The sequence below is a fragment of the Tenrec ecaudatus genome, chromosome 3 (genome assembly GCF_050624435.1).
Source record: "Tenrec ecaudatus isolate mTenEca1 chromosome 3, mTenEca1.hap1, whole genome shotgun sequence".
NCBI classification, from domain to species: Eukaryota; Metazoa; Chordata; class Mammalia; order Afrosoricida; family Tenrecidae; genus Tenrec; species Tenrec ecaudatus.
In genome coordinates, this window is record NC_134532.1 from 88,176,483 (window position 1) to 88,248,571 (window position 72,089).

A 72,089-nucleotide genomic window follows, 5' to 3' on the forward strand; every position below is an offset into this window, starting at 1 on the left:
GATGTCTTCCATTTATTTAGCTTATTGCTTTATGTGCTTTGAACATAAAGTTGCTTAACAGCCAGAGAAATTACATTTTTTTCATATTACACAATTAAAGCCATAAATAATGTTTGTATTTCTTTCTAGTCCACCTTCAAATTAATACTACAAAATATTTAGGCAATTCTACACTTACCATAACCTCTAACCACATATTAACTTTTTGGTTTGGGTTTTGCTTTTTAAAAAAATATATTTTTATTGGGGGCTCTCACATCTCTTATAAAAATCCATACATTCATCCAGTGTGTCAAACACATTTGTGCATATGCCACCATCATCATTGTCAAAGCATTCTTCTACTTGAGCCCCTGATATCAGCTGCCCATTTCTTTTCCCTCCATCCCAAGCCCACCCTCCCTTGTTCTTGCTGTTCAGTAATTGCATTTTCATTATAAAATGCCAAAGGCTGAAAGGAACATACTGACTTCTCTGAGTTCTACTCAAAACTACAAGGAAAAGTAAAAACTAAAATGCATATTTCCTCTTCTTTACAATTCCTTCTGAACATGCAAAATCCCAAGCGACAAGTATGTGAAAGGTCTCAAAAAGCAGTGCACGTCAAAGAGGCAAATGACAACTTCTTGTTTGCTTTTTCAGTTATGTCCAATTTCTTATATTGTCCTTTGAAATTATTACTCTCTGAGAACTGTAGAAATTTGTCCAATTTTCTTCTTGATTATTTGTAACTGTTTAACTGGTTTGGGTGAATTCTCTTTTTCTCCCCACCAGCATCTTGATCCACATGGGGACGACCTTACAGGTGGACTTTGAGCTTCCACTGTCGTCCACAGTTTCTGTAAACTGGGTGTTCAGAATTTAAGCTCTGGTATCATTCTCTCCTCTGAATTGTCTTCCATGTGGGCTTAGTTGGCTGCTTATTTTAAGACAAACCTTTAAGACTTCAGATGCTATTCTTTCTAAAAGTCAGGTTCATCTGATTTCTTCACGACACTTTATTATAGCAAAGTACTATAGCAAAGATATCTTCAATGATCTTTCCATAAGTCTGATTATCAAATGGAGCCCAGTCATAAGAACTAATTTAGACTAGAACTAGATTGAGTATAAGCCCAAAGTCCAGTCATATATTTATGGTTATATATGCCCTTGAGTCAATGTAAAGAGATCATTGTAATTTAATTGGAGAAAAGCTTTTAATCATTCCCATGGGGCATAACGTGATTCTATTGATTAGTTTAGCTGAGGGTATAGAATTTAAAACACTGTTGAGAAAAGGAAAGTATTAATATATATACCACAGTACATGAGTCGTTGACTTATATAGATTAAAAGCTGAAGTTACTGGACATTTATTTTAGGCCTGATTGACCAGAGAAACAAATACATGCATACAATCAAATATGTATAAGAGAGAGCTTTATATCAAAGAGTAATTATATATCAAGGAAACATCCCAGCTCAGGCCACATCAAGTCCATAAGTCTGAAATTAGCCCATAAATCCTACACTAGTCCATAAGTCTCTCTTCAGACTCACGTAATCACCTGAAATAATGCAAATTCAAGATCACAGGCTGGTGGGTGCAAAGTCTTGTGGATCCAATAGTGGTGGAAGCACCTCAACACTGGCATGGGTCTCCACATGGCTCCTTAGTTCTCCAAGTGTGGCTCTTCAACAGGAAGGCTAAGCAGAGAAAGAGAGGCTCTCACAGGTCGCTTGAAGTCTTTGCTTGACTTGTCAACAGGAACACAAAGGCAGAGAGAGAGGGGGTTTCCAGATTCCTCATGAGAAGACCAGGCCCACAAGGAGGCTGTGATCTGATTGACAGGCTATACTCCACCCCTCCACTTATTTATCAAGTTGACATAAAATTATGTAACTAGCAAAACATTATTACACACACAGAATGAGGGTTGAGAAAAGACAAAACTTTCAATAACACTTACTCACAAAGGAAAAGCCATGCCTGTTCTACTAACACGTCATAGAAAAGCAGAGGCAGCAAGAAAATAGCAAATCTATGGTAGCCCCAAGCTGCCATAAACTGCGCGCCCTCAAAGGATGGCATCCAAATCAAAAACTCTCCTTCAATGAACAGTGATCTCAAGATTATTTATTGACTATCTTATTACCTAGTGCTGCTATAACAGAAATACCACAAATGGATGACTTTAACAAATGCAAATATATTCTCTCACAATTTAAAGAGCTGGCAATTTAAATGGAGTGCCAAATCTAGGTAAGACTTTATTTCTGTGCCAACTCTATGGAAAGGTCTTTATCTTCTTTCAGTATAGAGTCCAGTATCCCTTGGCTATCTGCATATGTCTTGGCACAATCATCTCCTGGGTCTAAGAGTATCTCACCTTAGGGATCTCAGGTTGAAGGAAGGCCGCTTTCTTTCTCTCTGTTCCCTGATCTCTTTTATCGCTTGTAAGATAAAAGGTGTATCAGGCTACATCCCAAGGAAAGATTTTCTATATGACCCATGGCAATGATGACCATTAATGGTGTTGCAACTCACTTTTAATACAGCTATTGGTTCATTAAATGAGATCACAATATGGTGATTCATTGCAGAACTACATTACATCATTACATAACTACTAAACCACAGAGAATAATGTTGGGGCCAGGGTGGGTTGGGTTGTGAATTTATTCTATGACAGCTATCCTCATTATTTACAAAATATCCACAAATTTGGTGTGCTGTTTCTAGATTTAATATGAGTATATGGGTATTATTGCAAAAGCAGTATTCTTTTTTTAGCAATATTGAATACTAAAATGTAGAATTTTAATAGGGTAATATTCAAAAAAATACCCACCATACTCACCACCATTGAGTCAATTCTGACTCCTAATCACCACATAGGACACACTAGAATTCCCCATATGAGTTTCCTAGAGTGTAACATTTTTCAGGTGTTGAAATATTTTTCCCACGGAGTGGCTTCCAACTGTTGACCTTGTGATTCGCAGGCCAACTCACAAACCATTATGACACCAGGACTCCTCAGTGTCGCTGATGGTATAGTATTATTGACCTTGGAAAGACATTCGACTGTATGGATCATAACGAAGTATGGATAGCCTTGAGAAGAATGGAAATTCCAGAACACTTTATTGTGCAAATGTGGAATTTTTACATAGATCAAAAGGCAGTTGTCCACATAGAACAAGGGAATACTGTATGGCTTACTATCAGGAAAGGTGTGTGTCAAAGTCCTATCTTCTCCCCATACTTATTCAATCTGTATTCTGAGCATACAGACTCCATACTTATCTACTCTATATGCCGATCATAATTTAGACTAGATTATCCAAAGAAGAGGGTGGCATGAAGATTGGAGGAAAGCTTATTACCAACTTGCAATATGAGTATGACACAATCTTGCTTGCTGAAATTGAGGAGACCGCGAAGCACTTGCTGGTGAACTTTACGGATTGCAACCCTCAATATGGATGACAAGTGAATTTTTAAAAAGACCAAATCTTCACATCTATACTAATGGGTAATATGATAAAACCGAGCAAATATTGAAGTTGTCAAGGATTTCCTCTTGCTTGGATGTACAATCAATGCTCATGAGAGCAGCAGCCAAGAGGTCAAATGCAGCCTTGCATTGAGAAAACCCTCTGCTGGAAAAGACCTCTTTAAAGTGCTGCAAAGCAAGACATTGCTTTGAGGATGGAGGTATACATGGCCCAAGCCATGGTGTTTTCTTGCCTAAGGAAGACTGAAGAATAATCAATGAAATCAAATCCTGGATCTGATGAAGAATTTTAGAAATACCACGGACTGCCAAATGGCTATATATATGTATATATATATATATACTTCTTACCAGGAAGATATATATATCTTCCTGGTAAGAAGTACAGCCAGAATGCTCCTTAGAGGCAAGGGTGGTGAAACTTTGTCTCACATACCTTGGCATATTGTCAGAAGAGACCAGGGTTTAGAAAACACCGTCATGCTTGGTAAAGTAGAGGGTCAGCAAAAAAGGAGAAAGGCCTTTGATAAGATGGATTGACACAGTGGTTGCAACAATGGGTTCAAGCACTTAAACAATTGTGAGGATGGTGCCGGACCAGGATGTGTTTCATTGTGCGGTTCATAGGGTTGCCATGAGTCAGAACTGACTCAGCTGCACCTAACAACAACAATATTAATAATCATAAATAAATTTATTTCAAAAATTAGTTTGCCTATTGCTATATATTTATTGCTCATATAATTCAAAAAAACATTTTCAAGTCCTTGAGGAATCATCTTCTGGATATCCTTGGAGTTTAACTGACCTTAAAGATTAATGAGGAGTCTTTGAAACACAGCCTTCTGATGTGTAAGACTCTAAAATCACTTCACATTAAAGCCATTTTTAGCGAACACTAGGAATTCCTGGGGCACAAATGGATAAGCTCAGCCGATATTGGCAGTTTGAACCCCCACCACAAGAGACTCCATGAAAGACAGGCCTGAGGATATTCCGAAAAGTGACAACCTTAAAAATTCTATGGTACAGTTAGACTCTGCATACATGGAGTTTCCATGAGATGTTATCCACTGAACAGCAATATATGTAAAAGCACATTTGTATAATTGTTTCCATTACATTTTTGTTAGGTGTGCTACTAAACACTTTAGAATGCCCATTGTCCAGTCATTTAGTTGATTCTGACTTAGAGTGATCCTATAGGACAGAGTAGCCCTGGAGATTCCAGAGACTATAATTCTTTAAGGAAATACAAAGCCTCATCTTTCTCCAGAAGAAAGGCTGGTTGTTTTGAACTGCTGACTTTGTGGGTATCAATTCAACAGTAACCCACAACACCATCATCATCCTTGCTCTAGAGTATGTGCTCTTATGAAAAATGCAATACTTTCCCATTGAATTCCCTAGTTCATGGGTTCTCAATGACCCTATGGGGGGCAAATAACCTTTGGGGGTCAAATGACCCGTTCACTGGGGTCACCTAAGGCCATCGGAAAACACATATTTCCGATGGTCTTAGGAACTGAGACAGCCCTCCTCTTTTCTCTCCAGGCAGGTCTGCTCACATGCAGATACACCCACATCGAGCACTTGGTGTGAAGACTGTTACCCATGCTACACCATGCTTCCAGACAAAATTTCATTTACTTGTAATTAGAAATAAATAGTTCACAATATATAATTACATATTGTTTTGTGATTAAATCACTATGCTTGAATTATGTTTGATTTGTAACAATGGAAATACATCCTGCATATCAAATATTTATATTAGGGTCCATGACAGTAGCAAAATTACAGTTATGAAGTAGCAATGAAAATAATTTTATGGTTGGGTGTCACCCCAACACAAGGAACTGCATTAAAGGGTCACAGCATTAGAAGGTTGAGAACCACTGCTCAAATTTATCATTACTCTTCATGAAAACGTATGTGTGGTATCTGATTATATATTTTTCCATTGAACAAACGCTTTAGAATCTGTAGTGGTGATTGATTTATTTTGTTTTATTCCTATTTGACAATATTAACTTGTCCAAATAAGATTTGCTTGTTCCTTCTAAATATTTTTATACACAATTCTTTGTTATGTATTGCATTGGGCAGACTCTGCACTATACTAAATGTAGTGCCAATTTTATCAATACATCAAAAATTGTTTTCTACTGTAATTTAAATTCGCTTAATACTTAAATATTTATGTTGTGTGCATGAGCTGCTGGAATTTCTTCTTGTTCCAGGTAACAGGTGGTGAACAGACAAAGGAAGCCCTTGCTTTTCGAGCTCTCTTTGTGTGATAATTAAAGTTATGAATCAACTTGGCTGAGTCAGGATGCTCAGCGGTAAAATACTTAAGATCCCCCATAAGATATATAATATACTATAGCGGCCTTCAGGATGAGCTGTGTTATGAGGAGTCAATCAATTGAAAGGGAGTTTCCTTAAAGTGCTGGCCTCTTTCCAACATGTGTGTATGCTCTGCCAACACTTGCTTGCCTTTTGCTGAGTCTGGGTCTTGCATTTTGCTCATCACTTGACATCTGGTTCTTTGAACTTGAGCCAGAAGCTTATTGAATTGCCTGGAAACCTTGGGAGGAGCCTGCGATCTTCCGAGGCAGTCTGATTCATTTCCTTACAGCGATGTGAGTCGGGAGAAGCTTCCAGACGGGCATTTGGCCCCTGGACTAGGATCATACCAGCAGCTACCACTGTGTGAGCTATTTCTATCTATGTATAAATTTCACTGGTTTTACTCCTCTAGGGAACACAATTTAAGAAAATTAGTATGAAGACTATACAATATCCAAATAGAGAAGCAGAAATATTTTTAATTCATTAACTTATTATAAAATAAATATTTGGGATGAAAAGAAAGCATGAATCCAATAGAGATTTGAGGTCAGAGAGAGTATAACATTAGAAAATATAGTCAATTAGAAAAGATCTCTCAATTTAGTTATAATCGAGGTTCATTCTGAGCTGTGAGAAATTGTAAACATGTTATGGTCATTGGGAGAGATGGAGTATTTGGTAGAAAATATTGTTTGTGGTTATACAACATGACTGGTGTAACTGGTGTCATTGAATTGAATATGAAATATGTTGAAATGGCAAGTGGGACATAGTATATATTTTAAGTTATTTGAAAATGGGATCACGTCCTGTGGAAGAGAGTGCCAGGTATGGAGGATTAGGAGAAGATGCTGTGAGAAAAAGGGGCTGGCAATTTGATGGGGGAGATAAGGGTTATCAAATGGTGCAATAGCCTGTTTTAAAATATTTTGCTAGTTTTAAATCAACTTAGGTTCTTCAGTTTTGTTATTTTATACTTTTCTAGTAAAATTTCCTTGTTTCCTAAATTTTAGGTATATTGAAATGTTGATACATTATAAATTTTAACTTTTTTATATCTCTATATCCTCCCCTCCCCCCCTGAAACTGTCTTCTTTCTCTCATTTTATATGTCATTTTATGGGCCGAGTGTTTCATCTTATTTTATTAAGAAGAATGTTGCCTTCATACTTTTTAAAAATGATATTGAGAAATGTTTTAAATGCTATTTCCAGAATATTTATTTATTTTTATAGAAAGATGTTACACATTAGGGTTAGGGTTAGGGTTAGTGAAAAAAAAGAAAAGAAAAAAAATAATTTTAAAAAAAGAGAAAGCGGTGACACAATGGAATTACCTAATATGGCTCTTTTGGATATAAGCCCCAATTTGTAATATATTGTAGGTTCTATCTATATACATGTGTTTATGGCGCAATTTTTAACTGAGTTATTTGTTATTTAATAAGAAATAAAGCGGGTTGTTTCTTGAGCCCCCGTTCTAATGGAGGCTGTGACTGAAGTCCCCACCATCAGTTCCCTTATCGGTATTTGTCTACAAATTGGCCAACGTCTTTGATTTCTATGCCAACAGAAGAAGTAACTTCCTATTTTAACCTTATTAGGAAAGTCACACACACACACACACACACACACACACTATTTGGCTATCCCACCACTTGTCTGTCAGTTTGTCCTACTCTGGTGGTGTGTATGTGGCTGGGATGCTGGAAGCTGTGCCACTGGTATTTCAAATGCCAGCAGAGTCACTCAAAGTGAACAGATTTCAGCAGAGCTTCCAGACTCGGAACAGACAACTAAGGACTCAAGTTTCCACTTCAGAGGAAGAAACCATTGAAATCCTTACGTACAGAATTGAAACAGATCAAGTAAGTAAGAGCTACTGAATGGAAGCAGAACATTGTCAGAGAGACGGAGGAAAGGCTCCTTGGGTGGAAGGCACAGGGAATGTCTCTGAGGAGGAGCTGCTTTCACAAAGGAAAGTCAACCACGGTGACCTGACTGAAGGGAAGCCTGTGGGCATAGAACTTTGGGGAATCTTCACCCACTGGTGATACACAATGTAAAGTAAGAACAAATAGCTCCAAATAGCAATTAGTAATTAGAACTTGGCATGTACGAATTCTAAATCTAGGAAATTCAGGAGGTGCCAAAATGAAATGGAAAACATAAAGACATTTAGCCTAGGTATCAGTCAGCTCAAATGGACTAATGTTGGAAAATTTGAATTGGAAAATCAAAAAGAGAAGGACCCAATCCAGAGGAATAGGATTACATTCATCTTTCCAGAGGACATTGCAAGTTCTGTCTTAAAGTGCCATGTTGTCTGTGAAAGATTACATCTATCTGCATTCAAGTAAATGAAATAAATACTACTATTATTTAAAGTTATGCACCAACCACAAAAGCTAGTGACAAGGCAAGTGACTAGTTCTAACACCACAGTGTTTTCCTTCTGGAAGTGATCAATATGCAACCAAGATGAATTGATAATTATTGGCAATTGGAAGGCCAAAGTTGGAAACAGAAAGGAAGAAAGAGTAGTTGGAAAACATGGTCTTGGTGGTGGAAACAAAGCTGGAGACCACAGGATAGAATTGTGCCGTACCAAAGACCTGTTCATAAAAGAAATACTTCACGTCAACAATGCAAACAGATAATGTCCATCTGGAACACAAAGAAATCAAATTGACTACATCTGTGAGAAGGGATGATGTAGCAGCTCAATACCAACAGGTATGTGAACAGAACGGGAGGATACTGCATCATTTGGAATCAGGAAAAGGGTGCTGCAGGGTCGTAGCCCTTGGCCATGCATATTTCATCTGTACGCTGAGCAAATAATTAGAGAAGCCAGACTCAACATCTGGCTGTCAGTTTGTGTGGTGCTCTGATGCTAGAAGCTTTGCCCCCTGTATTTCCAATGCCAGCAGGGTCACTAAGACGAACAGATTGCAGGTGAGTGGCCCAGCTTAGAACAGACTAAAAAAATGAAACACGCTGTCCACTTTTGGGAGATTAACCTCTGAAAACCATATGAAGAAATATTGTCCTAGACTATGCTGGAACATGACAATTCAGGTTAAAACAAACTCCATGACTTGGGCATAATCATCATCCTCAAAGAGACATCCTTGCTTTCCAGTCCTCTAGAGGTCTTGTGCAGCAGATTTGCCCAATGCAACACATCCTTTGATTTCTTGACTGCTGTTTCCATGACCATTGATTACGGACCTATGAAGAGGAAATCCTTGACAACCTTAATCTTTCTTCATTGATCACGATATTACCTATTTGTCCGGCTGTGAGGATTTTTGTCTTCTTTACATTGAATTTTAATCCACACTGAAGGCTGCAATCCTTGATCTTCATCAGCAAGTGCCTCAAGCCCTCCTCCCTTGTAACAAGCAAGGATGTGTCATCGGCATGTTGCAGGTGGTTAACACGCCTTCCTACAGTCCTGATGCTGCATTAGTCCTCATAAAATCCAGCTTCCATGATTAATATGGAAATGTATTTAATTCTAAGTAATTTCAAGTGCCAAGTAACACCAAGATAGTAAAGCAGAGGTTTAAAAAAAGTAGAAAAAGCACAGTGATATTGGATTAGCACAGTAGCTGCAGCAATGGGATACTGTATTACAATGACTCTGAGGGTGGCAAAAACAGTGTTTCTGTAGGTTGTACTTACGGAGGTTCATTATGACACCTAACAACCGCATCAGCAAGGTGTTTGTTTACTCACTACCATCAAGTCCATTACAGCTCACAGCACCCGAGAAAACAGGGCAGAGCTGCACATTTGAGCCTCTGAGACCATAAATCTGTATAGAAGTAGAAAGCCTGGTCTTTTTCCCAAGGAGCAGCTGGTGGATTTGACAGCTGACTTTATTGTCTGAAGCACAATATATATGTCATTATGCTACAAAGGATCCTATAACAACAGCAAGCTGGGTTATTAAAGAATTCCAGACACTGGAAGAGTATCCAATGAGAAATTATTATGGAACATATAAAGTAAACATACACAGTGAAGAAACAATAAAATATTGAGTTACAAGTAAAAGTATAATACTAATAACGTTTTTAAAAATTATATTTGAAGTGTACTAATAGAGAAGGAAAAAGAAAAAGAAATGTGGGAAAGAAAGAAGAGAGAAGAGAGGGAAGGAGTCAGAAAGTGAGAGCTGGAGTGATGGAGAGAGAAATAAAGGAAGAGAAGAATCAAGTTTATTTACATGAGGAAGAAACACATAGCTGGCCTTTTAAATCTACTATAACTACCATATATGCATGAATTATAGGGTTGAAAAGTATTGTGTTAGGCTGGGTCCTCTACAGAAGCAAAAATAGTGATGCTTAATTATGTGTGTATGTATATATGTATGTGTATGTATATGCATGTCGATATTGATGTCGATGCCTATGTCTACATTTAAAGAATTTTGTATTCAAAAGGTGGCTGACTGTGGAAATGGCTAAGGCTGGTATGATTCAAGTTCATGGGTCAGATGTTAGGGTGGAGGTTTTCTGACACACACAGCTCCTGCAGACAATTAGCCAGGAAGCAGGAAGATAAACAAGGAATCAGAACGATCATGGGCCGGCACATGAATCCTGGTCATCAAGCTAGGCTCGTGGCTGCAGAGTTGAATAAGATTGGGAAGCAAATGGCAGACTTCTGACGGCTCCATGGGGTGGTGGGTTGACGAGCCAGATGCAGGCTGTGCACCAGCAAGAAGGAATGAGAAGCTTTCCCACCGTCAACTAATAGTAAGAGTAGGTCACAGTCCTATGAAATTCTCCTTCAGCAAGTGTGTAGAACTCCACTCTATTCTTATGCTCAGAGATGTTTCCATCCTGGAGTTGAACACATTATAGTAGATGACACCATTGAAACAAGACCTAATTGTCAGAGATATTAAAGTATTAAAAGAAAAGGAAAGAAAATGATACAATTTTATTAAAGTTTTCATTGCTAAGTGATGAAATTACAGATGTTTGTGGTTTCATGGTTTCAAAAAGACCTACGATAGACATGATCTTTGTATTTTATAAAATTTTACAATGGAAAATTCCATTTATTCCATAATCGGGGACAATATAAAAGAAGAGCTACTGTCACTATTAATTCCATTCCCTTTAAATAAAAAAAATCAGTAAAATTGGCAGGATCTTTCTGGATGATTCACTCACCTTGGTTTCATTTGAAAATATTAAATGTAAAGTTACAGAAATTATCAATTAATAAAATTTGAACTTCACATACTTTTGGGAAGCGTGATAGAATCTCGCGTCTGGTTCCAGTGCACAGGGAAATGAGTTATGCCTTCGCCCGAGATATCTGGGTTATATGTAGTATTAATTGCTTAGAAGCCTTTAAGGTTGTCCAATTGAATATTTCAGGATCACAGTGCTTTGTTAATTTAACTCTTATTTTATTAATGGTTATTTTGTTAATCTCTTACTGTGTCGAGTTTATAAATCAAACATTGTAATAGGCATGCAGATATAGGAGAGAATGTAATATATGTAGCAATACTATAGTTCCAGGCAATACCTGTAATTCCATGTGTCCACTGGAGTTCTTGAAGTATAACTAGTAGATAAAGGAGAAATATTCTATAGGTAGACTATACAATTAAATGTATTACAATTAACTGTTAAAATAATCAAGATGATAGATTTTTATTTGGAAGTCTTTGGAAATGGCTTAACAAAATATAATACTTTAGTTGGATTTTCAATAATTAGTACGAGTTTTTAAACAGTGAAGAGGACAGAATTATTTCAGGACAAAATAATTGAATCGACCAAGAACACAGGTTCAAAATACTGTTGGTGTGTGTATGTGTGTGTGTTTCTGGTATGCAGGAAGGTAGGTTTGAATTAAACAATGGGGTCCAACTATAACAATTGTGAGGATGGCAGAGGACTGGGGAGTGTGTCTTTCTGTTGTACACAGGCTCCTGACAGTTTAGAATTATTTCCGTGGCAGTGAACATTAGGCAGCCCCATGAAAGGCACTGACAAGCATAAAATATATAAAGGCTGGCAATAGATTTGGTTTCAGGCACCCTAAAAATATTTACCTAAATGTAAAAATCATATAATTATTACTTAACCAATATGCATGTGTAATTTTGAAAGCAGAAATAGGAACTCTAATACATTCAGAGGAAATAAGCAGCAAGTTAAGGACAAAATGATTTTAGTCTCTGAGGGCTATTAGGACAAAATATCACAAAGTGGTGTATTTAAAGATCAGACATGTATTGTTTTTCTCCTTCTGGAGGCTCAGAGGTCTGGGGCATAATGACTATGCATTCGGCTGCCATCCCCAAGGTCAGCAGTTGAAGACCACCAACATCCTCTGAGGGAGGAAAAAATCATAGGATAAAACATTTTCAATTCATTTTGGCCTTCCTAGATGATAAAGCAGAAAGCAAAATATTCAATGTAGATAATTTTAATAATCTATTCTAAAAGTAAGGATTTAACCTAAAGTAGAGCAGTTCTACTCTAACACACATGGGTGGCCATGAATAAAAAGTGAATAAATTACTGGTTTTATAGCTATAGAATTTACTTCCAAATGTGGCTTGAGGACTGGCTCAAGGCTAGGTAAATCAGCTTTCCATCTATCAGTTTGCCAGATTTGGGTTGCTTATAAGTTGCTATGATGCTTGATATCATCTCATCAGTACTTCAAATACCAAGACAGTCATCTATTGTAAACAGGTTTAAGTGGAGTTTCCAGACTAAGAAGATAAGTCTAGCCATCTACAGTGTTCTAGATATCTCCTTGCAAAATTTAGCCAACAAAAGCTTGTTTAAAAAGCAAATTCCAAGAACAGTTCCATTGAGTTGATCCAAACTCATTTCAACACCATGTGCAGAATAGAGCAGCATTGTATAGAATTTTAATAACTGTAAACTTTGAGAAGCAGATTATCTTTCTAGATGCCTCTGTGTGGGTTGGAGTGCATAAGTGATTATACCAACCAAGTACCCCAAATCTCTACATATCACCAAAGATCGACTGAAATTCATCTTTGAATGTGTCATCAAGAAAGACTGTCAGATTAGGAGAAGAACCCTCTCTTTAGTAAGTGGCGGGCAAAATAAAGTGAACGCAGTAAGGAACAGATTTTATATGACTCTTTACTGGTTAGAACAAATAAACAAATACCATACTTCCACTGTAGCATGCTTGATTAGACGTTTGTCTCTTTGTCAACTACTTTGGCAGGACCACCAGCTTGTGATGAATATTTGAGGCAAAGAATGAAAGTAAATATAAAATCTTATAATAGTCTAACTTTAGAAATGCCCACAGCTATGACTTGCAAATGACTACCTCATCTCATTTTAAAGATATTTCTGAGAAGGGTTAAAGTGTAAATTAATTTTCTGTAAAATAAACTTCAAAAAGTGGTATCATTTTAAGATATGTAGGTTCTCTGGGAGGTTCACACAATTAAACAATTGATTTGTCAATACAGTTCAAGTCCACCCAGGGTCACCTTGAAAGACAGGGATGAGAAGCTGCTTCTGAAACATCAGTTTTGAAAACTCTTGGGGGGGGCCCCAGGAGTAGAGATCTAGTCCGTGGCAACAAGTTTGGCTTTGTGTTTCTAAGTTTTGTAAGAATAGCAACAGGAATCATGGTACTTAGTTAGTGACTAACAGGATGTTAAAAATGGCATTTAATGCTCATGAGAATCTCAACTCCAGAATTATAAAAACACTGAAAAAAATCTACTACAAAGATTGAAGAAAGATGAATTTTCAATTAATTTACTTCACTTTTATTTTGCTTTCTCTATTACTATAGCACTATATTTTATCATATTTATTTAAATATTTTCAAATGTTCACTTTAATAGATTGTGGGTAATTTTGGATTATTTTTATCAAGTGGATACAATTTCATTCTGAAAGAAGTGTAGACATGTACATATAATTGTGTGTAGCAGACACGTAGCTTTTCAATGTTGTGAAGAAATTATATATCTGCTTATACATGTACATATAAATGCATGTAGTAGACGTATAGGTTTGCAATGTTGTGAACAAATTGTATATCTGCATTTTAAAATGACATGTATTTTAAAGTGATTTCAGCTTTTCTAAAACTGTTCATTTCAAATAGAAATGACTTAGTATTAAGCAGCGGGTAATGGTTAGCAGTTAGCAGCTAAAAATAGCAGCTCAAAAGTTGTAAAAGGGCTTACTCAATCATGTGCCTTATTCTTTCAAAGAATCTCCTATTATAGTATACATTCCTTTAGGGCCAAAAATAAATAAATAAAGGGGAAAATGGACTTTTGCTATCCCTCAAGCTCTCTGTTTGATATTCATTTGAAATGCAAAAACATAAGTGCTTACCATTCCTGTCAAATAACTAGGACATATATCAATGTACACGTAAATTTCAAATTTACATTTTGTATTTACATGAAGGTCACATTCTAATCCTTTGTTTAGCTTACTGTTTATTATCATTAGTTATTTCTATTTTTATTAATCTGCAGTTAAATGACCTTCTCAGAAAATCTCGTGTGTGTTTTTTTCTAAGACCCAAAATTATAACTCTCATCTTTTACCACTTTCTCTGCATATATCATAAGTGCTTTAAGTATGATAATGTAAAACTATGATAATGATGGTATTGAAACAAAAATGGATATGATGAGGAATCTGAGTGCAATCAGAATACCAATTATGGCACACTCTCATAGACACTCAATTAGATAGGGAAGGGGAATATTTTTAGACATTTATTTTACCAAGAAGACATGACATCTAGGCAGAAGGAAAAGGACAACTTCCTTTAAAGTTACCGTTCCAATATTTTATAATGATTTTAACAAGGGAATACGGGTTACCTTGATAAAGTTTGCCCTTATGGCAATTTTGTATGGCTTTCTAAAAAGGTAAATACACATTGTTCTCTATTTAATGATTTACATTTATGAATGTTTACAATATTTTATTTTAACAAAAAATGACACGTGGACAGTCTACTTAATAATATAGCCTATCACCCCATTCACATAACGATATTTAAACAAGATTTTTCAATGCAATAGGGAATGTGCAATCTGAAGTCAAACTACACTGCACGATTGAATGCATTTTGACATTAGTTTAGAAAAAGAATTGCCATATCTCAATAATTCTAACAAACATCAGGAAAATAGCTGTCACTAGTTAAGCAAACTTTATAATAAATTCCTTTACAATCTTCTGACTTCTGTCCTTAACCTTGGTTGACTTTTATCCTGATATGTGCATTCCTTTCCACTCCACTATTGAGATTAAAGAGCTCCTGACTTTGTCTATAGTTATAAGTAAAGTAATATTACCAGTTGACCCAATATATAGATCTCACCAACTTCAGACCCAACTTTTATGAATGGCACACATTAAGGGAAATGTTTCAATATGAGATTAAAAAGAGAAAATAATATTATTTTCATTTTAGGTGGGATTATTAATGGATTTTTATGGGGGAGGAGCACAAATGTGGCAAACAGAATGCATATTTTACCCCATATTATAAGCTAACAGAATCCACACCAGAGTTGAATTTACATTTCCTATGTTCTGAGTGAAAGGAGTCGTGGTGCTAGATGGTTTAAGCTCTGGGCTGCTCATTAAAAAAGCCTGTGGGTTGGAATCTACTATCTGCTCCTAGGGAAAAAAGAAGTGGCGGTTTACTTTCATAAAGTTACAATCCTGGAAATCCCATAGAATAGTTCTGCTTTACCCTATAGAGTAACGATGAGTGGGAATTGACTTGAAGTCCATGTATTGGATTCGGTAATGCTAAGTCACTACTACTTAATATACAAAATGAGACACCCATGTAATTTGAAAAAATTGAATAATTACACCAAATCAGATAAAAATCAACATGTTTGAATAATCTTGATAATATATTTTTACTTATTCTGATTTATTTAAAATCTATTACCCTTAGAGCAAATGTGAAGAACAGTAACGAACAGTCTTTTCTTTTTTTCATACGGAATCATTTCAATGTAATGTGAATGTTACCCTGGCAGTGCATCTCAACCGGAACCAGTTAGATGCTCAGTAATCAATAACCCCACATGACTACTGGTCAGCACAACAAAGTCAGAAAACCAAAATCACTGCCCTGGAGTAGATGACAATGCACAGTAACCCCAGAGAACATGGTAGAACTGCTGTTTTGAGTTTCTGAGACTGCAACTCTTTACAGGAGGTGAAAACCCTGTCTTTCTGCTGGAGTGGCTGGTAGTTTCGATCTGCTGACCTTGAAGTTAGCAGACCCAAGGGAAACCACTGTGCCCCCAGGACTCCTCCCATAAGAGACAGTGAACATCTAAAGCAGCAAGTTTCTCTTTTAAGGATGCAGTTTTCATGAATTGATGCCATTACAGGATAAATAAAAGGAGAACTAAATTTTCTTAACTTTGGGTGTCCAGTGCCATTGACAATCTTCTGGCTATGGGGAAAGAAAGGCTGCCCACCCACCCCATTTAGACATCTAGTGTACATGAAAATTTCCTACTGCACTGGGAAAGAAAAATACAGTATTGGTCCCACCGAATACTAGCAATGAATGGGAAACCCGCTGTCCCTGGAAATCATAATTTCCACAAGTTGCCACTTACCAGAGAATTGACCCTGGAGGACATAGAATTTTGGTGTGGATTAGAATAATGGAAATATTTAATCCACTTATCAAAATCGCATTTCAGAATGATTTTAGTATTAGGTTAGTGTGATCTTTCAAGGAACTGTGAATGATAAAAATGTTGCTATAAGACCCTTGTTAATAGGACAGACTGAATTCAGCAGGAAATCTATAGTCTGTGATCTAAATGAACCAGATGTCACCTATTGAATTAAGGGATGGCTGCCTTTTGTTCTTACACTTGGGTTGTGCACTGAAGAAGCCAGTGTGAGGAAGAAACAGAAAGAGAAGGATACAAAAAGCAGACCGTAAAAGTATCTTCACCCCCTCCTATAGTCCATGGAGGCATGATGTTCTCCTAAAATTCTTTCCAGAAGAGCAGGAAATCAGTACTTATTCTTGAGAAAATAAATCTGTGCTAGGCAGGACTCTAGAGAAACAAAACCAAGACACTTATATATATAAAATGTGTGTGTGTGTGTGTGTGTGTTCATACAATGTGAAGGAATATAGTGGCTGATTAGTCCACACAGCACTACAGAGGGTTCCGTTCAACTTAATTTCATGGAACAGTTAATATCCTCAAGGTCCTTCAACTGCAAGTCCAAGGTCAAAGGAGTAGAACGAGGAGTCTGTCCTCAGGCAAGATAGGCAGAGTCTCCCTGCAAGAGCAGACAGCAGGATGGGGCAGGAACAGTCAGGAGTTCTGGGAGATTAGCCAAGCAGACCCTAATGGGATCTCCAACTCAAGGGATGAATATACTACAACACGATCCACCAGCCTCTAGCTCAAACGATGTATGCACTAACAGCGCAATGACACAGGTCTTGAAGGAGCCTCAAGCTCTAGCAACATGATCCATGGGTTGGTTTGGCCCACAGGTCATGCAGCACATGGTTGAGACAAAGAACTAGCTCAAGCAGCAGCATGTGGGTCCCATCACCAGGGAGGAAGAGAGACAATATGCCATATGCAAAAAGTGCTTATGTTGGTCACTCCCAATCAAGCTTCGACCTGATTCAACCTCACTCACACATTCCTATGAAGGCCCAGTTGGCACAATAAATCTAACTATCATAAAGTCTGTTAGAACATTTAAAATCATCTACCTTTTAGTAACTAGCTAATTCTATTAACTGCCTAATGCCTAAAGTAAGGATGAATTGTTGGCATGATTTAGATAATAACATAAAGCCTTTCCATAGTTCTATCCCTATGAGCTGTAACTTCCAAATAAACAAATTAAATATATTCCAACATGAATTCAAATATTCTGAGTTAAGTGATAAATTGTAAAATGTATAAATGTTGAAAGTGAGACATGGTATTTGGAGATGGATAATGTGTTAGTCTGGATACATTAGAGAAACAAATCCACAGAAACTCATATATGAGAGAGTTTTATATAAAAGTTAAGTACGCATCAAGAAAACATTCCAACCCAGTGCTGCCTAAACCTACAAGTGCAACATTAACCCATATGTCCAACAGCAATCCACAAAGCCCTCCTCCATCTCCAAAAACACACACTATGATGCCAATTGTAGGAGGAAAGCTGAGTCAGTGAACGTGTAAGCATCTCAGAGCTGGCAGGGGTCTCCACACGGCTGCTCCAGCACACAGGGCTGCATTAGGGTAGGTCCATGTGGCTTCTCCTCAGGGATGTCTTGCAGGAAGTAAGCATTGCCAGCTGAAGCAGGGAACTGGCTAAGGAAGCTGCACCCTGGTCTGACCATCAGAAACCAAGAGACCCAAGAACTGAAAAGGCGAGACTCACCGAGCCACTTATCTCTCTACCCTTCAATTAACCCCACATGTGTGTATTGGCCAGGTTGGTACAATAAGCTTAAACTATATCAGACAGGAAGAGATAACCTGAGGAAATGATGTTTGTTTGTAGTAGTTGTTGTTATTGTTTGGTGCCATCCACTCAGTTCCAACCCATAGTGACATTATGCACAATAGAACCACACATTTTCCTGCTTTGTGCCATCCTCACAATCAGTCCAGCTGCTTGTCAATTCATTTCCTTGACAGCCTACCGCATTTTCTCTGCCCACCTACTCTCCCAACATGATGTACTTTGCCAAGGCCTGCTTTCTTCTGACAACATGTTCAAAGTATATAAGACAAAGGCTCACCATTCTTCCCCTAAGGAGGCCTCCAGCTGTGCTTCTTCCCAGACTTATTTGTCATTTTGGCAGAGCATGATAATATGTTTCCAATGATTGTTCTAAATACAGATTGAGTGAGTATGGTGAGATGATACAACCCTGAAGACAATCTTTCCTGATTTTAAACCATTCTGTTTATTTAAATCCCTTGTTCTCCTCACATGTACAAATTTGATCCATGTACAAATTTAGCATGAGCACAATGATGAATTCTGGAATTCTTATTCTTACCTAGTTATCCATAGTATGTTATGATCTACACTGGAATCCCGTGGCGTAGTCAATAAAAAACCAGTAAACATCTTGCTGGAATTCTCTGCTTTGAACCAAAATTTATCTGGCATCTGTAATGATGTTCCTTGTTCCAAGTCCTCTTCTGAATCCAGACAGCAAAATTTACCTACATGTGATATTTATGATATTTTTCCATAATTTAAATATTCTGTTAGGTCATCTTTCTTTGTGATTTTCACAAATAGGGATCTCTTCCAGCCAGTTGGCCAAGAAGCTAACATCCAAATTTCCTGGAATAGGTGAGTGAGCGCTTCCAGTACTTCATCATCTTGCTGGAACGTTTCAGTTGGTAATCTATCAATTCCTGGAGACTTGATTTACACTAATACTTTGAATGCGGCTTGAACTCTGACACTCCTGACGATCCTTTCTGTCGTGTTTGTATAAGGACCTTGTTTTGCATTCCTCACAAATGATGTTCTGGATGTCCTCCCACAGGTAATCAGTCGTCGGTCATTAGTGTTCAATGTGTCGATTTTGTTCTTGACAGGTTGTCCAGAGCCATGAGGCCTGGCCGTTACTTGGAATTTATTAGCCTGAGCTCTGGGTAATCTTCTACCCCAGCCTACATGACAGAGCATTGCAGCTGTAAGCTTGAGCAAACAAGGTGTGATGCTCTTGAGATAAGCACCCGTGTCCTGCATCCCCTTGATTGGGCAAAAGATCGTCCTCTCCTGTGCTTTATTTGCATAAACATGCCACTCCTTGGCGTACCTAATTGAAGACTATAAGCCCTTACTGACTCACGGGAAGGGCGTGCTCCCCTGAACTCCCTGATTGGCCTGTTGCCAAAGTAGCCTAATTTGCATGTGCGGCAGATGCTTCCCCACCTTGCTGGTCAATATAAGCTGTAACTCTTTGTTCATTACAAGAGGACTTGATCAGGATACTATCTTGTCCTCATTCTCCTTGCGTCTTGTACCCACCCCAATTCCCACTCTCTTCGCCAGGATCCACTTTGAATGTCCCGCGGGACGGAACAACAGGTTCTAAAAATTCAAATGGGATAGATTCAAGGATGTATTTTGGCTTTCCTGGAGTTGTTTTAAAATTCTTCACCGTTAACCTAAACTTACATATAAACTATTGATTATCTATTTCACATAAAGCCCATGGCCTGGGTTAATTGCTGATTTTCAGTTTCTCCATCGTCTCATACCACAGATGTAAATCAATTTGATTTCTGTGTATTCCATCTGGAGAAATCCATTCATATAGTCACTGTTTGTGTTTTTGAAAAATGTATTTGCAATGAAAAAAATGTTAGTCCTACAAAATTCTATCATGTGATCTCCAGCTTCATTTCTACTGGAAATGTCATTGTTTTTAACTACTGTTCCTTCCTCGTGTTTCCAGATTTTGCAGTCCAATTGTCAAAAATTATCAATGCATCCTAATTGCATGTTTGATCAATTTATGACTGAAGATGTCAACAGAATTCTTTAATTTCTTGATAACTACCTTTAATGGTACATAAATTTAATTAATAGTTGTGTGGATTTTTTTATCTCTTCAATCATTCCAAGAGGTAGCATGTTACCAAGAGCCAATGGTACCGAAGGAAGAATTCCTAGCATCACCATCCAAAAACAAGCATCCAAGAATTGTTGGAATACCTATTAAAATGTTCCAACAAATTGATGTCTGTGCCAAGAAATTTGGAAAACAGTACTTGGTCAATTGAGTGGAAGATATCCATATATGCACCCATTGCAAATACAAAAACAGAACTCACTCCCATTGAGTCATTCCAATTTATAGTGTGAGGCAGTTATATAATCTCCTTTAACTTGAGCAAAGGGGTGGAGTCTAGCTCTGGAGCTGGAGGATCCACATGGAGACCCATAAAAGTGCTCAGATGTTTTTATCAGCACTGGATCCACAAGACTTTTCACCCATTGGCCTGTAATCTGCATTTGACATCATTGCATGTGTTTCATGAATCTGAAGAGGAATTTATAGATTGATATCAGACATATGGGCTAATATTGGACTTATGGACTTGATCTGGACTGGGCTGGAATGTTTTCTTAATATACAATTACTCTTTGATATAAAGCTCTGTCTTATACACAGATGAGTATCTATGAATTTGTTTCTCTGGTCTACCCAGATAAACATAAACAGGATCTATACCCTGTTCCCTATAGTGTACACAAAATCTGAAGTGACTCCACAGCACCTAACAATAACAACAATACATTCCAAAGAAAGGTGACTCAACAGAAAACACAAATTATAGAACAATATCATTGATATCACATGTTACTCAAATTTTGCTGAAGACGATTGAACAAGATCGGCAGTAGTACATTGACAGGGAGCTTCCAGACCTGTAGGTTTGCTTCAGAAGGGGACCCGGAAGTAGAAACACCATTGTTTAAGTCAAATGGAGCTCAGCTGAAAGCAGGAAATGCAAGGAAGGTGCCTTTTGTGTATTTTATTGATTGTGCAAAGACTTTGAATTGTGTGCATCAAAAACAACTGTGAAGAGCCTGGAGAAGAATGAGAACTCTAGAATACTTCATTGTGCTCACATGGAACCTGAACCTGGATCGAGAGGCAGTGATGTGATAAGAACAAGGGAATTCTGCTTGGTTAAAATCAAGAATAGTGTGCATCAGAGTTGTGTACTTTCAGCATAGTTTCCTTGTATGTGTTGAGCGAACAATAAGGGAAGCTGGATTATATGAAGAAAAATGCTGTATCAGTACTGAAGAAAGCCTTCTTGATAATTTGTTATGTAGATGACAGAATATTGCTTACTAAAACTAAGGAGAATTTAAAACACTTGCTGCTGAAGATCAAGGATTGCCACTTTCATTATGTTGACAACTCAATGTAAAGAAGACAAAGAAACTGACAACTGGACCAAGAGGTAACATCATGAGAATGAAGCAAAGTTTGAAGTGTGCTTGGATCCACACTCAGTGCTCATGGTAGCGGCAGTCAAGAGATGAAGGGACACATTCCAATTGGTAAATCAGCTGCACAATATTTCTTTAGAGTGCTGAAAAACAAGGATGTTCCTATGAGGACTAAAGTGGGCCTAACTCAAACCGTGGTATTTTTAATAGCCTCACATGCACATGACATTTGGAAACTAAATACAGAAGACTGAACTAAAATTGAGGCATTTTAACCATGCGGTTAGCAAAGATTATTGAATGTACCATGGACTGCCTTAAGAACCAACCTATCTATTTTGGACACAAGTGCAGACAAATGCTCCTTAGAAGCAAGGGTGGTGAGATTTTTGTCTGATGTAATCTGGCTATGTTATCAGGAGAGACCACTCCGTGGAGAAGGACATCATACTTGATAAAGAAGCAGCGGTAAAGAGGAAGACCCCTACCAAATGGGCTGACACGGGCTACAAGAAGAGGCTCAAGCATAGGAACAATTGTGAGGCTGGCTCAGGAACAGAAGGGTGTTTCATTCGGTTGTATTTACATTTGCTCTGAGTTGGAATTGACTTGATAGCACCTAACAACACAACAACTACTTATATTCTCACCAACAGCCATAAATATAAACTGAATTATATTTTTAAATGGTTAAAGAAATAGATTTGGAAATGATCAGGACATAAGGGGGAGAGGGTAGTAGAAAAGCAATTTCATACAAGAAGTGGAACATGGGGCCTTATGTCAAACTTCCTCTAGTAGTGATAAGCTTATCACGTAATCATGCATTCTGTATTATTACAAACTCACTGTATTAGGAAATATGTCAGATCATATTGTGATCTGTATATACTGAAAACCTCAAAACAATTCAAATATATTCCCAAATCGCTAAATAAATGAAATACTATATCACTTCATGGTAAGTATATTTCAAAAAAATAATAATTTAGCTTTCATTTTCTCTAAGAGAACTATTTCTTATGACATGCCAAACTATGTAATGAAGGTATAATGCATATGATACTACCATTGAACAAACCGAATTCTTTCACTTGTGTATTGGAAAATTTTGAATGAAAGAGGTAATGATGAATCGGTTACATTCAACTTTTACTTAGTTTTAAAATATTCCATTTTAATATTTATGTTTAAGGACCATATATTTTAACTTTGATTTTAAAGGACTATATCACATAATATATTGCTATTTATATTTAGCAATATAAGTATTGCTAAATCTTAAAATACTGGAGATTTTGTTGTCCTTATAATTTTGTGTGAGAGATTCTTTTTCATAATTCTTCAATGCCAAACGAATGACAATGAATATTTTTCTAGTCAATACCTGCTTTATTTGTACTCCCATCACATCCCTCTAAAACAATCCTGAATCAAAATTAAAAGGAACTCTACAACTGACGTAGAAAAATCACTAGACTGTGGAACCATTTTTTAAAGCAATAGTCTTTTCTTGTTTGCACATTTATGTTATAATTTCAGAGGTACCTCTCTTAATGCTTCCTTTGAAAGAGGTTTTATAAAGTGGGACGGCTCAAAGTAGAAAAATAATTCAGAGCAAAGTCCAGTTCACCAGTAAATGTGATACTTAAAGCTAAAAGATAACAGTGCACAGAAATGGAGAATTGCCATCTGTCTCCTAAAAACACAGAAGCCTACGCAATGCCAACCAATATGTTCTGTCAAAGAAGTGACTTAAAATATGTTCTGCTAACACTAAAATGGCAATAAGCAATTTGAAGGGAAACTATACTTCACCAAATTGTCCCCTACAGTTCATAAACACCTCTGTTTGTGCCCTTGGAGTTTATCAGGGCTGTGGGAGACGTTTATTGACTTTTACTTGATCTCTGATTGCCAAAACACACCAAGGTTAACACAGTTACTCAACACCTTTGATGCAGCCAGGAAAATGTGTGACTGAAAAATGTGTGCAATTTAACAAAGCAAGCAGCAACTGCCTGCAGGAAGTTCTACAACCACAATCATTTCAAACTGTCACAGTTAACCTGATACCACGACAGCTTGGCTCTGTGAGCACACCTCTGGATGTCTGTTAAGAAGAGACGGGTCAGCATTTAAGTAGAGGTTGATTTTCATTACTGTGTTATCCTTGGAACTTGGACCAACATTTGTGCTCAAGAAGTATTGGGATAAAATATGTTGGATATAAAGCACATACCAATAATTCTTTTAATCTGAACTCTACATGTCAGGAATTTTTCTGATGCATATAGTTCTTTCTGTATGACCCAAAAAGAAAATAAATTAGATAGATAAATATTATTGTTTTCAACTATACTTTTGGTTCATACTCATTCTATAAGATCGAACGGAATGGAACTTCTCCATAGAGTATTCTTGGGTACAACTTGACAGGACCAGCTGGCCAGATCCTTCTCTGCTGGAGTCGCTGGGGGCATTAAACTGGCATGGTTCACAGCCAAGTACTTAACGTTGTGCCACCAAGACTGTTCAGATAAGTAGGTAGGTAGGTAGACAGAAAAATCCGTAACCTTATCCATTTATCTATCTATTCATTGATCTATCAATAAGATGAATTGATAGTGACTGCAAACCTAGGCTTAAACACAACTGTTTGAGGATGGTGTGAGACCAGACAGCATTTTGTTATGTTGTTCCAGAACCAAACTGATGTCACTTAACAACAGTATCTCTCTGTCCGTCTGCCTATCTATTTATCTATCGATCTATCTATCGATCGATCGATCTATCTACCTATCTAATCTACCTATCATATACCTAGCTACTTATCTAATTAGATATACATTATATAAATATCTATTAATTCAATGTGAAACATGCATAACAATACACTAGGAGGTTTGTTAACACAGGGTGTGTGCTTGCAATCCTTTAGTATCTGCTTTTTCTTAGCAAGCAAATCAATAATTATAAAGATGCCACCTTTTATGTTGCTAATTATGGATTTACAAATATGAAGAGTAAATTAATAATCTGAGGGTACACTGTCCAAAAATCAAAAGAAATAAAACAAAACACAAATACGAGAATTTGAAACCTTTGTTGCTATTGACTTAATGAATGATCTTCAGTCAATCAAACTAAATTGCACTTCTAGGCGAAACCCAAATCTGAAGGTGAGGTTATGGTACCGTATTTTCACAACACCGTTAAATGTGCTACTTTTGTTGCCACAGGGAAATCATTAAGAACAATTTAGCTTTCAAATAACTAACGTTGATTTAAATATATTGACCATAAGCCAGGCAACTAAGAGTGGATTCCTTCAACCCATGCTTGTCTGTTTCCAAATAAGCACTTGTTACTCGGATTATTTTCATTTGGTTGAATTGCCTGCAGGTTCCTAACAGTTTCTTTTTCTTTGGAAGTATGCAATCTCTGTAAGTATGCGCGCAGATTGACGTGCTCCGCAGTCACAGGCTTCTCTCCTCCATATTCAAGCTTGCCTTGGTAAAGAAGACAAAGTTTCAAAATGCATAAAAAGGAGCATCAAATATTGCCTAACTAAATAACTGGTAGCTAAGTCTAGAAAATATTGATGTCCACCCCTTTACCAAATTTACGTAAAAGATGATTTAGCTAAGCCATTTATTTTTATTATTGTTGGACTAACTGAAACAAGAATAATAAGACAGTTCATTGTTAATTGAGCATCTGAAAATTTCTATATAGGGACTAGCATATATCCTTAATAAACTGAATAACTGGGTTTAAATCTAGCAAAAATAACATGTTCTATCATAATGTCAAAATTTAGTTGATGTGTAAGAGATGTATTAATTCATAACTCATACAAATAAGGTGAAATGACAAGTTTTAATATTCATTTGATATTTTAATACAACTTAATATTGATAATCATTAAAAAAGAAATAATGAATGTTAATTGATTTTCTATAAGTCAATCATATACACAAAATGTTCAAATAGTATACAATATTTTTTCATATTTTCAACTGTTCTTCTAAATACTAATGCATCAAACATTTACAGAGAACTGATTTTCTATCGAATTTTATCAGTGGTCCTAAGAGGAATATTCTCTCAAACAGAAACAGATATATCAGTGTTCTTCAAAGGCTTCTTTAAAAAATTTGATTTCTCTACAAGTATTTCTAAGTACTCTTTGTTTGTAGTAGATAATATAGTAGAGCATATATTTAGAGGAGGCATTCTTCACTACCTGCTTTCAAAAGATAGGCAGGGCACTTTCCTTCCAAATTATATTCTGAATTTTACCTATGGAAATCTCAAGTCATCCAATTGGAGCATTACGTCATATAGAAGTAGACTGCAACTTAAAATGGTTGAATAAAGTAGCAACAAGAAGTTCACATGCTCATCACCTAACAAGAGGCATGCAAACATATATTAAGCAAAGAAAGAAAGAGAAAATAACAAGATAAATACATATTATTAAATGATTTTATACCCACAAACAAGCTTAATTGCATTAAAAAAACAAAATAAAAATAGATCAAGGTGTGATGTGGAGTGGTTTTATGACATGGCTTTTGAAACTTTTCCCACAACTAATGAAAAGGAAATAGTATGTCTCAGTAATTGTCTGAGAAAATATCTTAATACTTTACAATTTGAGGGTAAGCTGATGTGTTAGTCCAAGCAGACTAGAGAAACAAATTCATAGATGCTCATATGTGTATAAGAAAGAGGTTTACATACAAGAGCAATTGAATAGTGAAAAAATGCCCCAGCCCAGAACGGATCAAGTCCATAAGTCCAATATTAGCCCATATGTCCGATACCAATCTATAAAGTCCTCTTCAGACTCATGAAACCCATGTCATGACTAAGGTGACCTGACGTCCCACTTTTGGTGGGACAGTCCCGATATTTAACAATTTTTCCCGCATCTCACGGCGTTTTAAAAATGTCCCGAATTTTGGAAAGAATGCACGACAAGCTAGGAAACAGCGAGAGAACGGGAAGGGAGTATGCACACACATAACGCCATCCAAACAGCTGCCGATTTGTTGCCCGTATATGTGGAAAATATTGTTATTAAAATATATTCTAATTCTATATATACACTGTGCGCGTTGAAATGCTTAAAGAATTTTGTGAAACTGCGGAAGTCGAATATCAGAAAATACTTGGATACAGTAAAACGCGCTGGTTAGCTCTTCTGCCAGTTGTTGAAAGAATTTTGAAAATATATGATCCTTTGAAATCCTACTTTGTATCACAGGATAAATGTCCTAGAATTTTAGAAGAGTTTTTTTGAAAAAGAATCTTCAAAAATTTGTAGAGTTTGTACACAATCAAGCAGCTATTTTTCAAAATGCTATAGAACTTATTGAAGGTGACAAAATTTTGCTAATCGAAGTAGCAAATGAAGTTAATAATTTATCATTTCACTGTCAAGAGCGGTTAGAAAATAATTTTCTATCTGGCTTATACTATTAAGGATAGTTAACAGAAGAAAACTATTACCAAAATTTTGTAATTATTACAATGATATTGAACATTTTCAATGGGTTTCATTAAAACAAGAACTTAATTAGAATGATGTGCAAAAATCATTCACTCATATTACTCAAAATTTCCCATATAGTAATATTTCCAAAAATGATCTTTTTAATGAGGTATTATTATTAAAACATATTAATAAGGAAAATGTTTAATCTTGGGCATCAGCAAAAATCACAACAGAGAACAAATGGTTAGAAATATTTCATCATTTTTAAATAAACCATGTTCCATACAATAATGCACTAAAATTGTGGAATACGTGCTGTCCTTACCAGGAACCAATGCTGCGACTGAATGTGTTTTTTCTACGGTAAATAGTGTGGACATCAGAAATTCACAATTAAGTGTTGAAACTTTGAAAGCCATTTTATGTGTGCAATATAATTTAACAAATTCTCATGAAACATTTCATGACCTTTAAACAATAACAGCAATCTACTAAAAAATTCACTCAAATGAGAAATATGCCAAAGAATAAAATAATAGTATAATATTTTTAATGTATTATATTTGTAACTTGTACTTATGTTGAAATTAAAATAAATATATTACAATATTATTTTTGCGTTCTACGAAAAATTTTGTCACTCCATACAGACCAAATGTTTAATCAACCCCCACCCACCCACCCTTTACCATCAATGGTGTCCCCCTTTAACAATGTTAAAATCTGGTCACCTTAGTAATGACGCCGAGTGCTGGACGATCACAGGCCAGTGGGTTGAAGTCTTTGGAGCCAGCGGTGTTGTAAGCATCTCAGTACTGGCAGAGGTCTCCACCCGTCTTCCCCAGCTTCCAAGACTGCATCAGGGTAAGTCCATGTGGCTTCTCCTCAGGGATGGCTCCCAGGGAGTCAGCAGAGAGAAGATGGTACCTCATGTTTCAAAGGAAGAAAATACCTGATTTCCCAGAATTCTCAGGAGAAGGCCATGCCTACGCAGAGGCCTCATTGGCTATATCTTGATTGACAGGCCAGACTCCTCCTTTTCACTCTTAATCCTCAAATTGGCACCAGATTATGTAATATCACAGCTGATTAATCAATTCATTAAGCAGTTCTGTAAAAGGTTAGAGACAATGCTAAACAGTTAAAACACCTGAACAGCAAGTCAAACCATGTCATGGACACAGTGGAAAGTGCCGTACTTCGGGACTGTGCCAACACGGAGACGATGGGACGCGAGATATAAGACACTTGATGACACTTCAGGAGAAAGGGGAACGTCGATCTCTTTCCTGGGCCTGCCTCAGGTTGGGCTGCGGAGGGGCTAAGAAGCCGGCCCCCAGTGAAATGGTACGTGTTTTAGAGGGCATTTTCATTTAGTGTGTCTCTGTTACTTTGTTGTTGGTGGTGAAAGCAATACTGAATAATAAACAATCCCAAAATTTTAGTAACAACAAAATAACCCTTCCCCCCCTCTAACTCAGGGGTTCTTAACCTGTGGGTCGTGACCCCTTTGGGGGTAGAAAGACCCTTTCACAGGATCGCCTGATTTCCTCACAGTAGCAAAATGACAATGAAGTAGCAAAGAAAATAATTTTATGGCTGTGGGGGGGGTCACCACAACATGAGGAATTGTGTTAAAGGGTCGCAGCATTAGGAAGGTTGAAAGAACTACTGCTCTAACTCTTGTGAAATGGCAGTGATTTTCCTAGGCTCCCCTGGAAAAGTCTTAACTTGAATGAAAGATGGGGATTGAATTAGTTCGGTTCGATCTGACCGCTCAGAGGATGTTCATCTCCTTGCAGAAGGTGGAATCACAGGAGGTCAAGTCTCTGTGAAAGCCAGTTCAAGGCTCTGCCATGACATCTTTTCTCACATCCACAGCAACAAGGTAAATTTATCTTGAGCAAGAGAAAAATAAGTGATGTAAAAACTACAAATATACTACAGAAAATAAGTTTGGTCGAATGCATAAAACAATGGGTGCTGACCATTCTTTCTGACCATTCTTGCTACTACAAAATAACTTAATAAAGAAATACAATCAGGCTTTCAAAGCTATTTGTAAATGTGATAGCTCAAAGATAAAATGATAAAACAACAGAACTAAGGGGTGGGTCAGAGCTAACAAAATAAATTGAGAACCAAAATACACAATTTCTGATACAACAAGAGAGCAAGGATCAGAATAGACATGGCTAAAAGCAAACAAAATGATATTCCGTAAAAGACTTGAGACCATGATGATAAACATAGAAAAAGAAACAAAGAAATTAAAATAACTAGAAGTATGATGATGGATATGAAGGATGGAAAGAAACAACATCATTTATGGTTATCAATTAGAGACACCAAAAAATATCAGGGAAAAAAAAGAGAAGAGATTTATAGTTTTAATGTAGGCAAATTGCACTAAATCATAGAAAGTGGAATTTGAAAATTGAAAGAAATAATTTTTATTTGGAACTTTGACTTATAATTTTGAAGGTCTCCCTTTTTTTCACTGACCCTTTAAGAGAATCTTTTGCAACAGTTTTGCCCAATGCAACATGCCATCTAATTTTGTGGTTTCAAGTCCAATGAAATCCTTGAAAGCGCCCATCCTTATTTGTTCACCATGATCGTGAGGGTTGTAGTTAGGAGGGTTTGGGTTTCCTTTACATTGAGTTGGAGTCCACACTGCAGGCTGCGACCGGCGATCTTCGTCGGCTATACTTGCAGTCCTGTTGGCTTTCGGAAAGAAAGCTGTGTCCTCAGCATGTTGCCCTCCTTAATGCTTCCTTGGGGAATATTGTGTTGCCATTGTTACCAAACAAATGGTCAGAGACACAACTCCCTTTACTATTACTCCCCAACATCTACTCTAATAATTGTTTCACCTTTTAAATTGGACTGATTTCACTAATTTACAATGCCTTCCAATGAATTTTTTCTAATGTCTATAGAACCTAACTGCTGAGGTTAATTTTAATTAGGACATTTATGCATTGAATAGCTAAGAGAATTCCTTACATTCTTGTCTTAGAACCACATTGCATTTCTATGAATGAATTAACCACCATGTCTGTATACATGGGATTACCACTCTGGTTTGAGTTCATTACACCCAAATCACATAAGCATTACACAGTGCATACAGAATAATGTTTATTTTGGAAGATAATTACAAGGCTTATTACCAAAAAGAGTGATCAGACAGGAATCACAACAAATGCATATATAAAATATTATGTATGTTGTGGAGAGTTTTCTAAATTAAAGCTTTACTTAATAATTAAAAGATCTGAAAATAAAATATACCTGCTCACCAGTAGTATATTTGCTAAGATTTATAGTTCAAACGCCATCTCAGAACCATATAAAAATAATTTATCACTAAAGCATCCTGAACATTGCAGCTTAACAAGTATAGATTCATTTTAAAGAATGCTTCCAAGAGGGCTGGTGTTCTCCAAGCTTAGTTTTAACGCACAGTTTAGAGGTACAGTCTTACCTACAATGCAGTGATGTCTTACTCACAGGTGGTTTTTGCTACATTAGCATAAATATAGGAATGACAAACCCCATAATTAAAGACTGACTGCAAAATCATAGTCTGTCTATATGCTGGCTGGCTATGAAAAAATAGAAGCAAGCCCATTCTCGATCTAAAAATAAGGGTAATCAGCATGGCGCTTTTTCATGAAGTAACATAGACACTCTCAGTAAGATTGGAGGTAAAGGTACTAAATGGCAGTAACAAATGTTGGAAATGTAGTGGAGCAATTGGCCGTGTATACCATTCCTTTTGGGAATATGAAGTTTTTCCTGGTAGGAAAGGTTCACTAGATTGTTCTATCATTCTTCAACTAGATATGAAGGGATTAAAACTGCACCATATATCTCTAATAGTGTTTGAGAAAGGAGTGGATAGACTGGATTAAAAAATAGAATTCAAATGATTACGGAATCTAAAACTACTTATTTTAAAATGAGAGAATGCAGGTGAAGACACAACATGGCAAAGTACTAAATACAAAGATTATCATGTTAAAAATGACACGTATTTCCAATTCCAGCTGAAAGTTCTACTAGGAGTTCACAAATGACTCACAAAACGACTTACAAGAAAAAAAATCCTTTCACCAGCAAGACCTAAAAATGGATACAGCCATCAAATTAAGCCTGAAAAGAAGGATTTGTATTATGAGTGATATGCTGAACACATTTTAAAACATGGCCAGTACGTCCAGGAACAGATGATCTCGTCATCCCATAATAATAAGTAGCATCATCGTGTATACCACCGTTATTATCAATTACTGAGTCCCATCACTCCCGACAGGGAAAATTCAGTAAACATCCTTCCCTATTGCTGATTTGTCTTTGGTCTTGAATTGACACCATTGAATTTACTCATTTATTTCTGATTTGAAATTTTGGCCAATGGGTAAGCCTTGTTTGTGATATTAGTATAAAATCATTTCTAAGTGTCCACTTACTTTTCTTTATCAATTGTTAAATGACAAAAAATGATTTAATGCAAGGTTTAAATTACCTTAATAACCTAGATGAATAAGCTTTAACAACATCTTCTAGGCATTAAACGGGGCCATATAGAAACAGTTTTAAATTTAAACAGGTTTCAAGGCAAGCCCTCACTTGAGAGTTGGTTTAGACTTAGAATTCATTAAAAGCCATATAATAACAACAAAAACACATTATAGTAAGGCTATGATTTTATAGGTACTAAATAGTCAAGAAACTGCAAATCTTAAGACACTTATTTTTGCTACTAAAATTATCTTGGCCTTAGTCCACTATACATTATCAATACATGAAAACCATGCCTAGAGCACTATAGGTTACATAGTACATGCTCAATAAATATTTAATGGATAACTGTACAAAAACTCACGATGAACAAATCGGTCACATTAAGCCACAACTCCAATTAGCTCACATAAGATTTTTTTCTTAAGCTGACTTGTATACAAATAGTCATTTAAACATATGTAATGGCACAGCACTGCCAGGATTAGGGAATTGAGTCAATTCCAACTCACAGCGACTCTATAGGACACAGGAGACCTGCCCCTGTCAGTTTCTGAGGCTGTAAATCTTTCTATCAGTAGAAAGCCTCAACTTTCTCCCATACAGTGGTTGGTGGTTTCGAATTGCTGAACTTCCAGCTACCAGCTCAACGGTAACCCACTATGCCACCAGGGCTCCTGGCAAAGCACTCTAATAAGCATTGATGCCTACAGCCCATAACAATTACAGTCTATGGGAAAATTCAAACACAGACACACACACACAATGTTGATTTCTCATTTAGTAGGAAAGGAAACCATGGCAAAAATTGGAGATATTCTCCAGAGGTTAACTAACCAACAACAGCATTGTACATGGCTCCTGGGCTCTACTCCTCCACAAAGCAAGTAATAAGCTGACAAAAACTGTCAGAATCAACTAGTGTAGAACTCTAGAATCTAGTTAAAAACTCAGGGCAAACAAGATAAAGTTTAATGAACAAAGAAGCAGTTTCATTCCGTTTCAGAAAGCTCTGTGGCATTTCAAATTGCCAGCCTATCATACATACCCTGGAGTTCTTAGTTGACTTAAATGGGTAACCGGTTTGGATTTTAACTGAAAACTTGGAAAGCTGAATCCACCCAGAGGCTACTGGGAAGGAAGACCTAACGTGACCTCTTCAAATCATCATGGAAATGACTGGATCTCAGTTCTACTCGGACGTGTGTGAAATGTCCATGAGTCAGAAGCTATAAAATGGCAGCTGTGTGCTTACTGCCCTCATCCTCAGATGACGCAGAGACTGCAGGCTCCACTGAGTGTGCAGGCTGCCAGGATCAGACAGAGACATCGATACCACATTCGCAAACAGTTTTAGTTTTTGCCTCTGAAATCTGGTGGCGTTCACAAGGGCAGGTGCATAAGGTTGTCCTTGTTTTCGCCTGTCTCAGGGTGGTTTCAGCTTTGGGCCGTATTCCAAGACAGAATTTGCTGACAACATTTAAAGGCAATTGTATTAGACACAGCTGGCTGGGGGCAAGGTAGGGCAGGAAGGAAATTATTGGCAATTGAAGTTCAAAGGCAGGAAACAAAGGATAAGGCACAGTAATTGGATCAGCAAACCCAGCATAGAAGCTGAAGCTTTGGGGAGGACGGACTGGTGGCCGAGGAGGTGAAGAAAGACGGGTGGAGCGTGTAGGCATGTCTGACGCCTGGCTCTTTGCAACAGGGAAGCCAGAGGCGGGTAGAAAAGGCCGTCTCCCTAAGCATCCCAACTTAAAGATTCTTAATATACTTTAGCCATGGTTACTATTTAATTGGATCAACATCAAATCCCAAGTTGATTTAAATCTAATTATTTACTGTATATACTTGTATATAGGCTGAGGTTTTCAGCACATTTTTAATGCAGTTTTTGTGGTAAAAATTAAGTGCCGCGGCTGATATTCGGGTCAGCTTATACACGAGTATGTATGGTATGTCCTACAACACAGTTAATCGTTCTGAATTTAGGAAGTTATCTTCACTTCAAGTTTGTATATTCTCATCATTGTTAAGTAAGATAAAACCCATTCAACATTTAATTAACCACGCTAAGTGTATAGTTTGGTTTCTAATGCAGTTCAACCTCCCATGTTGCCCAACCACTGCCTGTTACTCTGTTCCGAAATACTTACTTATCCAAGAAAACATCCATTCAGCCACTACTTCCCATTCTAGCCTATTCCCAGCTCTCACAATCTACTTTTTATTTCAAATAATTTACTTATTCTGAATATTTCTACAAATGGAATCATATAATATGTGAATTTGCATTGGCTTTTATTCATCCCTCCATGTTGTATTAATTCATTGGTACTTCATTTCTTTCCATGGCAGAATAAATTTTTCATTTTATTAATATACCACATTTTACTTGGTCATAAATTGAAGGCTAATTGGATCATTTCTGGTTTATGGTTATTGTGAAAAAATTACTATGAATGCCCTCAAATGTTTTTCTTTGAATATCCATCTTTCAATTATTTTTGTTATAGATCCAGAAATGGAAGGAGCCCTGGCAGCATCACATACTCACTGAGATGGTCACCCAAAGGTTAGTGGTTCAACCCCCCGAGCTGATCCACTGAGGAAAGATGAGACTACTTCTAAAGATTTAGACTTGGGAACCCAAAGCTCTACACTGTCCTACAGGCTTGCTGTGATGAGGAATCCACTCTGATTGCAATGGGTGTGGTTGGCTTTATGCAGAAATGGAATTGCTGAATCATATGGTAATTTTATGTTTAATATTTCAAGGAACTTGCAAATTTTCAACAGTGACAGGGCAATTTTACATTATGAATAACTTTAGGAAATATTCAAGCTAAAGAAGGTTACATTTCAGCACTTTAACTAACTTGTGGTACAGTCCGTCTCACTGTGCCTTGGGACTCCAGTCAGAATAGAGCAAGTGGAAGGTGCTTGTGCCTTGTCTAATAGAGCTTGGAAGAGTAAAGATTAGCAGTGAAAGAATCCTAAAGGTAACGATGTTAGCATGGTGAATTTTAAAACACAAGGATTTTTACAACAATAAAACAAATACGGGGCAAGTAGAGTAAGCACAGTTTCTCTTGTCACTACTTCTAATAAATGTGTACGGTCATTTTATAATTTAATACTGTTATATATAGAATGTTATATCACATGTGAACAGCACTGTCAGTATGTTATTTTAACAATTTGTTTTTCCACTTAAAAATAACATGTTTGAGATCCTTTGACAGCAATGATTTTAGATAGGGAAAAAAGCTTGGTCTAGAGCATATGTATCTATTTTTGAGTTTTTTGACATATAATTCACAGACTATCCAATTCAATAGTTCAGTCATATTAAGAATAGCTGTAGAATCATCACCACAATCAATTTTAGAATATTTTCTCATTGTATTCATCATTATTAGCTCCCCATTTCCTCCCAACCTCCCCTACAATACCCCCAAGAAACCATTAATCCAGTTACAGTTTCTATAGATTTACTTACATTGGATTTCATCTTCAGCAAAAAGATATTTTAAGAAGAAATCAAACGAGCAAAAAATTAACAACAATAACAAAGTAAAACAGAAAAACGTCAACAGAAAAGAAAGCAGAATATATTCAAAAATGACGACAAATTTAAAATGGGTCCAAAGGGCGATCAAATGACAGGGTGTTGATTGTACCCTGACTGAATCTGCAGTTTCTATGCATTCTGCATGATAGCCAAACTATTCACATCCCGGGTCTGTGGTCAGAGGGTATTCACCAGAGGCTTCATCCAAGTGTATTTCTCCATCACTTTTTTAAAATAACTGAAACATCTTTAAAATGGTTAAAAGGGAGAACAAATGACAAGAGATTACATTTTAACTTAATTCCATCTACCATGTTGACTTTACAATTCTCTCTGTTGATAACAAGGTTATTCATATCCCTCACTTAAAGTAATGTTTCCCTTTTAATATATGATTCACAGAATGTAAGGCTTCTTATATTGAGGGGATTGTAGAAGTTCATGGAAATTAAAAATTAAACATTATGAATTTTTTCCATGAATATTTTAAAATTACGGACAAGTCTATCAGTAATTTTCATGAATAATTATCTATATTTATGACTTATTAGATCTTCTTCATCTCAAGTTTATAAAAGCCTTATATTTTTATATTTGTAAGTTTGTATATATACAAGTATCTAATTCACATGAATTTATTTCTTATATATAAGGTAGAGGATACAATTTTGAGCATATGAATTTTTCAACACTGTTCCTTCCCATTTAAATAGTCACAATTTTATTACTCATTAAATTCTAACATATATATGGATATAATTTTCAATTATGTGTAATTAACTGATATGTCTCCTTCTGAGTCAATGATATTATCATTAAATTACTAAGTCTTTATAAACAATTTTCACACTTTATCCAGTCTGAATATCAAAGCTTTATGACCTTTATGAAGTCAATTGGGAAGATTTTCATACCTGTTTTCCCCATATATAAAAGTTGTCAATTCTCTTAATCTCTCATAATGTGTAGAACAATATTGGTAGAATAATTGAAACCATGTATGATAAGTTCTCTTTAGTGTTCTTTATATTTTTCTTGACTGAAGTTATTTCTCCATATACCTTTTAAATCAATTCTATTAAAATTCTGCTGAAAATTTCAGTAATTTCCTCAAATTTATATCTCAAAATTGAGAAAAATTACTTTTCAAATATTTGGTCTACTCATTAAATAACTTAATATAGCTTCACAAAATGACCTTTACTCCATTTAATAGCACAGAATATTTCTCCTTTAAATTCAGTTCTCCACTGGGTTTTTGAATGATGATTTACTGATATTGGTCTTGCACACTTTTGTTAGGTTTATTCATCAAATTTTGTACTAACATGTACAATTTAACATATGACACCGAGTATTCTTCTCCAGCACCATAATTAAAATACAATAATTCTTCAAACTTCCTTATTCAATGTCCAACTTTTATATGCATATGAGGTAACTGAAAATATCATGGCTTTGATCAGGGGCACCTTAGTGCTCAAAGTACTGTTCTGGATTTTTCATACTCTAAAGAAACCTTATACAGCAGATTTACCTGATGTAATACGTCTTTCTATCTCTTGACTGCTACTTCCATTGATTGTGATTACAAACAAGATAAAGTCCTTAACAACTTGAACCATTTCTCCATCTATCACACTATTACTTGTTCGTCTAGTTGTGAGGTCTTCCTTACATTGAGTTGTAATCCATACCGAAGGCAGTAAACCTTGATCTTCATCAGCAAATACTTCAAGTCCTCCTCACATTTAGCAAGGAAGGTGGTGTCATCTGCATATCACAGGTTGTTAATAAATCTTCCTCTATGCCTGATTATTCACCATTTAATCCTGCTTCTCTGAGTATTTTCTCGGCATATAGATTGAACAAGTATGGTGAGAAGATACAACCCTGATGGATGCCTTTCTTGATTGTAAACCTTGAGATATCTCCTTTTTCTGTTTCACAACTGCCTTTTGACCCATGTACAGATTCTGTGTGAGCACAATGAAGTGTTCTGTAATTCTCATTCCTCTCAAGGGCATCCATACTTTGTGATGGTCCACACAATTGAACGACAACTTTCTGGTAGTCTCTGCTTTCAGCCAAGATCCACCCGACATCACTGATTATATCCCTTTTCTAAGGTCTCTTCAGATCTGACCTGAATTTGTGGTGTTGTCTTTGTCAATTTACTGTGGCAACTGTTGTTGGATGATCTTCAGCAAATTTTTGCTTGCATGTGATATTAATAATGTTCTATAACTTACAAGTTCTATTGGGTCACCTTACTTTGGGTTGGGTACAAATACAGATCTCTTTCAGTCAGTTGGCGAAGTAACAGACTTTCAAATTTCTGGGCATAGATGAGTGAGTGAGTGTTTTTGTGCTTCGTCAACTTGTTGAAACATTTCAATTGGTATTCCATCGATTCCTAGAGTATTGTTTTAGTTTTTGATTAGTTTTTTCACTGCAGCTTGGACTTCTTCCATCAGTGCGATTGGTTCTTGATCATACTCTACTTCCTGAAACAATTGAATGCCAACTAGTTTTTTTTGCACAGTGACTATACATTTTTTCCATTTTCTTTTGATGCTGCATGCATCATTCAATATTTTACCCAAAAAGACCTTTAAATATTGAAATTAAAGGATTGATTTTTTTAGTGCTCATTCAGTTTAAGATTTGCTTAGCGTGTTCTTCCTTTTTAATGTTCTAACCCTAGGTCTTTGAGTAATTCATTATAATATTTTACTTAGTTTTCTAGGATGTCCCAGTCTTCTAAATTTTCCCTTCTCAACTCTTTAACTTCATCTTTTTTTCTCATTTGCCTTAACTACTCTACCACTAAGAACAAGTTTCAGAGTCTTTTCCGACATCCACTTTGATTTTTTTCCTTCTTTCTTGTCTTTTAAATGACCTTTGTTTTCATCATTTATGATGTTCTTGATGTCATTCCACAACTCCTTATATTTTGGTAATTTTTCTTCAAGGAGTATTGAAATGTTCTGGAAATCCAGCTGGGATATTTTCAAGGTCATATTTGACTCTAGGATATTTAAAAAAGTTTTTCTTCACCTTCAATCTGAACAGTTGATCAATTTATATTGGTTCCACTGTGGGCCCCTGGCCTGATTTTAGCTGCTGATACTGTTTCTCCATTGTCTTTTCCCACAGATGTACCTATATACTCGACTATAAGCTGAACTGAATGTCAGCCAAGGCACCTAATTTTACAAAAACTGCATTAAAAATATGTTGAAAAAATTGCCTTACACAAGAGCATATATGGCAATCAATTTTAATTCTATGCATTCCTTCCCAAGAAATCCACATGCAGAGTTGTTCCCTGTGTCCTTGACAAAGAGTATTAATGAATATTATTCATCTTGCAAAATTCTATTAGGTCATGTCTAGTTTTATGGAGTTTTTTCAAAGCTATATTTTCCAAATACTCTTCCTTCCTCTTTTTTTCAACTTTTGCATTAAAATCACCAAAAATTATCAATCATCTTGATTACATGTTTGTTCAATTTCAGACTATAAGCTTTGGTAAAATTCTTAAATATCTGCATCACTAGCTTTTGTGGTTAGTACACAAATTGAATAATGTAATGACTCTATTTCTTAGTATGGGTATAGATATTAGTCTCTCTCAACATTGTACTTCTTTAAAAATTTTATGTTTTTAGATAATGTTATTGGTGTCTCTTACGTCTCTTTCCTCCAAGGTGTCATGCACATTTGCACATATGCCGCCATCATCATTTTCAAAGCATTGAAATATCTTTATTATTAATGAATGCAATGCCATTTCTCTTGAACCTGTCATTCCCAACATAATAAACCATGGGATTTTCCAGTTCAAGTTGACCAATAACCATACTTTTCAGTTCACTCACATCTAGGATTTCTACCTTTATGCATTCAATTTCATTTTGGGTGGTATTCAATTTTCTAAGATTCTTACTTTCCAAGATTCCAAGTTTCCTAGATTCTTACACTCAGACTCCAAACCAAATCCAGCTCCCTGCTATGGAGTTGCTGACTCAGCGAGACGCCCCTTGTGGGTTTCTGAGACTGTCACAGCTTAAGGAAGCAGATAGGCCCCTCTCTCTCCCACATGGCTGTTGGCGGTTGCCGACCATGAAGATTACAGTGCAAAGTCCCAGTTGTTAATGGGTGTTTGTAGCTGCTTCTTTTCATTCTGAGTCACGTCCCAATAGCACGGAAGGTCCTAAAGCTGTACTCTACGGCACCATTACGGTCGATTTTACTTTGAGAAGGTGGCTTCCCTCAGTACATGGTGAGTGCTGTCTGCCCTTCGGGCGGCTCATGTTCTGACGCGATCTGTGACAGTGTTCTTCCGCTCCTCTCAAGGTTTTTCATGTCTGGCAATGTTCCTTTTCTATCCAGAAGGTTTTCAGTAGTTACGTACACAGAAATGGACAGACACCCCCGAAAGCTCTGCTGCCACCTGTTCACTTTGGGTGACCCTGCTGGGGGTCACTTGAAATACCAGTGACATGGCTTCCAGCCTCACAGTAACACACAAGCTACCACAGTAGGACAAACTGACAGACTAGCAATGGAGTGGATTGTGTAAAAAATAATTTTTTAGACAGATAATTAATATCAATCGCAAGGGGAATTGTTTCTAGCTTATCTTTCTTATGTTCAGTTCTCATTAACATTTATTTTATTATCCTTAAATGAGTTTCTGAAACAATATTGAGGAGAAGCAGTAATTTTGAGTGCTATGATATGCTTCATCATGGGAATGGTTCTAATATTTCATTATTAAGCAAAATATTTCCTGTCATCTAATGCATTAAAAACTTGTCATTAGGGCATATTCTTAGTTTGATAAGATATCTGTTTGTTTCTATTTCACTTTTCTATTTTTTTAAATGAAGTTACTTAGAAATAGATGGAATTATTTTGTATATTTTTGAAAAATTCTCATAATATGTATTTAATATTTTAATAGAATAAACTCTATTAGTAATTATACTTGATATTTCAAATTAAACTACTTGATCCTTATATTTGTTATCATTTTAAAGTTTTAGTAATATTATTGTATATTCACCACCTCTTGCTTCTAACCCTGGAAATTCCTAATATCTCCACTATAGCTTACACTATGGATAGCTTATACTATTGACTACAAAGTTGAAGATCAGAAATATGGGTTTTCACCATTTAAAATATTTTATTTATTTATTTTTTAAACATATAAATGCAATCACAAAGTATGTGACCTTGTAGGATTGTTTTCCTCAAAATAATTTTCCCAAGATTCTTACAAGTGTATTAATAATTCTTTTGAGTGAATAGAGAGAGGCAGAATAATATATAATGTTAAGTAGTACTCTGAAAGAGTGAATGTTGTGAGGGTAGCAGAACTTACATCCTCTGGCTCTCAAAGCTTATGGCCAAGAGGAGGAGGTCCATTATCCTTTCACTCTGCCCTCCCTTCTTTTGTCCCTCTTTTGGTAGCAAATGTCCTTTCCACAGTTCTCTCACTTTCCCCCTGGGTTCTATAAACCAAACACACAGACAATGATCATGACTATAGGGTTTATCAGGGAAGCGAACAGTTTACGACTTAGGTGAGAATTACTCGAGATACATTTGTTCAGTCAGGACAGTTTTGTTTCTGGCTGTCATCATCTTTTTCTGGCCTCTGCTTAAGTTAGCAATGCTACAAAACTCTTTTCGGGCTGGCAATACGTGGCCAAAATGCATGCCACTCTAGCATAAGCCTTAACTTGAAAACACTTAGCTCCAAATCCATGGGCCAGCAACTCCCCCAATTGAGTGCCTGGAGGCACCCCACTCCACAACCTACTGTTCAAATGTACTTAGCTTTATTTGATGCACAGGCTGGGAAGTCCACCATTCTGTTTCATGCTCTGGCTTCTGTTTCTGATATTGCCATTCCCTGCTGTCACTACTGTCTCCTGGATCCAAGATCATATTTCATTTTTGGTTCTTCCCTCTCAGTTAGTGTGTTGGACAGGGTTCTCTAGAGAGACAAACCAGATTGCTAGTAATTATATATAAATATATTTATAAAGATAGATATATAATACAAGAAATGAACCATTAAATTATATACAGATAGATGATACAAAAAATTAACAGTTAAATTATAAAGCAGTAAGACACTAGCCCCCACCCCCTCAGCCCCCCACCCTTCCCTGCTACTGAAATGGTTCATTTTATACCCAGGACTATAATCACAATGAACAAAATTTCCAAACACTCACAGCTGAATCGTATGATCCAATTAGTATCTTCCCCACCTTCTTACCCAGACTCATCAAGAAAAATGGAGGTAATTTGTTGTGAGCAAATCAGACTGAACTCACCACCATGGAACTACTATCAATCCACAGCAACCCTATAGGACAGGATAGAACTACTGCTGGTGAATCTTCAAGGCTGTAGTTTTTAAAGAATGTAGAAAGCCCTGCCTCTATTCTGTGAAGCAGATCATGGTTTGAACTGCTGACCTTGATGTTAGTAGCCCAAAACATAACCAATAACCACTAGGGCTCTAGCAAAAGCTAGAAGAACCATATTAAATAATTCACTGCTTTGTTTACTTTTTTACTAATTCACTGCTTTGAAGGTATGTTTGTAACACATGCTGACTAGCTATTATATGTAAAAGCAATCTGAAATTATTCCACTTCTAGGTATTTAAAAGTAAAGCTACAAAGTAAATTTTATCCAGGTTTTATTTAAATATGTATTATGTCTTTATAATAAATACTCAAATATGAATCTCCGATGCCATATGGCAATGGCATGTGTACTTTCATGGAAAGTAAACTATTTTCTAGAGTGGCTATTCTAGTTTACATTCTCAAAAGCAATATATGGATATTCCCCAAATCCTCATCACTATTTTTTTATTTCAAGCATTTTTCTTGAATATCACTAAGGTTTTAGTTTTTATGTCATTGATGGACAAGGAGGTTGAATACATTGGCATGTATTTGTTTCCAATATATATATCTGCTTCAGTGGAATGTCCATATATTTAGTCAATTTGATAAATTCATAATTGTATTTTCTTCTTTTATTTATCAATCCTGTACTATCCCCACTATTGTTCCTATGCTCAAACCAATTGTTACAAGCTGGCTGTCATTCCATTTCCTTAAGGCCACTCTGCTTACCTAACATGATCTCCCTCTCCAGGGCCAGGGCTCTCCTGACAACATGTTCAAAGTATTTAAGACAAAGTCTTGTCATCCTTGCCTCTAAGGAGTTCTCTGGCTGTACTTCTTAAAGAGAGATTTGTTTGTTCCTTTAGCACTCCATGGTACTCTATTCTTCTCCAGAACCACAATTCAAACGTATCCATCTTCTTTGGTCGTCTTTATTCAATGTCCAGCTTTCGCAGGCACATTTACCCATTGAGAATATTAGGTGCCTCTTGTCCTCAAAGTTGCAAGGGAATGCAATGCATCCCATAAAGCAATGGTGAAACCAGGAAACCCCTCCTGACATGGATGAACCTGGAAAACATTATGCATGCTGGCCCAAGTGTTATCCTGGAAGTTGGCTCTAGTACAAGTTAAAGGGGTTTTTGTTTGTTTGTTTTTTCAGGAAGTGTTGCAGGGGCATTGAATTATTTGAGGTAACTCTTTGAGGCAAAGTATATGTATTTCCACCACATGACCTTTTCTTTCATAGATATGGATAAAAAGGTGAGGGAAGAGATGGAGAGGCCTCACCTCTGAGTAATTTCTAACTTTCCATCCTGCTGAGTATAAATTGTGCCTTCTGAAAAACCAGAGGCAAATCTCAACATCGTCAAGAGCAAGAGGTGAAACAAATCCTTTGGACGCTGAGATCCCTGTGCAGTGAGCCTCCTCCATTTAGAAGACAGGCATGCCATCAGAGAGGCAGCAGACAATAGAGCATGAAGCAATGACGGCCTTCCTAGCACACAGAAAAAATAAAGCGGGGTGATTTGTGGCAGAAAGCTGTCTGTGGAGTGGGGTATTTCTGGGCACTTAATTGAGGGAGCTGGGCTTCCTGACCCACAGAGGCAGAGCTGAGTGCCTTCAGACTGGTGCTTCCTAGAGTGGGTTGTCTCCTGGGTACTTAATTCAGGGAGTTAGGTTTGCTGACCCCCGGCATTTGAGCTGAATGCTTTCAAGTTGAGGTTTACAGAGGTGTGGTGTGGCCTTTTATTAACAGCCACGAAGGAACTTTGCTTTTCAAATTGTTGACATCCTTTATAACCCTTTAATCATAACCATTGTCTGTGCATTCTATGAGGCTATTACAGTGAAATATCAAACTCAGTATCTAGAGCAGTAGAGCATCTTGGGTATGACAGAACAAATAAATGTCATGGATTAACAGCAATGAAATGGAGGGAGAAGAAACCAAATTTAGCAATGAAAAAAAGTTGACACAGGCAGATATAATGAAGGTACCCAAACCTATAGGAAGATCTGAAGTTGAAATTGTCCATTACAATTGTCCTATGTTGAACCCAAATGCCTGGAACATGTATGTCCACCTTAATTGGCCTTTGAAAGCTGGCCATAGCTGAACGTGTATAAATCTAGGGAAAGAAGCTCACTATAGCTACAGCAGTCCTGGCACAAGCTGCCAGCTGAAGCCTGTCAAATAAAAGCACTACCATTATCTGATACAAAAGGACTCAGTTGAAGGTATATAAGAGTGGCACCTTAAAAATGACTAAATTTAATGTATAAATGTAGGAGAGGACACTTTACCTACAGTGAGGCTATGGAAAGGATGAGATTAAAAATGCAAATACACAATCATGAAGAATTAAGACCATTTGATCTACAACAGTTATGTTGATGATGGCTATATCTAGATTATTTTTGCTTGAAGAGAGAAAACATCACATCAGAATCAATGAAAAATTATACAAAAGAGAAAAATGAAAGAAACCATCCAACAGATTTCATGGAATAATATAACTGAACATTGTTAATTGAAGGAACTTGAAAATAATTTTATAACTAAGGGAATACATTTCAAGGTTTTTAATTTCTCATGTCATTTTTCCTTAAATAAATCTCCTTCATAACACATTTGTAGGTAAGAGTCATGTGCTAAACCATTGCTGTTGAATTGATTCTCACTCACAATGGCCCAATGTTTTTCAGTGTATCACTGTGCTGATAGGATTTTCACATCCTGATTATCAGTAAACCTTATCATTGACTTATACATGTATGTGCACACAGATTTCTCCCACAAAGACAGCTTTTAGTTGTTCATTAGAACATCACAGCTACCTCTTTCTTCAACAGCTCTTCTCCGAATCGGGCAAGTTTTGCTTTGAGTTTAAGTCCTTTGAAGCATCAAACAAAAGAACAATGGGAATATTGGTAGCATCTTTAAATGTTTTTAATGAAAAGGTCTAAACCTCAGTAGTGCTTCCTGTCTGCCTTTGTCTTCTATAAATCATGGTTTTGGAATGTTCTGTATTCAACTCTATTGAATAAAGTTTTTTTGTTGACATTGGTATAACAACAACAAACTGTCATCCAATGGATTGTAACTCATAGTGATCCTACAGGGCCTTATAGAATTTCCCCCTGTGGGCTTAGAAAGCCTCACCTTTCTCTTAAGGAGAGACTGGAAGTTGCAAACTGTTGACCTTGTCATTAGCAGCCCAAAAAGTAACCCAGTACATGACCAAGGCTCCCTAGTGATATTGTTAGGTCCTGTCATCTCTATTTCCAAAGCATAATAGGCTAATTTGATAGAGTAGAAAACTATTAAGTTTTATAAATTGTGATTTTTATGGGATTAGATTACTTAATCTTTTTGAATTTTTTTTATTGGACAAAACCTTTAGGTGGATTTGAACCACCAACATTTCACTTCGCAGAAATTGTTTAGCCAGTGGCTATTTGTGACCCCTTAAAATAGAAAAGAGGACATAATAAAAACTTTCAGTTAATTACTTCAACCCATCTTTATTATGTGTCAAAGGAGAAAGAATATTGACTAAAACTTGCTTTATTTCATTTAGGCAAGGTTCTATTCTTTAACTATTTTTGAATCTAGAAGTGACATGATTGTCACAGTCAAATGTATTAACATATTTATTGAAATGAAAAATAATATCAAACACTTTCTGATAGAAAATAAGTTTGATTTGACTGATTGGGTTGACAATGAGAACTGAATTTGTCAATTAGGATTATGACAGACATCTTCCTAAAACTGAGTAATCTAAATTTAAAACTCCAAGACTTATACAAAAGTAGACTTTGTGCATTTGGCAGCAATGTGATAGAATTTTTAAAATATGACATTGTCAGGATTATATTTACATTAAAAAGAAGTCTTGATTTCCTGGGCTAGAGGACAAACTGAACCATGCATGGGGAAGCCCTGCAACAGTCAGGAGAGAATGGTTTAAAGATGAAGTGAGTAGAATCCCATTACCTGGGGGGGGGGGGGGGTTGTAAGAGTGAGTGGGGAGAGGAGAAGAAGGGTGTGGCATGACTGTGAGACACTCAGTGGTAATGTAGTGCCTTCAGCGCCAACCACCAGACTGGCCAACCTGGAGCCACGCAAGGCCATGGAAGCCACAGTCAATTGCAATCCACAGAATAGAAAAACTAAAAACTTTAGAAGGAAAACCAACAAAGAGGTTGTTAATAAGCCGTCCTCCCATCTGGATGCAGCATTGCTGTTCCTATAGTCCAGCTTCTCTAATTCTCTGCTCAGCATACAGGATGAATAAATATAGTTAGAGGATACAACCCTGAAGCAGACCTTTCCTGATTTCCGGCTCTGCAGTTCTCCCTTGTTCTGTCCAGGGAACTGCCTCTTGATCCGTGTGCAAATCCCCATTAGCACAGTTCCCGTTCGTCTCAAGGCAATCATCTGGAATCCACAACATCAGCAATTTGAGAAATTCACCACTGGAGAAAGATGGGGCTTTCTCCTCCCTCAAAGAGCTCGTCTCCGAAACGCTGAGGGGGCAGTTCTCGCCTCTCTTATAGGGTTACTCTGTGTTACCGGCGAGTTTGAGTATTTAGGTTTTAGTCGTGGTTAAATCCTGACCTTAGTAGAGGGTGTGAACTAAGTCACACTCTTAGTTTCTTTGGGGGTATCATTACTAGAGGGTGTGATTTAGAAAATGATCTTGTTTTTCTTGAGGATATGGTAAACGAAGAGACAAAAAAACTCTGTGAATAAGAGCCATCTGGGACATAGAGAGATATCCAAGGAACATGGAAACAGATCTCTGTAGAAATCAGTGAAAGCCACCAAGCTGATGCACTAGAGACTGAGGTCATGGAGACTATGGGACAGAACAATAAGAGCATCAAGACTAGATGAGTCTGTGAGACAGAGAGACATGCTGACTTACTACTGGCCCATGGAGACAAAGGTCAAGGGACCACATGACTGAGAGGCTGAGGACCAGAGAGAAGCGTGACTACCATATGGCTGAGACTGGACAGACTTGACTGCTGCCTGATGAGAGGTATTGCTGTCCACCAGTAACTGTAACTGTTTCCTGATCTTGATTCATGCTAACCTATTAATTTCCCCATTTCCCTAATAAGCTCCCTTAGTTGTGAGCAGTTTCTTTGAGTTCTGTGTGGCCATTGCAATGTATTATGGAACCCATCATAGAAGTAGAGTGCCTTGGGAGAAATGGGGGGAGGGGGCGTGAGAAAGGTAAAAGAGAATGGAGCAGGAAGGCTTGTCTGACCTCTGCCTCATACCAATACAGAAGCCAAAGGAACTTAGACAGGGCCACCTTTATGCTATACACTGTAGAAACAATGGAGGGATTTAGCATTTTGATAGGATACAAGGTCAGCATACAAAATAAATTGGATACCTGTAAACTGATGAAAAAGAGTTCTGAAAAGTAAATCAATAAAATAATAGCATTCATAATAGCCAAAAAAAGAAAGAAAGAAATACTTAGGACAAAACCTAAGTGGACAAAAAACTTTTAGAAATAACTAGAGAACACTAGTACAAGAAACCAAGAGACCTATGTAAATGGAGGAATATTCTGTGTTTACAAATAAGAAAGTTTAGTATTGCTAAAATGTCCACACTAACCATTCAATACTCATCAGTAAATTTAGCACAGTTCCAACCCAGATCACAATTTCATTGCTCAATGAAACAGAAAAAAGTAATTACCCACTTCATATTGAGAGGGAAGGGACTAACGCTAGGCAAAACCATTCTGAAGAACAAAGAGCTTCCAGCTTCCCAACCTCAAAACCTATTATACAGCCATAGTAGTTAAAGCAGCCTGTTACGGGTTCAATGATCGTTTCATAGACCAATAGATGTATATAGAAAACTAGCCATCTACCTACAGACAAATGATCTTTGACAAAGGGGCAAAAAAAGAATTTTATAGGAGAGAGATAGTCTCTTCAAAAATGGTGCTGGTAAAATTGGACCCGAGTGAACTCAGGGTGGAACAAAGACCTAAATATAAATCCTAGAACTATAAAGCTAATCAATGAAAAAATAGGAGAAGCTTAAAGGCCCTATTGCCAGGCATAGACACACTATTACGTATACTGAAGAAAGCATACCGAGTAGATGACAGAATAGATGACTGGGGCCTACTGAGAATATAATACTTTGGTATATCAAAACAAAAGAGTGCAAAAAGAGCCTATGGAGTGGTAAAAATGTTTAGCAATGACACAGAGGACCGAAAATATCTAAAATCTGTAGAAAATGGCAACACTTTAATAATAAGAAGATGTACAGCCCAACTTAAAAAATGGACAAATGACATTAACAGACAATTTACCAAGGATGGCATTCAAACAATGAAACCACGAAGAGCCTCTCACGATCACTAGCCATCTAGAAGATGCAAATCAAAACACCAAGATCCTACCTTATACCAGCATTGATAAAATTCAAAAAAAGGAAAGAAAGATAATGCTGAAGAGACTTTCAAGAGACTGGAACCTTCATGCACTGCTTTTAGGACTGTAAGTCTGTCCAACCACGGTGAAACATGATTTGGCACTACTTCAAAGCACGGGGAATGGGTTCCATATGGCCCCACAATCCCTCAGCTAAGTAAGCCAGAGTCGGAAGTCTAACAGCTCGATGTTTGTTCGTGATTCCGTCTGAGCAGATGTTATGCTGCTTTCATGGAGCTCTTTTCAAACATATGGCTTTTCCTTTGTCCTGTCTCAACCCACATGCTGTTGAAATGTGATAGAACAAGTTTATTGTGAGGCAAAGCATTTGTGTGTGTGTTTACTTCATTATTTTTTTATTAAATGTGCCTGACACAATGGATGGATGGATTGTGATTAGCGTTGTACGAGTCCCCATAAAATGATTAAATAAAATCATGTCATTGGAGGCTCTGCAGCTCCTATAACAAGCCACGTATCAATGGGATCAAGCACATTTGTACATATCTTGCCATAATAGTTGTGTAATCATTTATTTTCTTTTTGATCCCTTGGTATCGGCTCCTCTTTTTTCCCTCCCTCTCCCTCCTTTCACCCTCATGACCCCTTAATAAATTATAAATTGCAGTATATACTTGTGTTTAAGCCAGTTTTCCAACATTTTTAACGCAGTTTGTGGTAAAATTGAGTAGCTCGGCTGATATCTGGGTCGGCTTACACTCGAGTATATATGCCATTATTTTCATATCTCACACCAGCTGTGTCTCCCCTCCCCCATGATTTCGGTTGTTGTCCCCCTGGGGTGTTATGTGTCAATCACTGTGATCTGATCCCCTTCCTTCCCTCCTGTTCTCACATTCCCTCGCCCCTCCTGGCATCGCTACTCCCATTCCTGTTTCCGGATTCTATGTGTCATGAGCTCTTAACCGTACCTGTGCACATGCTGCAGTCTAGCGCACAGTGGAAGGCAGGGCTGTGGTTATGAGAGTGGAGGGTGAGGACACCTCAAGAAACCAGAGAAATATTGTGTGTTTCAATGGTGCCGTGCTGCACCTTGTTTGATTCATCCCCTCCTGTGACCCTTATGGGCATGGTTGTCCCATTATCTACAGATGGGTTTGGGGTCTCTACTCCAACCCCCCTCATTCTCAACAATATGTTTTTGTTTGTTTGTTTTGGGTCTTCTGTTGCCTGTTACATGATCCTATAGCCACCTCATGATCACACAAGCTGCTGTGCTTCTTCCATGTGGGCTTGTTGTGTCTCTGCTATATGGCCACTTGTTTAACTTCAAACCTTCAAGACCCCAGGCACTATATCTTTTGATAGCTGGGCACCACACGCTCTCTTCACCACATTTGTTCATGTACCCATTTTGTTTTCAGCAATTTTTCCAGGAGGGTAAGCATCACAAAATGCCACGTTGTTAGAGCAAGTTGTTCTTTCATTGAGGCAGGCCTTGAGCAAAGGCCCAAAGTAGATCCAGTCCCTCAATGTATTGCCATATAAATATACACACATAGGACAACACCTCTATTTTTATGAATTAATGTATTTACATATGTATACACCTATGTTTATACCTTATTCATAGCTTTGCTTCTTAGATCTTTCCTCTTTTTTCCTATTACCTTCCTCCTGCCCAACCACCACACTCGCGCTTCTCCTGCCTCTTAATAATCCCTCAGCTAGATTGCTGTTGCTCCAACACCCCAAGATCTCGATGTCCTCCTGGTTGATGACTTTAATTACCCAGTTGTTCCCCTGTCTATGGTATGTTTGCTCATGCCCCTCACCCCTCCTCTCCTCCCGCCAAATCACTCCGGAACCATTTGCCTGTTTCTTCCCTTGCTTACCTTATATATGTAGGAAAAACCAATAATAACGGAGACACAACAAAAAGAAAACAAAAGATTGAATAAAAGGTGAAAAAAGAAAGATAATAATAACAAGAAAAAAGACATATGTAATTCCAAGCCTATCCCCTGACCTTTATGACTATCTCCCAACTTGTCCTGGGGAATTCTGGGAACTGCCTTTCCTAGCTCGAAGTCCATTTTTGGGGCTCCTCAGGGGCCTTGTGACTTTGCTTTGCTCTAGTTGCTGATCTGTTATGTTCCCTTCTTGGTTCAGGACAAAACATTTTTGAAACCATTCATGTTTTTTTCTTAATATACATTTCTCTATTAAAACTATTAAAAGGGGCATATTATGTTTTCTTGTGTATACTCCCCAAATAATAAAAAATCAGTAAAACAAAGTGTTTCTAATAAAATTAATCTTGTATGTTCAATTATACTTAGAAGTATTTTATTATATTTACAGTTTTAAGAAATTTTTTCATAATAACCATAGTGATCAAACTGTAGAATATTTAATACTTCATTTCTTATTCACCACAAATATTCACTATAAATAAATAAAACCCAATATGAATACATTTGCATTAATATAAGTAGTCAGGATATGATTTTTTAAAATTTTGTTGCCAAAAGGGAGGGATGAATAAGTAGTGTGTGAGATTCAAGAGATTTAAAATTAGGACAAAGTCTAAGGGAAACAAACAAGAATAAAAAGAGACAAAGAAATGAAATAAATGCCTGATTACCAAAAGTCTTGTTCATATATACTAAGACAGGTTATGCTGTAGTTTTTGGCAGTTAGGTGCTGTCAGGTCTGTTGCCACCATATGACTCTATGTTCAACAAAATGAAATATTGCCCAGTCATCCCCGCCCCCTCGACCATTATCGCTATGTTTGAGCCCAGTATTGCAGTTTCTGTGTCAATTCATTTCCTTGAAGACATTGCTCTGATCTTCCTCTTTACCTTGCAAGCATAATGTCCTTATTTCACAGAATGGCCTTTCCTGATAACATATCCAAAGTGTGAGATTATGTCTTGTCAGCCTAGCTTCTAAGGAGAACTCTGGATATATATCCATAAGAAAGATCTGCTTTATCTTCTGGAAGTCGACAGGACTGTCAATATCATTTTCCAACCTCATAATTCATGTGCATCAATTCTTTGTCTTTGGCCTCCCTTTCTCAATGTCTAACCTTCACATACATATAATGCAATTGAAAATACGATGGTTTGGGTTAGGCACACTTTAATTCTCAAAGTGACAACCTTACTCTTCAGCACTTTAAGGAGGTCTTTGCAGCAGATATACCTAATATATTAAGTGTGTCATTTGATTTCTTCACTGGTGCTTCCATGATTATTAATGGTGGATCCGAGCAAGAAAAAAATCCTTAACATCTTCAATCTTTTCTCCACTTAACATCATGAGGTCACTTGTTCCAGAAGTGAGCGTGCTGCTTTTCTATATGTTGAGTTGCAATCCACAGTGAATGCTGTGGTCTGAATTTCATCAAAATTTCCTTACTTTCAGCAGTAATGTTTTGTCATCTACATATTACAGGTTGTTAATAAGTCTTCCTCCAGTCCTGATGTCCTGTTCTTCTTCATAGAGTCCAGTTTCTGTGATTATCTGCTCAGCATGCAGATTGAATAAAAATGGTGAAAGTAGAGCCCAAATGCTATATCATTTATATCACTTTTCCGGATTTTAAGACACACTAGAATCTCTTCTACTATCCAAACAACTGCATCTTGATCTGCATTATCCTCTGAAATTTCCATTCCTTACAACATTTTTCATACTTTGTGGTAACTCAGTGTCAGATGTCTTTACCTAATCACAAGCAGATATATTGTTGGTATTCATCTTCAGATACTGACAATGGTATAATTTTAATATTACACATTCCATGGCCTCTTCTGAACCCAGCTTGAATTTCTGGAGTTTTTCACTAATGTATGGTTTAAGTCATTTTTTCAATTATCTTCAACACAATTTTACTTGCATGTGATATAAATGGTATCATTTTATAATTACTGCATTATGTTGAGTTGGCTTTCTTTGGAATGGATCAAAAACATGGATCTCTTCCATTTGTTTGGCCAGGTGTTGTTGTTGTTGTTGTTAGGTGGCACGAAGGCAGTTCTGACTCAGAACACCATGTTCAAGAGGACAAAACACTGCCCAGTCCTGGACCATCCTCACACCGGCGCCTCTGTTTGAGCCCATTGTGTCAGCCCATCGTGTTGAGGGCAGTCCTCTTCTCTTGCTCACCCCTCTTTCCCCAAGCCTGATGTTCTTCTCCAGAGTCTGATATCTCCTGACAATTTCCCTGATGTATCTGAGATGAAGTCTCCTGATCCTTGTTTCTAATGAGCATCATGGTTGTACTTCTTCCAGTACACAATTGTTTATCCTTTTGTCATTTTGTAATACTTTGAACATAATTTAAGTACATCCATTCTTCTTTGGCTTTCTTTTTTCAAAGTTCAATTTTCACAAGAGTATGAGGCAATTGAAAATATCATGCCTGGGGCGAGGTGTACTTTAGTCCTCAAAGTAACCTCCTTGCTTTTCAACACTTTAAAGAGGTCTTCTGCAGTATTTACCCAAAGCAATGTTTGTTTGTTTTTAATCTCTTGCTGTTAGCAGTCCAAAGAGTAACCACTCTGCCACCGGGCAGCGGTGTGCTTTCTTTTATTTCTGAATTGCTGTATTCCATGAGCACTGATTATGAATCCACGCAAGACAGAACCTTGACAACTTCAATCTCCTCCCCATTTGTCATGGTGCTACCTATTGGGGAAGGTGCAAGGGTTATAGTCTTCTTCACATAGAGTTGTAATGCAAACTGAAGGCTGTAATTCTTCATCTCTATCAGCAGGTACTGCAAATCCTAACTTTCCACAAATCTATTTGCTCTATCTACCTATCATACACTTTTATAGGCTTCCTTCAAACCTGATGCCACATTCTTCTTCATGTAAACCAATTACTCTGATTATTTGCTCAGCCTACGGACTGAACAAGTATGCTAAGAAGATACAATCCTGACACACACTTTCCTTGGGTTAAAACCATGCAACATTCCCTTGTTTTCTTCCCACCAGTGGCCTCTTGATTTGTGTACAGGTTCCACAAGAAGTATTCTGGAATTCTCCTTCTCAAAACTAACCATTGCTTTTTTAAAATTTTATTTTTAATGTGCCATACCCTCAAATTCCTTGGAATAGTCATTAAAATACAAGTAAACATCTTTCTGGTATTCTCTGCTTTCAGCCAACACTCATCTGACACCAGCAGTGATATTTCTTGTTCCATGTTCGCTTCTGAATCTGGCTTGAGCCTCTGGCTGCTCTCTGTCAGTTTACCTCGGCAACCCTTATCGAATTATCTTCAGCAAAATTTTATTTTCATGTGATATTTAGTGATATTATTTGATAATTTGAGCATTCTGTTGGGTATCCTTTCTTTCAAATGGGTACACATATGTATCACATCAAATTCGTAAACCAAGAAACTGTTTTCTATATTCCTGGAATAGAAGACTGGCTACTTGTAGTGCTTCATAAGCACATTGGAGCATTTCACTTGGGATTCGATCAATTCCTAAGCCTTGTTTTCAGTTCATGCTTTCTGTGCAACTTGAACTTCTTCCTTCACTACTATTGGTTCTTGCTTCTATGTTACTTCCTGAAATGATAGAGCATCAACTTGTTCTTCTGGCACAGTGACTGTATATTTTTGGCTTTTTCTTTTGATTCATTCTACATCATCCAACATTTTGCCCAAAAGAATCTTCCAATATTTCAACTCAGGGCTTGAATTTTTCTTTAATATTTTCATTAAAAGATATGTTGAGCATGTTCTTCGATTTTAGTTTTTAACTGTAGGTCTTAGCATACTTTACTATATTTTACTATTATAAGCTCTTCAGGAGCTGTTCTTTGGAATTTTCAATTGATCTTTTAGATTTCACCATTTTTATTCTGTGCCTTAGTCACTATAATTAAGAGCAAATTTCAGAGTCTCTGCTGACATCCATTTAGATTTTTTCTTTCACTCCTCTCTTATGAATGACCTTTCACTTTCTTCATGATTGATATCTTGAAGTTTTCCCACAGGTCATTAGGCATTCTGTCATTAGTATTCAATAGATTCTTCAGATGTTCTCAAAATCCAGGTAGAATCTATCCAATGTCATATATATTTTATCTTTTTTAAAAATATCAATTAAAAATTAGTTTTACAAAGTTTTATTGGCACACAATTTAAATACCATACAATTTAATAGTTCAATCATTCAATCTTATCATGGACAATTGTACAATCATTACATTGTACATCAATTTTAGACCAAACCCTTCCCCATGGTTAAATTGCCTTTAAAATGAGAATCCATTCTAGTGCTCATTCCACCTCCCACCTTCAGTTTACTCCTACAATCTCCTTTCCCTTCCTATCATCCATACCCCACCCCTATATCTCTGATATCCCCTCTCATAAGTTATTATCAATATGCATCCACTCTTCATGTTTTTCACTGCTGGGAAACCAAACAGAAAACAGTAAAAAATAAAATCGCACTAAGGTGGTAAGGATAAAATCATAATAGTATAAAGACAAAAAACATAAATAATGCGTAAGAAGGAAAAGACCCCCATCAACATTCAAGAAAGTCAGGGAAGAAATTTCTGATACTGAACAAGTAGGAGATACTTGCATCCAGAACAAATTCAGGTTGGGTCTACAGGGAGGTAACTAGCTAAGCATTGAGTTTGATCCAGCATAATCAAGATTATTATGGTCTCTGTCTGATAATAAGGCTGTTCAAGACTCTTGCCTGTGTCTAGAACTGATCTGCCAGCGGCTCAGCCTTGACAAGATACACTACAGATGGGTTTGGGTCTCCCACCTTTTTCCATCACCTCTACAAATTGGGTGTTCATAATTTTAGCTCTGATTCTTTTCTCTTCACCATATTTTAATATCGTAATTGTTATCACAGTACACTGAACACAAGCACCTTCATGGCACTGTACACACAAGTGTGGCAACCTGAGGAGAGAGAGAGAGAGACCGAGACCATGTGGAAGGCCGAGAAGCAGCAGGAAAAGAGAGGGTGGTTTCCTGATTCTGGCCTTTTGGGGCCTTTCTGCTGGGAGGTGGGGTTACCAGTACTGGTTGACCCTATTGGCTGAATTAAGCCCACCTAGTCTTGTTTGGGGCCCACCCAGGGGTACTGCTGTCCTGACTCCAGGGCCTGAATTTGCGCATGCCCTTTATTGGTTTCCAACTTCCTGTAGGGGGGCCCTAGGCACGGAAAGGAATAACCCCTATCTTGCTACCTAACATAATGTCATCCAGAACCATCCACAAGTTGGGTTGAGATGTGTCATGGTTCCATCACTGTTTTTAGGGATGCAAAGTACTATGTGAGTGTACCATTGTTTCTTTATCCACATTCCTCTGCATGGGAATGGAAGCTGCTTCTAGCTTCTCGCATGGCGAACAGTGCAAGGTGAACATGGAGGAGCAAACTTCTGTCTGTGATCTCTTTCTGATTTCTTTTGGGGATATGCCCAGTAATGGTATTGCTGGTTCCTATGGTAGTTCAATTGGCATCAGTTTTAGGTATCGCCATAAAACTCCCACAGTGGCTGAACAGATTTATAACCCACCAGCAGTGGATAAGAGTTCCTATATCACCACACCTTCCCCATATTTGTTGTTCTCCGTTGTTGTTGTTGTTTTTTGTTTGTTTTTAATTGGGCTATAGTAATGGGCATTGGGTGTTATCTCATGGTCGTTTTGACTTGCATTTCCTTGATGGCTAATGACATATCCTCGTGTGTTTATTCGCCATTCAAGTGTCATCTTTTGTGTTTGTGAATCATCTGGTTCGGTCTTTTGCCTACCACCTGAGCGAGGGCTATTGGTTTTTTTCATATTATAAGCTTGTATAATTCTGTAGATCTTAGTAATGAGTCCTTTGTTATGTTGTTACTAAATACATTTTGCCAGTCTGGGGCTCTCTTTTTACTCTTAATAAAGTCTTTCAATGTACACAAATGTTTTATTTTTAATAGGTCCCATTCATCTCTTTCATATTCCACAGAGTGTGTCTACTTTTTTCTAATTTCAATTTCTTCTGCTTCAACTTGAATTTACATCGGAGCAGTTGCTGGTATGCTCCACAGTCAGACCCTGGTCAAGCTTGTTTCAGGTACTTCTATGGAGCATCTCCATCATCCCTTCCAACAGTAGCAGGCAAGTTGATTTCTCTGGGTTCCCTCTGTGAAAGTACATGTGTATAGTTGCCATTTGTGTTTTTGAAAAACATTTGCTATAGAAGTCCCTTGTCTTGAAAAATTCTATCATAATATATGCAACTTTGTTTCTATCACCTAGACCATATGTTCCAACTACTATTACTTCATTCCCACCCCCCAAATATTGCATTCAGTTGTTAATAGTTATCAATGCTCTTGATTGCATATTTGACAAATTTCAGATTAAAGATAATGGTAGAATTCTTCAATATCTTCATCACATAGTTGGTACTTAAATTCAGATAATAGTTGTATTGATTGGATTTCCTTGAAGGCAGATAGATATAATCCAATCATAGTCAGTATTGTACTTCAAGGTATATTTGGAAATGTCATTTTGATGATGAATATAATGGCATTTCTCTTGACTATGGCATGTCCAGCATAGTAAACCATATGCTTCTCTGATACAAACTAACCAAAACCATGTATTTCAGCTCACTCATGCCTAGGATATCCATATTTATTCATTTTGTTTCTGACAACTTCCAATTGTCTAAGATTCATAATTCATACATTCTAAGCCCTCATGCTTAGATTTCTATAGCTTTTCTTCTCATTTTGACTCGCGCTTCCTCTGGAAACGATGTTACAAAAACTCTATTCCCACAGGGTTTACTCCACTCACATGATTCGGGTTGACTGTCCTGTGAGAAGGCTATTCTTCCGCAGTCTTATTTTGAACGCCGCCCAACTAGAGGGGCTCGTTTAGCACATCTCTGACAACGGTTTGCTCGTATTCATGAGGTTTTGAGCCTCTGACAGCGTTTTGTGCTGTTCATAAAGTTTCCAGTGCTAACTTCTCAGCACTGGAAGTTAGCACCGGAAGTTAGCAGCTTATTCCTTCTCCAGTCTTTTCTTGAGCTGAAAGCTCTGCTGAGACCGGGTCACTTCTGGAAGCTGCTGACAGCTTCCAACATCACAGTAGCACACAGGCCACTGCCATGTGACAAACTGACAGTCAGGTGGTGGTGGTGGTAGTTGAGCAGGTAACAATCTTAAATGTTCCTGCAATCGACAAGTGAGTGTTCCGATTGCTTCATAAGTTTGTTGAACCATTTCAATTGGTTTTCTGTCAATATATCAGAATGTTCCACTGGTATTCCTTAGCTTGCCCTGGCTAATCCCTCCGAGCTTGGCATTCTATGACTTCTCCCTACATCTTCTCTCTAACCTGCTCCCTATGAGTGATACTATCACTATTTGAAATATGGGTAATACAGGTTTTAGCCTCACAACAACATATATGTTATTACAATATCAATGATAGACAAGTAGGATAGATATGAAATATCAAATCAGTGTGATATATGGAATTCATTGGAAATATTTTAAAATAAAATTGTAACCACATTATTTAAAAAATGCAATACTTGTAAATTTTGTTCACATACATTTTTGTAGCTATTTAAAATGATGAACAGTTTCAAATGCTAATTATATTGTTTTGCACAATTCCTTTACACAGGTATATGAGCGACAAATATTTAATGAGAGCTGAACTGTAATCACTAAAAAAAGAAGAGTTAAAAGTTTCAATTTAAACAGTAATGAAACTAATATGTGTGTATTTTATTAAAGACAATATTTGGGTAGTCAGAGGCTCTTTTCTACATCAATTGGTTGATTCTGAGAAACGAAATGTCAAAAAAACCTGACAGTTCATTTGTTATGTGGGAAGTTCCTTAAAAAGTATCCAATGTAACCTTCATATTCACTAATATTAACAAGGATGAAGAAATATTAGAAAAAGTCATTTTAATACAATTGGACGCTTTTGTTTAATTAGACCATGGAAAATTGTGAAAGGATTGAAAGTGATGTAAATGCATTGGGGATAGGGCAGCACGATAGCAGTTGAAAATGGCAGTGGGGTAAGTGCAAGGTAATTGCACATTGTCAGAAAAAAGTCCCTGATTCTGACTAGAAATAGATTCCCTTTGAAAATATGCACTAACCCGTGCTCTGATTTAAGTGGTTTTTCCGCAAATGTTAGACTTCTAAGTAAAGAGCTTTTTCTCTAACTCTGATGAACGCTCAGTGCAGTCAGATACACTAAATACAATTCTACTATTTTTAAATGTTTCCTTTCCATTCCGTGGACTTCTTACTCATTTTCAGGAATAGTTCTTGGATACACAATTACACTGAGAATAAATGCATTTTCATTCCCTTGAAAAAAATATACTCAGACAAGAGTACTGACATGCCATTGTATTAATAATAATAATAATAGATTCATAAGTCCTAGAATACTTATCTCAGAAAGAGTGATAGTCCAGATATCCGGGCTTATTGTTATCACTATTTCACCAGTACCCAGTCTATTTGAAAAAGAGAGAGTATGAGTAAAAATTACGAAGAAAGAAGGTTCCAGTTCAGGATTCAGCAATTTACGCTCAATGGGAGGAGTCACCGGGAAAGGTTAATTTTGATTTTTTTCAAAGTCATTTTATAGGGAGCTATTAGAAAAGGTTAATTTTGGTATTATGTCTCCACTAAATTTGAGACATACCCATATCATTACACTCTCTTTTATGAAGTGCAGGAGAAGCGGGAGGGTGTACTTCACACATAATGTCTGAATTCTCATGAAGATTGTCGTTGTGTGGTTAGTGACCCCGAGTCCAACAGAAGAAGACACTGCCTCTTGCTGCTTTTTCCTCACAATAGTTCCTATGCTTCAGTCTGTTTTAGCATCTATGTAAGTCTATGTTGTGGATTTTGCTCTTTGTCACCAATTCTCTACCAAGCAAGCATAATATATTTTTCTAGGGACTGGTATGTCCGATACTAAAAAATGAGAAATTTGCAATGATAGCATTCCTCATCATTAGAGTTTACATAGATTGATTTTCTTTTTCTTTTACAATTTATACCATGTATCTTAATTATAATTCCTTCCTACTAGTAAACACCTTTGGCTTATAATGAGAGTTTACTGGAAAAAGATAGCTGATGCTAGTATATCCTTGAGGAATTGTACAATTCTTAGGTGTTGGTTATCCTATAAGAAAATGAAAAGGAGATGGTGTGGTTAGGAAGGTGATTGGAAAAATCAGGTGCAATGCAGAGAAAACCAAGAGGGGGCAGTATTTCAAAACGATGGCACAGTCATCTGTGTGTAATGCTGCTGCGAGGTCCAACATGATGATTCGGTATATCAAGCATTTGATTTACCGATGTAGAAATTATTGACAGAAAGGAATTGTGCACTAGTGAAGGACTTATGTGTGAATGTGGTTCAGTGATTTGAAATAGGGAGGCCTTTGGTAGGTCAGCCTTTGCAAGTATGTGGTAAATAGGGAAGAAGGAGAAAAAAATCTAAGTACTAAAATCAGGTAAGCATAATTTTTATGTTGTATTTCATTTTTAAGAATCTAAAATTTTGTTTAAAATTTTACCTAGAATTTTTTTTCAATTCAGTGCAAAATTTTGAATGCAGCGTAGTTACAGTTATGTGCCGACAAGATTGCTCCAACTCATAAAGCCCCTCTGCGCACACTAGAGGGAAACACTGCCTGGCCTGCTCCATCCTCACAATTGATCTTCTATCTAAGTCCACTGTTGCAACCACTGTGTCAATCCAGCTCGTTGAAAGCCGTCCTCTTTGGCAATGTTCCTCTACTATACTAAGCATGATTTTCTTCCCCAGGGACTGGTCTCTTGGGATAGCATGACCAACATATGTGAGCTGAAGCCTCCCTTTCTTTTCCTCTAAGGAACATTCAGACTGTATTTCTTCCAAGACAGATTAGTTTATTTTTTGGCAGTCCACAGTACCTTTAATATTCTTTGCCAATACTACTCCTCAAATGCATTGTTTCTTCTTTGATCTTCCTTATGCAGTGCCCAAATTCCACATGTATATAGGGAAACTGAAAATACAATGGCTTGGGTCCAGCCCACCTCAGTCCTCAAATTAACACGCTTGTTTTTCCACACTTTAAATAGGTCTTTTGACACAGATGTCCCCCAATGTTTGATCCCTTGACTACTGCTTCCCCAAGCATTGCTTGAGGATCCAAGGACGTGGAAATCATTAGCAACGCCAGTCTTCTCTCCATTTATCTAATGCTGCCTATTGGTCCAGTTGTGTGTATTTTTGTTTTCTTTACATTGAGTTGTAATCCGTACAGAAGGATGCAATCCTTGATCTTCTTCAGCAAATGATTCAAGTCCTCCTCTTTTTCAGCAAGCAAGGTTATGTCACCTGCTTATAGAAGGTTGTTAAAAAGTCTTCTACAATCCTGATGCCCTATTCCCCTTCATGCAATCCAGTTTCTCTAATGATTTGCTCAGAATACAGCTTGAGTAAGTATGGGGAGGGGATAAAATCCTGACACACACCTTTCCTGATTTTAAATGTAGCATCTCCTAGTTCTGCTCACTCAACTTTTGATCCATGTGCAGGTTATTCCTGAGCACAATTAAACATTCTGGTATTTTCATTCTTCTCAAGGTGTAGTAGTCACCTCTAAATCCACCACATGTCATGTTAAAAAATTTTGAATTGTGTAATGTGCATAGGATAAAGGCAATCTATGAATTTTTCCCTAATGGGAGATTATCAGGAGGAAATACCTGGTAAACTACTTCAAGATAATTAGCCAATGCGAAGTTTATGGATTTCAACTGTCCACCGGTAATCAATCATAAAGATGACACATGTAGGCCACCAAGAGTCATGGCTCCCTTGAAGGCAGATGATGACAACATAATGTACCAAACCCAGATTTAAAACAATATGTTTGCAAAGGTCTGGTGATTTTGTGAGCCCTAACAAAGTATGGAATCATACGAGTAATCAAATTTCATGCTTCAGGGTATGAACTGATTGCCTGCAGGGCGCAGACAGGGAATTTTCTCTCTGCTCCTTGTACAATGTGTATTACTGCATACTTGGGCAGATCCATCAGAAGGGCTGAGTGAAGAAGTGGCAAAGTTTTTAGTCTCTAAATTGTGAGGTTAGGTCATTGCAAGAGTCAGGTGTTAAACCATTTGTTTTAAGAGTTGCAATTTCTAGTGTCTGAGCTAATGTATTGAAGTATGCAGCAATACGCCTTTCGAAAATACTTGTTTCTTAGTTACAAATAGGCAATGAGGTTAACAATGATTAGTCCCAGGTAAAGCTGACCACTCTATGTCAACTTAAAGTCAACTAAGAAAATCAATATAAAAGAAATGAAAGCAAAACTTTGGCATGTATACATACAGGCATTTTAGATGCATATATTTTTCCTCAAACTTTTCATTTCTTCTATGAACAAATACATTTAAAATTATGAGAGATTATAAAGACATTATTCACTGACTTGTGCTTTGCTATTATAGGTACTGTTTGAGGGTTAGATTAAATATTTACTAGTACCTTTTTATTCTCGTACGAGCCTTAAGGGCAAGAGTAGAAGGGCTCAATAGGGTTTCAAGGCTACAACTCTATGAAAGCAGACTGTGACTGGGTTGCTATTAGTCAGAATGCATTCAATGACACTGGCTTTGATTTTGTTTGGTTTTGAACTTTATATTAGCCTGTCAATAGTCAACATTTCTAACTGCTGCATGACTTTGACCTATCTGTTTTCCCAATGTGAAAAACACATTTGCATGTGTGTACTTATTCCTCACCTTTAGTGGAATGAAAAGCTATCATAAGGTTTTGTAGCTGCAGTCTCATCTAACCAATTAGTGGAGCTGTGCATTCCATTCGCAAGGCCAGACATGAAGTCTTATTGACATTGTGTAGGTGTGAAAGCAGAGCAAAGTCGTTTAATGTTTATAATTTAGCAATGCACTTTGACATACAAATGAAAAGCAGAAATAACATATTTTGATGGCCAAACTAATAATCACCATATTACTCGATTAAAAGCCTTGGTGGTTCTATGGAAAAAGCATTCACATGATGACCAAAAGGTCAGCAGTTCTAACTTACCAAACACTGTATGAGATAAAGATTTGGCAGTCTATTCCCATAAACATCACAGCCTTGGAAACTCTATGGGGCATCAACTTGATGTCAATTGGTCTATTGTAATCTCTGAATATCAAAGAATAACAATATAAAATATTTGCCTATCCCTTATTATCTTTCTTCTAACCTAGGTTTTATTTTTGTGCTGTGAATAAACGTTCCTCAAAACCAAAAGAAATAGAGTTCAGGAGAGATTATGTCTTAAACAAGTGAGATTAAAATATAGTTCTAATACTTTTTTAAATTAGGCACACAGATATTTCCAAAATTAAAATTTGTGGCTTTAATCTTATAAATGCTATCAACTTAACTAGGATGCACGTGTGCTTGTGTATGTGTGTGCCTATGTGAACTTGCTTGCGTCCCAGTGTAAGTTGAGTCTCTAGGACACACGAAACAAATGTGGCGCCATCAGAGGATTTAAGGGGATCACAAAGGAGTCCAACCAAAAATTCCTTGCCATCGATATGTTTTCAATTCACACGTTCTGTGAATCCAGCAATAAGGTTTAATTATAAAATTGTCATAATCCCAATGTCTAGCTTACTAGAAAGAATGGTAAATAAATTTTGAAGAGTAAGTAAATGCTCATTAAAGTTTGTCCCTTGAAATCATACTGAAAAGGAGAGAAAAAATATTGCTCTGAGGCATAATTTCCAGTACATATTTGGTCTACCACCCTTGTTTAAGAGAAAAGAGAAAAAACAACACATAAAAGCATCATCAACAACAACAATGCACCCCCATAGAAATAAAACACATTTGTACTATAGCCTATTACCCATGATGAAAGTGGACGCAGCTGATTTTGTGGCCTCTCTTGCTTGTTCCATTGCCCCCAAGGAGACAATGCTATTTTCCCACCTACTTTGAGAATCACAACCAAAGAACGGAGAGAATTAAGAGTTGGCTAGGATGGAAATATTGCTAGAATAGGAGTTGGGAAAGGAGAGCTCAAACTTGATCTTTATTTCATAACATCAAATGCCGACCGCAATGCTCCATGATAGGTATAAACTAGCTGTATCAAAGAGAAGCCTGACTTGAATGAATTCATTTTGTCTTAGAATGATTTCTGCAAGGAGATATGTATTCTCAAGTCTGGTTCACTTGGAAAATACAGGTGGACTTCTCTAGAATCCTGGCAATTCTAGGCAGTGAAAGGGTAGAAAAGAGAAATTTTTCTATTAAGCAAAGTTTGACTTTCATGTCACAGAAAGGCTGCTAACTGAATGTCATGCATATTATCTTTGTGATTATTCATAGCAATCCTTAAGCGTTGGCATTATATTTCATATATGTACATATATACACATTTATCTACACATATATATGTAGATATGTGTATGAATAAATATGTAAAGCAAGTTTTTTTCCCCAGATCACACAACCTGTGGAGAAAGCAAAAGATCATTACGAGGAAAAGAAGAAAGAAAACAGCTAAATGGATATCAGCAGTTTGTAAACAAAGATGTTTACTCGTCTTACATTTGTTCGTAATTGTAGAGTAGCTAATTCAAGTGGAATAAATGATGGAGTCAAAGAGCTGAACAAAAAATTTCAAAGTGCAACTGGAGAAGACAAAGTAAAATATGATAATGAAATGTTCATGGTACTAGATTTAGAACATCAAAAAGAAAAGAACACACTCAGCATATCATAAATTGAAATAAATCAGGGGAAAAAAGTCAAGCCTTGAGTTGCAATCTTGAAAGATCCTAGAGGCAAAATACTGAGAGCTGTAAGAAGAATCAAAGGAAGACAGAAAGGAAACTCCGAGTACCTGTACCAAAAAGAAGTGAACACTCAACCCTATCAGGAGATAGCATATGAGCCAAAACAAATGTTATTGAACAATAAGTGTAAGCTGCACTGAAAACAAGGCCCAGGAACTGAGGGAATCGCAATGGAAATGTTTTAACAATATGATGAAAAACTGGAAGCACATTCTTGTGCATGCCAGGAAATTTGAAAGGTAGCTCTTTGGCCAACCAACAGGAAGAGATTCCTATTTGTACACATTCCAAAAAATGACCCCACAGAGTTCTCAAATTATAGAACAATATCATTAGTATCACATGCAAGTCAAATTTTGCTGGCCTCTTGCAGCATCCATTGACAGGGAGCTCCCAGAGCCGCAGGCTGATGCAGAAGAGGACATGGAAGAAGGCTTATCGTTTCTGACGTCAGATGAATCCTGGTAAATCACAGATTCCCAGAAAGAGGCTTACTAGTGTTTCAGTGACTGTGCCAAGGCATCTGAATAACCTTGACCACTGGGAATTCAAATAACCTTGACCACTGGGAATTCAAGGAACACTTCAATGCGCTCATGCAGAACTTGTACACGGATCAAGAAGCAGTTGTAAGCACAAAACAAGAGAATGCTACATGATTTAAAACCAGAAAAAAAAGTGTGCATTTTATTCTGGGTACTTTAGATAAACAAATCCACAGAAACTCATGTATGAGAGAGAGTTTTATATAACGGTTAAGTGTGCATCAAGAAAACATCTCAATCCAGTGCTGCCGAAGCCCACAAGTCCAACATTAACTCATTAACCCATATGTCCAACACCAGTCCACAAAGTCCTCCTTCATCTCACAAAACAGACGCAATGATGCCGACTGCAGGTGGAAAGCTGAGTCATTGAACAATGGGTAAGCATCTCAGCACTGGCAGGGGTCTCTACACGGGTGGTCCAGCACCCAGGGCTGCATCGGAGTAGGTCCATGCGGCTTCTCCTTAGGGTTATCTTGCAGGAAGTCAGCCTTGCAAGCTGAAGCAGGGAACTGCTAAGGCAACTCCATTAGAAAGCAAGAGACCCAAGAACTAGAAAGGTGAGACTCACCAAGCCATTTATCTCTCCACCCTTCAATTAACTCCACATATGTTTATTGGCCAGGTTGGCACAATAAACTAACTAACTCAGTGTGTGTCAGTGTTTTAACCTTTCACTATACTTAATCAATGGACCAGCATGACCATCAGTATGACAATCTCCACTGCATTGTTTGTCTTTATATTTGATGTTTACTCCTAAGAATGTTTTGACTATGTTTACACTAGTTACTAAAGTAATGCATTCATTAATGTAACTGCTTTACTGGGATAAAAATTCAAATTTACTTTCATATCAATTTGAAGCATGTCCGTAGAGATAGCTTTGCTACACAGAGAATTTCGAGATTAGATGGCCTAGAAGAAAATGAATTTGGATATATATTTGTCTCATAAAATAATTAAAATCAGCATAAATTATAGGAAATAAAATTTTCAATGAGGAAATTGAAATGAGTCAAAGTGCCATGTGCCATCAACCAAGTGTCATATAAAAATGTGTGATCCAAACAGTAGCTTCAGTGGGGAGTGGATTTGCTAAATCAGTTAAATCCAAGGTAGCAAAGTCGCTCAGAAGGTTAAGGCAACTGTGTTTCCTGAGTCTTAATAGATTTTACTGAGAGCTCTTCAAAGGACACTAGGTAAAATCATGGGCTTATTATGGAGAAATTGAAAGAAAATTGAAAGCTTCCTTGGTGGGAAAAAATTCAGGAAATTTGCATGGAGGAATATTTTTTTGTTTAGTTTGTGCCCTACGCCCACCTCCCCACCCCCATCACTACAGTGCACCTACTGATGATTTGAAGGAGCAAGAGCGGTCATGAGAATACCAGTGGGAAACCTCATTCTTCACCCCACAGCCCTTATATTTCTCTATCATATATATATATTTTTTGGTACAAACACTCAAAGGAATAGGATTAGAATCCCTCAAAGATGCCCAAACTGATATTTTGATTCAGTGTACATCAAAAAGCACCGAATTATTTGGGAAAAGACTAAAGAGATTGGAACATTGCCTTACAAAGTGTATGTACCTGGAGGGAGGCTATTCAGAGAAACAATAACTGCATATTTGATATTTGTATTTAATGAATGCTACTATAATTTAGTATCAAACATTTTGGTTGCACTCATAAAAACATGCTGGCCCTAGATATAAACAGTTTCTGCATCAAATCTTAAATTCTAAAAGTCATTTCCTTTCAGTTATTTCTCTTATATTCCTGTGGTAGTTACATAATTATTTCAATTTGAGACCTCAGCATGAACGGGTGGAGTTTAGCCTGTCAATCAGGGCTCAGCTTGATGACCTCATTTGGAGACTCTAAGGAGATCAATAACTTGCTGGAGACAGGACACACGTTCACTCACTGTGAGACATTACTGACAAGGAGCCTGCTGGAGATACACTGATGCAACCAGAGCCCAGGAGCTGGAGGAGCCACATGGAGACCACTGCCAGTGCTGAGATGCTTCTACCTCCACTGGATCCACAAGTCTTTCCATCCACTGGTCTGCGATATTACTGAACTCAGTATCATTGCATGTGTTTCGTGAGTCTGAAGAGGAATTTATAGATTTGTATCAGACATATGGGCTAATATCAGACTTATGGACTTGATCTGGACTGGGTTGGAATGTTTTCTCAATATTGAATTGCTTTTGTACATAAAGATCTTTCTTATACACGTTATATACATATGAGTGTCTATGAATTTGTTTCTCTAGTCTACACAGAGTAATACTATGCCTTTCTTGATTTTCAGTAATCTTGACATTAAATATTAAAAGCTTTTTTCATCAATAAATATTTAAAATAGGGGGAAAGAAGAAATTTAAAAAATACAAATGCATATTTGTTACACAGAATGGGTGAAAATACAAATTAATGATATAGCTATTGACTTTCCAACTGACATAAAGCCCAGAATTACTAATTATATCAAGTTGACTATTTATTCTCAGGGTTCCTTTATTATCAGCTTGCCCTTCATGTAGGATAATTTACACAATGTATCATTCTAATTTTATTCTGAAGAGTTCTGAGGTCCCCAAAGTGCTTCCTGGTTTAAGTCTATGTATTTTATTTCTTTTCACTGTGAATTAAAAATTCTAAATAAGAAGCTCAACTTTCAGTGGAAGGTAAAAAATAATGTTGCTTTCAGGTAGTGTGCTACTCAGTAGAGGTAGAAAATTCAATGAATCTCATCAATATAAGTCAAGTGTGTTCATCTCAATCTTGTCTTAGTCTTCTATATGATAACATGACAAAGGAAAACCCATGGGTGATGGGGCAAAGGCACAGCAATCAGAGAAAGTGATTCTGAATCCAGAACACTGCCTGCTCCAGGATGTCACAAATCTGTCCTTTCTTTTGGGAACATGATCATTGTATTCAGCCTGAAAGCAAGTGGCTATCAATGCTTATGTCAATATATAGTGTATATATCCATGTATACATATTTGTATACAATTATTTATACATACACACAAATATGTGTACACACACACACACAAGTTCACTGCCCTTGAGTCCATTCCTGCACACAGCAATCTATAGAAGAGGGTAAAAGTGCCCTTATGAGTTTCTGAGGCTACAAATCTTCACAGAAGCAAAATGGGTCGACTTTCTCTTTCTTTTCTGTTGACCTTGCACTTATCAGCCCATATAGGAACCTACTATCCTACCAGGGTTCCTTAAGGTTCAAAATAAGGCAAGAGTTAATTTGATTCTAACTCATAGTCACTCTGACACTATGGGATGGATAAAACCATCCCATTGGGCATAGAAACCCAGAAGTGAAGCTCTACTTTGTCACAAAGGTTTGCTATGAGTTGGAAAAACTAGCATAGATACTACTACTAAACCACCACTTCCTCCATCCATCGGAACAGCTAACTACTAAACAATGACATTCTGAACAGTTAGAACGGCTAGTTCTAAATAATTGACAGAACTACATGAGGGTGAGGGGATGTGGAACAAGAAGAAATCATCCCTTGCTGCAGGAATCAAAATGATACAGCCACTTTGGACATATACTGAGTGATTCAACTATTGAGACCCAGAGCATTTACTCAGCTTATTGAGAACTTATGTCCACACCAAAACTTGCACACAAATGCGTATAGCACAGCCATATAAAATTCTAAAAAGTTGAAAGTAACTAAAATGTCAGTGATGGATAAACAAACCGCAGTACATCAAGAAAGTGGTATAGTATTCAATTTTTGAAAGAAATGAGCTATCGAGTCATAAAAAGACATTGAGAGCCTTTAAGTGAGTTATTTTTAAGTGAAAAGAGCCATTCTAAAAGGGGTTACTGAGTATATAATTCCGATGATATGATTATATCTAAAAAAGCAAATCTATTAAATGTAGACATTTTATAGAGCAGGACATTTTTAAAGCAGTATAGCTATTCGGCATGACACTATAATAGTGTACCCAGGACATTGAAACACATAGTACTGTAAAATTCAAAGAATGAACCCCAATGTAAACTATGGACTTCATATTTAATAATAATGCATCAATATTAGTTCATCAATTCTTACAAATGTACCACTATAATGCCAGATGCTCATGATATGGATGTGTGGAGTGATGGGTGTTTTAGTGATTCTTTGCGTTTTCTGCACAGGGCACTTAAGAGTAGATGATGTTGCATCTATGACTAATTGGCTGCTTGTTGCCTCTCTACCTGTATTCCAATGACTAAGGATAATCAGGGCCAGGCAGAGTGGAAGTATATATGTTGCTAAATTGTTAGCATACGGTGGCAAAGTGCAGCTTGTGATGATGACATGGGATGTAATAAGGTGATTCCGTGTGATGTTACTTCCTATAATTGAACATGATGTTATCTACTTCCTTGTTGATGTATTTTTTTACATAGATGATAACTGCAATCCGACCTTTAATCACACATCCACAATCAACAGTCCTCAAAGAAAGAGAAACTGAATCTCAGATGAAGCTTAAGGAAATAACAGTCCACAGAAGAAAACTTGAATGAAAGCTACAAACATTGAGTATGTTCCACACTCAGAGTGTAGGGTTAGCAGAGTGATCAAAGCAAACATATTGCTGCTGATGTGCCAGTCAAGGTGCGATGTAGCATCGATGAAAAATACAACTTTCCTCTAGTTCCTAAATGCTTCCTCCTTCCCCCCCCCACTTACCCCCCACTATCATGATCTGAATTCTACCTTGCAAGTCTGGCTAGACCAAAGGATGTACACTGGTACAGACAGGAACTGGAACCACAGGGAATCCAGGGCAGATGATACCTTCAGGACCAGCGATGTTAGTGGCGATACTGGGAGGGTAGAGGGAGAGTGGGTTGAAAAGAGGGAACTGATTACCAGGATCTACATGTGACCTCCTCCCTGGGGGACGGACAACAGAAAAGGGAGTGAAGGGAGATGTCGGACAGGGCAAGATATGACAAAATAATAATTTATCAATTATCAAGGGCTCATGAAGGTGGGGGGAGCGGGCAGGGAGGCGGAAAATGAGGTCCTGATGCTAAGGGCTTAAGTGGAGAACAAATGTTTTGAGAATGATGAGGGCAATGAATGTACAGATGTGCTTTACACAATTGATGTATGTATGGCTTGTGATAAGCGTATGAGCCCCTAATAAAACGATTAAAAATAATAATAAAAAGTGTTCCTGGGAAGGGGTTGTATGGTGGAGGGAGGGGATAAAGAGGAGCTGATATCAAAGACTTCAAGAAGATAGAAAATGTTTTGAAACTTATGGTGGTAGTAATTGTAAAATTATGCTTAATCTAATTGAATTATAGATTGTTATAATATCTGTAAGAGCTCCCAATAAAATGATTGATAAAAGAAAGAAAGTTTGTACTCAGCATTGTGGCTCAACAATGTGATGTCAACAGTAGTGTCATGCCTACATTTTGTCAAAAGCAGAGATAGCCTTTAGTGATTTGAAATCAGGAACAGTGTGTGATATGGTTTTATCCTTTCACCATTCTTATTTAATCTGTGTTTTGTTGTTGCTGCTTGGTGGCATGGAGTCAGTTCTAACCCATGGCAACCTAATGCATGAATGAAATGAATGAATAAATGAATGATGAAATGAATGAATGGATGAAGCATGAATAATGAATGAATGAAACATTGCCAGGTCCTGAGCAGCCACGCAGTTGTTCCTGCGCTCAAAACAATTGTTACAGTCACTATGTCAACCCCTCACTGAGGACCTTCCTTTCTTTCACTGTCCCCTACCAAACATGATGTCCTTTTCCAAGGAATCGTCTCTCCTGACAGCATGCCCAAAGCATGGAGGACGATGCCATGCTATCTTTGCCATGTTATCTAAGGCACACAATGGCCTTACTTCTTCTGAGACCAACTAGATTTTTCTTTTCATGGTCCATGATACTTTCAACCTTCTTCTCCTATACTACAATTTCCATGAATTAATTCTTCTTCTGTCTTCTTTAGTCAAGGCGCTCAAACATAACAACAATTGTAACGAGAATAATGCAGGATCAGACCGGACACTATTGTATTCTCTTATCCAGAGTCGTGATGAGAAGCGTACTAAAGGGTGCTTAACAAGGACATCAAAGCCATGTGATTAGAATAGCACAAGTATCCACTAATATTTGAACCTGAATTGTGTCGAATCCACGTGGCAGGGTAGAGCTCTGGCCCGTGTGGTTTTCAATGACTGATTTATAAGTAGCTCATCACAGCTTTCTTTTAAAGTTCCTGTATGTGGACTTGAAACTCCAAACTTTTAGTTAGCAGCTAGTGTGTTAACTCAATATAATTAAAAACCGGTTGGAAAATATAAAGAATCCCTAAAAATCATTAAACAAAAGACAGCATGACAAGAAGTAAACAAAAGGTGAGACTAAGTAATTCACAGAATGACATTTACCAACAAAGATAGATGAAAATATCAATTTCACTAAACATCAAGAGAAAATGAATAATAATGAGATCCTTTTTCATACCCAGACAATTGACAAAATGTAAAGCTATAATTCAGAGACAATTCAATATGAGATTTAACACATGCAATAACTTTTGATTTGGAAATATAGAAATGGATACTCATTCAGGATTTTGGAAAATTCTATTGTTTGGTGCCATGAATCTATTCCTACTCATGACAATCCCATGTATGACAGAATGAAACACTCTAGTCTTGTTTCATACTCACAATAATTTATGGTTTTGAGCCAATGGGTCCATCCACATCCTTGAGGATTTTCCCCTTTTCTCAAAGACTGGTCTATCCTGGTGACATGTTCTAAATATGTGACCTGAAATCCAACCGTCCTCAATTTGAAGGCACATTCTGACAGTACTTCTGTCAAGATGGGTCTGTTCATTCTTCTGGCATATTTCATGTTCTTCACCAACATCCAAATTCAAAGGAATACATTCTTCTTTGGCCTCCTTATTTATTGTCCAATGTTTACATATATAGGTGGTGAGTGAAAATACTAAACTTTGAGTAAGGCATACAAAAGTCCTAAAAAGAGACAGCTTTGTTTGTTAACTGGTTGAAATGGTCTTTTGCAGAAGATTTGTTCGTTGTAATATGTGTTATTTCTTCACTACTGGTTTTAGAGAAATGTTTACTTATTTTTTATTTAATTTGCAAAA